This window comes from Haliotis rubra, unplaced genomic scaffold (genome assembly GCF_003918875.1).
Source record: "Haliotis rubra isolate DU_JTF1 unplaced genomic scaffold, ASM391887v1 Scf777, whole genome shotgun sequence".
In the NCBI taxonomy this organism is placed as follows: Eukaryota; Metazoa; Mollusca; class Gastropoda; order Lepetellida; family Haliotidae; genus Haliotis; species Haliotis rubra.
The window spans coordinates 359454-431542 of NW_025767498.1; the positions used below are offsets into that span (position 1 = coordinate 359454).

Sequence of the window (72089 nt, forward strand, 5' to 3'; positions counted from 1 at the left end):
TGAAACTACAGGCATCTGACGACAAGGTTCGAGCTCTGAAGGCGAGAGCAGTCCTGAAAGAAAACGGCTACGGAATTGCGAGTGACCTCACAACACGTCAACGTAAGCAACTACAAACGCTGAAAGGAACAGGTCAGTTCGGATTCTTTAAGAACGGTAAGCTCGTGTCAGTGCCCCGTACAGGTAGCATGAAATCAACCGCGGATCAGCGTGATACGTCACGCAGCATAGGTAGGAGGATCTCAACACGGAGTCAGAACCGTAACGAAGCCACTGCTCAGGGTGCAACTACCTAGCAGTGTGGCCAAAGCCCGGAACAACCTCCACAGGAACCCTTCTCACGGAACACCGCACGCAGTCCTGACGGTCCATCGTGTGATAACCACGCAGACGAACATTTTACTTTTCTGTGCTGGAATGTAAATGGTTTGAAAAGTAAAATCCAAGATTCAGACTTCATTGACTATCTCAGGAAATTCAAAAATATATGAACTGGTTAGATGGATACGACGTATTCTATTGTCCTGCTGTTAAACTGTCCAAGTTTGGTCGTCTGTCCGGTGGAGTATGCCTGTGCATTCACGAATCAATCAAGAAACTATGTATGTTGTCAAAATTACATATTGATAACGCTCTTTGTGTAAACTTGTCAAAAGAAATATTTTCCATCGACAAAGATATAAAACTGATATGTACCTATATACCTCCTATGGGTTCACAATATTATGATAATTGTGACTCAAGTTGCAGCAACTCCTAGTTGATAACTTAACAGAGTTCAACAACTCTCATCTGATGTTATGTGGAGATATGAACGCTAGAACTGGTCAACTGAATAATCCTATTGTGTGTCCGAGTGAGGACTTTCACAACTTTGGTTTATACTGTGACGATGATGACACCCCAGTCGAGAATCGTAAATCTCATGATAGTACGGTGAATAGATTTGGTTGCATATTGCTAGATATGTGTTATGCTTTCCATTTATTCATAGTTAACGGTAGAGTGAACGGGGACATAAATGGTGAGTTTACATACTGTAGTGAGAAAGGTTGTAGTGTAAATGACTACTTTATTTGTTCCCCGGAATTATTCCAATATTTTCAACACTTTAATATCGGTGAACACTCTGATTCAGATCATTTTCCACTCGAGTTATCCTGTAGCTTCCCGAAAATGACCCCTACATCAAATGTGTCTAATAACAACCCAATCATTACTGATAAGATATTTTGGAATGACTCATTCTGTACTACATTTCTGAATACTCTACGTGAGTAATTGGGCCATTCTGGTGAAAAACTGCTGATTAAACTTGAGGTTGATATGGATGGTGCTGTCAATGATCTCGTTAATACGATATTGAAATCGGCCGAATGTATGAAAAAGGCGTGCAAAGACAGTTCTAAATATAGACCGTTCAGCAGAGAATGTAAAATGGCCAAGAGAAATGCACGTAGAGCTTTAAGAAAGTTTCGATGTCAACGCACAAATAGTAACAGACGGACATACTGTAAAGAGCGAAATAGGTACAAGACATGTTACAGAAACTTTAAACATGAATTCAAATGTAATAAACTAAACAGGCTCAGTAATTCTATGCATTGTCAGTCTAAATTCTGGAAAGAAATTCGACATATCAGAACTAAATGCTCTCAACAAAATTCAATTTCCAAAACCGAGTGGCTCATTCATTTCAGGAATGTTTTCGCAAATAATTCAGTGCTCGATCAGTTTGACCATGGCCAAGACATTTTAGAAATTTCGCATGATTTTAATGGGGACTATGATGAAGTAGATGAACTTGTACTAGACTCGCCTATATCGGATGATGAAATCACAAATGCAATTTCACAATTGAAATGTGGAAAAGCAGCTGGTCCCGATAGTATCATTATTGAAATGCTTAAATGTTCTAAACTGAGGGGCAAAAGAAACGTCCCCAAAGTAAAATTGCAAAAAACATTTCTTCTGTTTTCGTTATGACGGAAATTTATTTAGGAACACATCTCCCGAACGCATCCCCACGGCTCACAGAAAGGAAATCCACGTGGAGTTTTTTGTAAGCATGAAAATTGCTTTTATTCACGTTTTTTGCATGCTTCTGTGGAAACATACCCGTATGAAAGTACAGTATAAAAATTATGCTCGACTGTTCGAATTCATCACTTCAATACGTTGGACACAAAGAACATGCCTCGACTCACGGCAGAACAGAGAGAACGAGCTATTGGGATGTTGCAGCTGGGTGCTTCTCACAGTCACGTTGCAAGAATCATGGGTTGCAGCAAGAAAACCATCACCAGACTGATGACACGCTTCAGAACAACAGGTCGGACTGCAGACAGGCCTAGGACAGGAGACCACCCGTAACCACCCCTCAGGAAGACCGCCATTTACGGGTGCTTCACTTGCGCAACAGATTCCTGACTGTGACGTCATCAGCAACAACCAGCCTTACCCATCCAGTCAGTAGAAGGACCATATCCAGACGACTCCGCCGATTCGGTATCAGAGCCTACAGACCATTCCGGGCGTGACGTTAACGCGTGAACATCGACGTCGTCGATTGGCTTGGGCACGTAGAGTTCGGCAGTGGCAGCCGCGGAACTGGCGCCGGGTACTCTTCAGTGACGAGAGCCGCTTCCAGTTGAACAAAGCTGATGGTCGGGTACGAGTCTACAGACGTCGGAACGAACGCACAGCACGTTGTTGCGTTCAGGAAGTTGAGACGTTTGGCGGCGGTAGTGTGATGGTGTGGGGGGATTTGTGGCGAGAGGAAGACTGACTTGTTGGTGATAGAGGGAAACCTGAATGCCCGTCGATACATTGATGTTGTTTTACGACCTGTCGTGTTACCCTTCCTCCAGCAGAATCGAGGCGTGTTGTTTCAGCAGGATAACGCTACTCCCCACACTGCTGTTGTTACCCGGAACTTCCTGAACAACAACAACGTAAACGTCATTCCTTGGCCAGCAAGATCCCCCGATTTATCACCTATTGAGCACCTATGGGATCATCTCGGCCGTCAGGTGAAGCAACGTCAACATCCCCCACAGACAAGAAACGCTTTGGCTCAAGCTCTACAGGAAGAATGGCGTCGCATCCCACATCACGTGATCAGACGTCTTGTGCACTCTGCACGACGTCGTGTGGCAGCATGTATCGCTGCAAGAGGTGGACACACTCGCTACTGAGGAGTTGGACACTCAAAGACACTCTGTCAGTACTGATGTGCATGTGTTGTCATGATCGAAAACCGGACATTTGAACCTCCTGTGAAAAACGTCACAAAAACTCTACTTACAGCAAATTGTTTCAATTGTTCTGTAATGACAGTCTGCATAATATGTTCAAAAATTATATCAAACATTTCAACATTGAATTGCACGTGTTTGTATCATTTTATGATACAAAAATGATCGGGGACGTTTCTTTTTGCCCCTCAGTTTATTACCGAAATTCTTCCATTTCTCAACAAACGCTTTAATAGATTATTCACAAAAGGTGTATTTCCTCGCAGTTGGTCAATTTCTATTATTGTCCCAATTCACAAGAAAGGTGACTTTAATAATCCCGATAATTACAGGGGAATATCTCTTATGAGTATTCTCGGCAAAGTCTTCACTTCTACACTAAATACCCGACTCTCTAAATGGGCAAACGTGAGAGATATGATTCCTGAGAATCAAGCTGGTTTTCGTAAGTAATACTCCACAACTGATCATATTTTTACTTTGTATGCACTGATTCAGAAATGTTTATTCCGTCGAAAACACAAACTGTATGTAGCTTTTGTCGATTTTAAGAAAGCATTCGATTCTGTAGATATACCCAAATTATGGTATTGCTTACGTAATGCCGGTTTAACCGGGAAAATGTATACTATGTTAAAAGCAATGTATTCAAATGTAAAATCTTGTGTACGATGTGGTTCTGGTGTAACAGATTATTTTGACTGCCCAATGGGACTACGACAAGGATGCATTGTAAGTCCGATTTTGTTCTCATTCTTCATAAACGAATTTTATTATGAGGTTATGCAAAAGGGTAAACATGGTGTACAGATGTTCCCAGATATGATAGGACTGTTTATGCTCCTATTTGCAGACGATGTCATTTTGATATCTGAAACTATTATTGGTCTGCAAAATCGGCTAAATATTCTTGAAAGTTATTCTGAAAACTGGAAACTATCCGTAAATTTAGACAAAACTAAAATAGTCATATTCAGAAGGGATGGCGCTGTTGCATCTAAGGAGAAATGGTTTCTTCACGGAAAATCTGTTGCTATTGTTAATCAATATAAATATCTGGGGATAATTTTTTCAAATACGATGAGTTTAAAAAGTTGTGTCTATGACTTGTTCCTACGTGCAAAGAAAGCAATGATCTCAATTTTATCTATCTCACATGAATGTGGAATTTTAACTCCAAATATATTTTCCAAACTGTTTGATGCCCAGATACAACCCATTTTATTATATGGATCGGAAGTGTGGGGATTTCAACGCTACGATTACTTGGAGAGATTACATCTTATGGCTTGCCAGAAGTTTTTATGTGTTGGATCCGCTACTCCAAATTGTATGGTTTACGGTGAATGCGGGAGATATCCTATGTATATTAATTCGCAAATACGATGCCTTAAATATTGGTTTAAGATTCTGTTAATGCATGAAAGTCGTCTACCAAAAATATCTTATAATATGATGGTTCATCTAGATAATATGGGTAAAATATCTTGGGCATCACATATTAGAAATCTTTTGTTTTCTCATGGATATGGGTAAATATGGATAAGCCAGGGAGTGGGCGATGTCTTTATGTTTTTAAAAGAATTTCGTGATCGAGCGGTTAACATGTTTCATCAGGAATGGCATTTCACTCTAGAAAGCAGCTCTCGTTACGAATTATATAGAGCATTTAAAAACCTACTACAACCTGAACTGTATTTATCTAAACTTACTTTTAAAGAACCACTAAACTTTGTTTTTTGTTACTCTTTTAACCATTACATATGAAAGATTTGTGGTTAGTCTTATGCGGAACACCAAATTTATTCTTTAAAAACTTGTGGTTAATTAATACCGAGCGATTAAAAGTGGCCAAAAAGTCGCCTGCTTCCCTCTCGCCCGCCAACGAAACCACAGACAGGTTACGTAACTCTGTCGCCAGAGCACAGCAGTGACGTCATATGAGGAACGATTTTCAGTTAGTTGTATAGAAAATGTGTAGCACGCTCATCATTTTGATGATTTCTCGACATCAACGACGACATGCCGAATCGTTGCTTTGTCGTCAATTGCTCCTAGGGGTCGGGCGATGGTGTCCCCATGCACAGATTTCCACAGGACCCCGCAGTTCGTGCTAAATGGGTTATGTTTGTGAGTGCGAAGCGAGCGTTGTGGAAGCCTGAAACGATATCTTACTTGTGTTCAGATCGCTTCACGGAAGTTAAAGAATCAAAAATACTTACTAGTTGTAGTAAAATATGCATATGATTGATGACCATAAACATTTTCTATGACACAACTTGTAACATAACGATTTCTTCCTCGGAAGTGAGGTTGTGGTCGAAGTAACAATAATATTGTAAGTAGTATTTATTGACACCCACCTCGCAGCCACGAGAGAAATTCTTATGATATACGCTATGTCATGCAAATTCCTATTGCCCATCAATAAAATACATATTTTACTACCAGTAGAAAGTAGTTTTGATTTTGTAACTCGGTGAAAACAAACCTAAATGCCATTTATCCTCAGACTGGCGGATGTTCCCGACAGGGCGCCGCCATTTTTAAAAATAAAAAAATCTGTTAGAATTAATGAGATTATAGTTTGTTTTCATCAAGTTAGAAAATCAAGACTACTTTCTACTCGTTGTTAAATATGTATTGGAATCATAACCAAACGGATTTTGCATGACACAATTTATAACATAACGATTTCTTCCACGGAAGCGAGGTGGGGGTCGAAGTCACAATACTGCGCGATAAATTTCTTGCTACATTCCCATGGTTAATGTCCACTCACCAGTATGTAGATACTAGTCAATGTGCGTCTTTATATTTGGTCTTATAATCCTAATTAGTTTATTATCACACTTGTATGCATTTTGAAACTAAATAAAAAGCAGACGATCTCCTGATACTTATAGTGAATTTATAACAGAACTGTAATATCTAGACATTTTATAGTTTGCCAATGTGAATCATAATTCGCACACACACCCTAGTGCATGTTGTCTGTCTCATTACACTTCACGGCGAAAACAATGATTCTGTTGAATGCTACGACAAATGAATAAAAACAAAATGCAAATATTAAAATTAAAACAGATTAAAGTTATAGGAACAATATCAGGCCATTACCTTGTTCGAGGAATGTATCCATCAATATCCACAAAACTGTTCCAAATGATGTGTCTTTTAACAGTTAAATATACGAAAAAGTGATAAATCTTTTCAGGTATTGGTGTATAGTCTCATTGGTCACCCAAGATAGCACACCTGGCAACTAATTGCATAATGTCCGCCTTTCTTTAAAACAGTAATTTAGTTAGCCAATAATGGGCAATCAATCAATGTATTGCCGGTTAATCCTTTGAAAGAAGGACGTTGTTTTTACGCAGACACCGACACGACAGAGTGTATTCAGTATAGATTAGTAAATCTACATACATAAACACTACCTTTTGACAATTCCGCTGTGTAAGATAAAAGTAATTAATCAATCAGCGTGTTATCGGTTAATCCTTTGATCGATGTTTATAATGTTGAATATTTACTCCAGACACAAGAAATGCCAAATGGGAACCTTTGTCGGGTAATCTAAGTGTGTTACCACTAATTATACCTGTTATAAATTCATTAACTGACCATTAAGTGAATGATGACAAATAACATGTGTAGGTTTAAACCACCTAACACGGGTTACAACGAGGGAGTATTAATTGCTGTATTGCATGTGAAAACTTATGGGCCGACACTGTTTTGAGAATACAAACAGATTTTTACATGACATGATTAAATATCGAGGTAAAACAACACAGAAATGGGATCAATTTGGATCAGTCATTATACAAATAGGGCCTAACGACACCAATCGATTTTGACAGAATCGTCTATGAAAACAAGTTGTAACTCGGAAACTAGGCAAAGCAGGAGACAAAATTAAATGACAGTAGATTGTGAGAACATATAGCTTTCATTTTCCACAAAAATTGTCACGATTTCAGGTTTATACAAGCCTGTAAACACGATAATTTACCCCCTAAAATGTAGATGAATTCTGCATCGGCTCTCAAAGCTATTCCTCATATGACGTCACAGAGGCGCGCCGCTCTGATTGGTTGAAATTTCGTTCGCGGGTGAGAATTGTGCACTGTTGTCAAAAAGGTCGATTTAAGTCAATTAAAGGTCGAAATGAGTAGTTTTAATGACGGGGTTTCATTTATAACGATGCCAGTTAGTGATTTATGTATTTTTACCCCCTAGGGTTTATGTGACCTTTAAGTCTAACAGAAATATATTTGTCAAATATAGGACAGGTTTGTTGGACTTAATGGTAAATAGAGGCAGATCTGAAAGATCTTGTCCTTTATGTAATTCTTCAGTAGAAGATGAACTACATTTTACCCTTGACTGTCCATTTTATGAAGATTTACGTTACATGTATATCCCAGAACGTTATCTGTCGGAACCACCACTGATAGCTTTTACCAGTTTATTAACAACTAATAATGAATCCGCCCTACGCAATCCAGCTCTCTATGTTAAATATGCATTTATTCGTCGTAACGAGCACTTACAGTTAACCATGTCCTAATGTATGTAACTCGCTTGTATTAGGGCCGGTGGCCTAAAATACAATAAACGATTGTCTTGTCTCTCTAATCAGCTGTTGAAAATAAACCGGGCTCAATCTTAAAAACTAAGCTGCCGCCATATTGGCTACACTGGTCACGTGACGAGCCGAGGCATACGCTAAGGGGCTTTTCGAGGAGTGACCACTCCCCGTTATATAGTCTCCCTGATCATATCAAGAAACAATGTGATGTTTGATTACCTATTATTTTAAAACCACACAGCGTATATCCCTAAGATTTTATAGGCAATTAACACTGCATGCAATACATCGATTACTACTCCCTTGATGTAACCGTGTTTGGTGATATAAACCAACACCCGTTTATTTGTCATCATTCACTTGATGGTCAGTTGGTGAATTTATAACAGGTATAATTAGTGGTAACATCACTCAGATTAGCCGACAAAGATTCCCATTTAGCATTTCTCATGTCTGCACTAAATATTCAAGATTTTAAATTAAGGTCTTATGTACTACATGTTATGTAATATATGCATGGATGTGCAGCAAAAGGAATTATCAGCTGAGTTAAAACAAAACAAGCACAGATGAAAGGATTTAACCGATAACACGCCATTGATTTATAACTTTTATCTTGCACGACGTATTTGTCAAAAGGGCCCTGTCAAAATGTAGGGTTTATGTTTGAAGAGTTACTAACGTACATGTATACTGAAGAGGTTTATTACCGTGGAGTAGACATTTGTGATGTTTATAACAACAATAAGGGCGGCACGCAGGGATTTTCAGGCTGACCACATTTGGAGAACATTAGACATAATCTGTGATGATAAGCATGCAGGTAACACTAAATTCCCAAGTTGAAAATAAAATAAATTGTACAACGAAGTGATATACGTAGAAAATACCAGATTTTAGAGAATATTTTACTTTATTCATGATATGGCAACAACAATAAAATTTATTAAAGTGACATCTTAGCACAAATTATTTTAATCATCATCACGATAAAACAATTTCATAATACATGTACATAGTACGCATCCAGTCTACACTGCAGTTTTTTTAAGTATGAAACTGCGTCTGCGAACGCAATTACACTTATTCTACCTGCAGAAAAATCATCAGTGGCATTGTAAAATATATTTATGTTATTTGTTGTATTTATTGCCATAGCGGATATTTATACCTTTATATCACTGTTGACACGTTTGTGGTTACGTATGTCAGGATGTTTGGTGACTATATCATCGACAGTGGAGACAGCTGAGTCTCTACAACATACTCAGGACCCCCAAGATGCAGCATTTCTCTAAAGTGTACCATACATAGGTATCTTCCACCTCGTGAGGTCGGAATAAACTCTACAGATGACAATGAGTATGTGCTATGGATCAGAGTATGTAAGTCACTTGTAAATATTAATCAAGACTTGTACTTTGGTTGCGTATATATACCCCCAGAGGGTTCGAGATATGTGCATCATGATGTATTTACAGAACTTGAGACATCAATCCTTAATCTTGCTTCAGTGAGCGATTACATTATTGTGTTTGGAGATTTTAACGCAAGGACTAGAAATTTGAGTGATTTTAGTGCATTTGATGAACACATTATAGATGAATTTGGACTAGACTTAAATGAACTGAATATTGAACTTAAGCCACAATTGGTTCTAGACGAACTGAACCTACCTCATGAGAGATCAACAAAGGATATAGATAGGACAAATAATTTTGGAGTCAAACTTATCGACATGTGTAAACATCTTAATTTACTAATATGTAATGGTCGTTTGGGAAAAGATCATAAGGTTGGTAAGGCAACCTGTAAAGACAGATCTGTGGTTGATTATGTTATAACTACTCCCCTCTGTCTATCACATTTTACAAATTTTGAAATCTTAGATTACTCACCCCTATTTTCTGATGTGCATTGCCCCGTAAAGTTCTCATTCAAGGCCACAATTCCCCAGACAGATATGCAAACACATCCAAAAGGTAATCCAGATAGAAATCCATTTGAAAGTAGAAAACCGAAACGATATGACTCTGATTTATCCTTCACATTTCAAAACAACATCAATCAAGGCAAGGTGTGTGAACTGATTGAGCGCGCACGTGCAGCGCGTGGATCACAGGTAAATGAACAGGTGATCAACAGCGTGACTCGTGATATCGGGAATGTGCTTATTGACGCAGCCTGTACAACATTTGGAGAAAAGAAATATATAAAATTAAATGCCATTCATTCAAAAAAATACGGATAAGCCCTGGTTTGGTCAAGAATGCCGGAACAGTAGAAAATTATTCCAAAAAGCCAAATATAAAGTTAAAAAATCAAATTCAGCTATTGATAGAGCACATTTTCGACTAATGTCAAAAAACTATAAAAAAATGTTTAGATAAACACATACGAAACTATCAACATCAAATAAATGATCTATTCCGGAAGAATAAGAAGAGCTCGCCTAGAGAATATTGGAAAATGCTCAACAAAGCGCACGGTAAACAAACTGAAAATACCCCTGATGTTGACACTTTTTACAAATATTTTGTTGGAATAAGTGAGGAATTCGAACCAAACGAGGCTGATCTCGACGAGAAATTGACTGAGACATGTATTTTCAATACTGAGACCCTTAACAGCGACATTTCACGAGAAGAAATAAAACTTGCGGTAAAACAAATAAAAAGAAATAAAGCATCGGGCGTTGATCTAATCGAAAATGATTTTCTGATTGACTCAACAGATCTACTTATGCCTCTGTTTTTAGAACATTTCAACCTTGTACTATCATCGGGTATTCTACCGGAGTCGTGGGTTACTGGCGTTGTTAAGCCAATCTATAAAGGTAAAGGGTGTAAACTGGATCCCAACTCATACAGACCTATAACAATTTTAAGTTGCCTTGGTAAACTTTTTACAAGAGTGTTAAATAACAGACTGAATACATTTTTAGATACTAACAATATACTTAACCCAACACAGGCAGGCTTCAGACAAGGGTTCTCAACATGTGATAACATTTTTACTATGCAAATGATGATCCAAATACTAAAACTCTCTAAAAAGAAACTATATACGGTATTTGTAGATTTCACTAAAGCATTTGATAAAGTCTGGAGAATTGGGTTGTGGCATAAACTAACAAAAACTGGGATAGATGGGAGATTTTTCACACTCATAAGAAATATGTATCACAACATAAAATCTAGGGTAATGATTGGAAATACCATATCAGATGAATTCCCGTGTTACGAGGGTGTGCGACAAGGTGAAAACCTGTCGCCTCTTTTGTTCTCGATATACCTAAATGATCTTGAACAACACCTCCTTGATAGTAGTTGTACTGGTTTTAAATATGAAACGCAAACTAACAGCATCGACCTCTTATACCATTTTATTATATTGTTATATGCAGATGACGCTGTACTGTTCAGCGAAAATCCAAATGATTTACAAAAATCCCTGAATGTCTTCTTTCATTACTGTAAGAAATGGAAACTTAAAGTAAACTTATCTAAAACGAAAGTTGTTATCTTTGGAAGCGGCCCCGCGAAATCTTCGAAACTCCACTTTACCTACGGAACTGAAACTATAAATATTGTAGATACATACGATTACCTTGGAATTAAATTCCATAGAAATGGGCGATTTGTCCAAGCAATTAAATCACTTACGGAAAGCGCCACCAAAGCAATGTATTGTCTTTTAAAGAAATCCAGGAATGTTAATTTACCTTTAGATTGCCTTTTCGATGCATTTGATGTTATGGTCGTTCCAATTCTATTGTATGGCTCAGAAATATGGGGACACGAGAACTTAGAAATAATAGAAAGAATTCACTTAAAATTTCTGAAATTAGCTTCCGGTTTGAGAAATAGCACCCCAAGTTATATGCTTTACGGTGAATTTGGAAGAGAGCCTTTGAGTATTAAAATCTATAAGCGATTTATTTCACATTGGCATAAATTAGCCTCTGAGAACACATATTGGAAGCCATCCCAGATTATATATAACTGTGTTAACCACATCTGTGACAATACAAATAAAGTTCCATGGCTACGTTTTGTGAAATATATCCTTGATAACTGCGGTCTATCCTACGTGTTTCTAAATCCGTCTGTATGTTCTACGCCCTGGCTTGTCTCAATGGTCGAAAACACCTATAGAGCCCAGTTTTTCCAAAATTGGAAGTCAAATGTTGATTCTAGTTCCAAGGGGGATTATTATAAATATTTCAAAACTCAACCAATCTTAGAAAAATATCTTCTTCTTCCCAAAAATATATACTACCCAATTTTGAAGTTTAGAACATCTAACCATAAATTACCAATTGAGACAGGCCGATGGTTGGGCATTCCACGTGAAGACAGACAATGTCCACTTTGTGAATCAAACGCTGTTGGAGACGAGTTTCACTACTTGTTTAGATGTGAAGCTTTTCTCCAATTCCGACGTCAGTCTCTGAACACTAAATACCTAGAATTTCCAAATTTGTCCATCTTTAAGAAACTCTTGTCTACTACCAGCATAAGCGACCTTAAAGGCCTTTCTAAATTACTGAACAATGTATTTAATGCATTTAAAAAAATGAAATATTGTAATTATCTTATATCTTTCTATCGTGTAAGCTGCTGTCTTGTGATATATGATGTAAATGTATATACGTTTATCTCATGTACCGCCGTAAGGCGGTTTATAGAGAATAAAGAGTTTGAGTTTGAGTTTGAGTCAACGTCTACAGGAACAATCCAACTTTCAACTCCCATGTGCGACGTGCTGCTTCTCTTCCCCTCCTCCCGGTGGATCAGGTCCATGATGCGTGGATGGATACATTGACTGCGTCTCCAGTTGTTGAGGGTATTGCTGCCTTCAACGACTACATGACCTCTACATGGGTAGACTACGACGCAAGATTCCCGCCTCGTATCTGGATGAAAACACAGGACCCAGAACCAACAATCATTTGGAGGGTTTTCACAACGGCTTCAAGAAACTCGTCAGAAAGCATCACCCGAACATATATGAATTCGTCATTGCTATAAAGAAATTGGAAACAGCGAACAGACTGGCACGCAGACAGATCGATCATGGAGCAGCTGTCCGCCCCAAATCAAGAATCTACCGAAACCTGGAGAGTCGCTTGGACAGACTTAGAGAGCAACTTGCTTCTGGGAGAAGATCACCCCTTCAATTCGTCGACGCAGCTGGTCACCTTATCAAGTTGAAGTGAGAATGGACAATGTCACGATTGTGATCGGAAAATGACAAATAACAGAATAAATAAGTAACAGACAAATAACAGAAATAAATCCTTCAACTACTTCAACTAGAAGTGATGATACGATGTTATATAAGATAAATAAATTATCATTTCATTGTGATCAGAAAATGATAAGTAACAGAAATAAATAAATTCTTTTTGTCCTTCATGGAAGAGTCCATTTTTAGATCATAGGGGTGCCACTAGTTCACCATTGCGTAATCAACAGTCAACAGACCACGACATGTTGTTTTGAGACTGTAGGCGAAATGGGATGTAGGCGAAATGAGAACATACCGTTCAGAAAGCTAATCCTTAAAACAACATGCACCGTCAACCCGTCATTTTTTAAAAGAATTGTGGACATTATGTAACAAATTGTCAGGTGTATTATCTTTGGTGTCCAATGAAACACGGTCACGTGACATGGGACAGGTTTTGGGGCAGCTGCAGATGAATGGCATATCGTTCCATTATGTGGATACTGATTGATACATTTCTCGAACAAGGTAATAGCCCATTAGTTTTGTTATAACGTTAGTTGTTTTTAAGTTTTGATATCTGTATTGTTTTGTATTTTTCTTGTAGCATTCAACAAAATCATTCCACTTCAATTTCTTCGCCGTGAAGTTCTTCTAGGCGAGACAGACCACATGTACTAAGTCACGCTTAGGGCAAATGTGTGTGAAATATGATTCCCTTATGTTTTAGGTACTCTATAACATATCTAGAAATTACAGTCATTTCATAAATGTATGAGGTTCCAGATTGCTTATAAATATAATAATGCATTAATAATGATAATGCTATAATTCATTTTCTTTCAATCCTAACAGTATTCACTACTGGCAGATGAAGTTAAACTTAAATATATTTTATGTCTATAAGTCTACTGTATGTTCCTTATTGAACATTTACGAAAATATTGTCCTTTTTTAGTACAGTTATGTGTAATGTGCATAACCACTCCCAGTTAGTTGTATTAGTATGCATCACTTTGAGAAACATTACAAACGGAAAGCCAACGGGTAACTGAAACCTAATGGAGCCTTACCGGTTCCTCAGTAATTTATAAGTTTAAGGTATCCGTAAGTAACAAAACGTAAAGCAGACAAAGTATCATTGGTAGTTTCCATATTCTTTCAATTAGGTTTAACTTTTCCTGAAATAAATCTTGTTTCATTTGACAATATCTTTTATTTGAATTCTGGTGTACAGAAACACTGAGATCACTAAACTGAAACCTATAAACATGTAATACATAGACAGTTTAACGTAGGTTAATGTAAGTTTCTGGATATATGCTGTATATACTGGTATATATTGAGTAAAACTACCAATGATACTTAATGATATGGAAACTACCAATGATACTTTACTGTAAGTTTCCATTTCTGGGAACTAACTTTGTTGGTTTCCGGCAGTTTCCAGTCGCTGAAACTAACCTTGTTGGTTTCCGGCTGTTTCCAACATGATTCTCACATTACCCAGTTTCAGGTAGGTTTCCGGAAAACTGGAAAACATGTTATTTATGCTGTGTCGGATATACAACTAACACCAAACAGAATGAAAGGCTGGAAGGGTATATCGGATGTATAACTAACACCAAACAGAATGAAAGGCGGGAAGAGTATCTCGGATATACAACTAACACCACAGAATGAAAGGCTGGAAGGGTATATCGGATATACAAATAACACCACACAGAATGAAAGGCGGGAAGGGTATATCGGGGGGGGAGACGGTGATTTCGTAGACAAAACCAGTTCGTAGACGCGGTGAATTCGTAACCCAGACCGGTTCGTAGACGGTGATTTCGTAGACGTGTATAAATAATTGAATATATAGTATATATTAAGTTTGATTTTTACTTAGATGTTACTTAGAATGTTTATAACGAAGTTGTTATGCTTTGTTTTCAGTGATACGAAACTAAGGGCAGCTAAAGACTCAAGGAAATTGTGAATGAATATTTTCCCGTATGCTTTGTTTTCAGTGATACGAAATTAAGGGCAGCTGAGGACACAAGAAAATGTGATTGAAGGGTGAACGAATATTTTCCCGTATCTTGTCTAGACTTGTTTTACATGTATTTGTATATATAGGGTTTGTGTTGTATTTTTTATTTTCAGTGATACGAAAATATTGTTACTGTGTGTGTAATAAAGATGAAGCGTCGTAAAATGTAAAAAGACAGACAACATTGTTATGGAAGAGTGATAATGTAATATATTTAACAACAATTTTCACAACAGCACGTGTCAAAGTAGTAACACAGTATCACAGTCACTCAGTGACCATTGGCCCATTTAGTTTTGACACCTCCCTCAGCAGCAGGTGATGTAGGGTTCGGCGACGATGGTGGAGAGAGGCAGGGTCGGGGACAGAGGAAGAGTCGGAGAAGGTGGAGACGGAGGGGGGTAGTGAACAAAATTAGTCTACTCATCATAATTGCCGACTGGTTTCATTGTTGTGGGAGGATTAACAGGTTTCACTGAGTTGTTGTGAATGTTAATTAGGAAGTGGTGAGTTGTTTTGATTGCGAAATACTCTGTGTGGGAGATGTAAGTGTTTTCTTAATAAGTGTTTTCTGCTACTTCTCTGCTGGTCTGCGTAGTTGAACGTTGAATGACGATACTTACCTAATACATATCTTTTAATTTTACACAACTGAATTTAATATATTAGCGGCCTATGATTTGTCGGAATTTGTGACATGGACCACTGTGAAGCATATTTTGTTATTTTATTATTTAAGGATATTTTCACCACCGATCATACTTACCTGATATATTTTATTTATTTCACAAAATGCAAACACTTTTCGTCGATTTTCTTCATCATTGAGGATGAACTTTTCCCATTTTAATAACGTCTACGAATTCACCGCTCAATCCGTCTACGAATCCACCGGATTTCCACGAACCGGTTTTGGTTACGAATTCACCTACAGCCCCCACCGACACCCACCCATTCCGACGTTTGGGCAATCCGCGTAAACACATGACACATGGCAAGTTTGATATAATAATATTCAATGTGTCAAAGATATTCACGGTGTACACAGTAATAAATGATACTCATGGTCCGTTTTGACTGTACCATTTTGTACACTGGTTTGATTGCCTCAGAGCGCTTGCTCTGGACGTTTTGAACTAAAGTTGTAGTCCGTTTTGGCACTTGTCTGGTTTGACTGGTACCCCTTCGTCGACTCGCGGTCCTTTATCAACATGGCTTCACACTCAAGGTCAGAGGACGAACTCGGACGTAAATGGGATCGCTGTCTTTCAGATACTGGCATTAAGATAGGTATGGACACACTCGGACTTCTCGGTGCCACAACGTCACCATATGTCGTCACCTAGTGACATATTTTGACTATTCTCAAAAGATACCAAAATTTTCACCGAGTTAGGTCTGCTGTCGTAAAGTTGACTTGTCTGTGTACAGTAGTTGGCCATAAGTGAGTCATCATTAGTGAGATTCTCATAGACTTGCATGTTATTCCTTGGGGTTTAGGGGGGGTCATATATTTTATTTCGGTCGAATTGCTTTCAATGCTTATCTGACAGCTGGGAAATCATCTCAGCTACATACACATAATTTCCATTCAATAAACGTCAACATATATTAGACATACCAATCAGGTTTAACATGTCTGTCTATGGAATAGGTTAAAATTAACTTGTACTTATGGTGCTTAATCAACGGAAAGATGAAAGAAAATTATGTACACGTTGCTGAAGATGATTTCCAAGATTTTTGCAAAATATCAAAATAAAATGACTTCTACTCAATTTATGAAAATTATTCTTGCAACAGTTAATTAACATGTAAGTCTATGGAAATTTCACTAATGATGACTCACTTATGGCCAACTACTGTAGCTATATTTCAAACTATCAAAATCATTTAAAAACTTTTGGAAGCACCATACGTTCTTAAACAATTCAACCGCCTCCGTGGTGTAGTGGTTATAGCGTCCGCCTGGAGAGTGGAAGTTCGCGGGTTCGATCCCCGACCGCATCATACCAAAAGATATTAAAATGTGGTACTTGTTGATCCCAGTCTGGCGCTCGGCATTAATGGGTACAATAAGGACTGGTCGGCTCTGAGTCAGGATAATGTGTCTGGGTGGGGTATTCATGCTTCACTGTGGCATGGTATCTCAGTGGGCTAGCACTATAAAACCAGTTTAAGTCTGGGCTAGTACAAGCAGCCGCACATACACATACACATGCTTGCACGTCGTCATATGAGCGAAATATAATCTCAAGCACGACGTAAAACCCAATTTCACCTCACCTCACCTTGAACAATTTGGGGTGGTGGGGTAGCCTAGTGGTTTAAGCGTTCGCTCTTCACACCGAAGACCCAGGTTCGATTCCCCACATGGGTACAATGTGTGAAGCCCATCTATGTGTCCCCCGCCGTGATATTACTGGAATATTGCTAAAAGCCTGCCAAACAGTTTTTTTTCTATCACCATATTTCAGCGCTATTTACAAAATTACTCTGTCATACTTCGTAAAATTAATGAAACAAAAAATCCAGCCCGTTCACTGCCGCAAACATGTTTTTATATAGCATGGCGGAAGGGAATCATGGCAGTACAAATAGGTGTTTTCTCACAACTAACTGTAACAATTATCTGCATTTCAGAATTTCACATGTTATTCGTGAAATAATGTAGTAGATTTATATCATAAAGTAAACTTGAATAATTGATTGTGTTCACTTATGTTACTTAACATGAAGAATTTTCTGTCCTTTATTGTTGTCAAATACCGTCGGGAAAAAATACCCAAAGTGTATGTGACCAGAACTGCACACGCATGATACAGATGTTTTGGTGATGTACCAGTACCATTAGAATCTACATAATGTAAAAGTTGGTATTTTACCGCTAGGGTACACTATTTTTGGTTATGTTGTGGGTTTTTTGGACACTTCAGACCAGAAAGTTGGTTGTCTCGATCATCGTATCAACATTTGTAAAACATGCCACTAACCTAAAAAAGATAGCAGCCTAAACACGAAGCATTGACTATCAGTCATTAGAGGCTGTTTTTAGTTACATGCTTTTATAGGTCAGGCTGTTGCAGGGCTCCAGATAAGGGCCATATCGGCGTATGTACGGATAAATAATATGCACGATACGGAAGTAAATAATTAAGAAACCGTAGCAGATACGCACCACAGCAATAGTGTACAGTCTTTGAATCATTATCAGACGTATTTATATGAACAAGTATTGTTTTATTGTTTATTGACCTGTTTACCCAAGAGTAACAATGTTGTGGTGCATATATGAAACGAAACACAAGATTACTGATACACCATTAAATTCCATTCAGTGCTGTAAATGTACTCTTTAAGTTTTTCCAGCACTCTAGTGCTGGGAATTGGTTAAAATCTCATAATTGATGATTGGCTCATTACAACCGATCAATCATCGAAAATAATTGGTTAGCGTCATTTATGAAATTTTCCTGATTATTTTTGTTCGTGGACAAAATAATAAAGAAAAAAACATGTAGTTCTTTGGTGTTTTTGCAAATTGCACAAAATGCATTTGCAAATTTCACATCCTTAAAGGATGACTAGTAGGTTAGGAACATTAATTGCTTGGAGTTTTTTAAGATAAATTCAGTCATGACTTGGAACGAGCTTGTAGTGGTGATGAAATGTAACAGACAAAACCAACTTTGTGAAAAATATTGTTAATGCAAACAAGTGTTCCAGAATTGTTTGTGTTCGATTATGAGAAAACATGATTGATTGCTTGGTCGTTTAGTCACTGCAGCCAATCTTCGATTATTTCAATTAATCGGACCACCACTACAGCACGCCTATATTGAAAAAATAAGGAGTACATACTCTTGATGTTGAAAAATTATCTGGAGCCCTGCTGTTGGCTGTGGGCTCCCACATGCAGATCCCATCATCAGGGTCAGGTGGTTAGGGAAAGCAAAGTTTATTCAAACTTTCAACTTTTGGATCATATGTACTAATCAATAGGATATGGTATGCATTTCTGTTCAAATATCTAATGATGCGGAAGGGGTGGTTGTTGGCCACTACAGAAATGTACCCTATGATGGGTGCATTCCACATTGTGTCATTTTCTTGATCAGAATTGTCGCACTGTTGTATTAAGGCTTGTTTATACGGCGAAAATATACACATGTGCAAATTTGCATACATGAGTAAATTTACATAGGGAGTGTAATTTGCTAGGGTGAGCAATTTGCTATGCGTTCATACGGACTTTAGGCAAAGCGGTAGTAAATCTTGATAATAGTTTATTTCTGCACTAGCAATGGATGGAGTAAGACGGGAGATAAGAAGAAGGTATAGGCATTTCCCATATTACATCAGTGTTGGTCTGATACTGGGATGTTCCCATGATCGAACTTCAAGAAGAAAGCCAAGATCAAGTCATTGGTATACGGAAGTTGTTGGCAAACATTTCACTGATGCCGAATGGTTAGAAAATTTTAGAATGCGAAGAGAAACGTATGAATTGATCTGCACTCGACTAAACGATGAGCTCTCTCCCTCTGAAAATACGGTTGAGGAACCATTGGATGTGAAGAAAAAGGTTGTTATAACAATCTATTGGATGGCTTCCTCCCGCAGAATATAGAACTGTGGCCAACCTTTTGGTGTCGGAAGGCAACCCGTATATATCAAGGCGTCCATCAAGTGTGTGAAGCCATCATGAAACTTCTCCTGACTGAATACGCCAGGTTCCCCAGGAGACGCATTGAAGGATGTTATCAGGGGCTATGAGGAGCGCTTGGGGATTTCCAAACTGTGTAGGATCTATAGATGGCAGTCACATCCCTATCATAGCTCCTAAATATTCACACGGGTGACTACCTGAACAGGAAAGGTTTCTATTCTCTTATCCTTCAAGGGGTATGTGACCACAACCAGATGTTTACAAACATCAATATTGGCTGGCCAGGCAGAGTGCATGACGCCGTGTCTTTGTGAACTCAGACATTTATTTCCTTGGTGATGATGGTTCTCTCTTACCAAACTGGTTGAAGAACATCAGAAATACACAGATGCCCTTGGTGCTCCTTGGTGATGCAGCGTACCCCTTAAAGTCATGGTTATTGAAGCCCTACACTGGCAGAGCTAACCTCACTCCAGCTCAGAGTACCTTCAACTATCGACTTCGGCCGAGCCAGGATGACGATTGAAAACGCCGCGTTTGGTCGCGAAGGGACGCTGGCGGTATTTGCAGAAGAGGCTGGACGTTGACGTCGAATTTGCCTGCACGGTAATTACATGCTGTGTTGTCCTCCACAACATTTGCGAGAGTGTACGTGACCTCTACAGGGAAGATTGGGACGCCAAAGAAGAAAATGACTACCAACTGGATGTACAGGATGGGGGCGACGAAGGGATTTAATGTGCGAAAGCTCTGCATGATGAAATCGCGCTGGCTTTCTGCAACGATGTGTTTTAAAGACATTATTCATTTGTGAAGACATTTACTTTGAGTAAACCATGTATATAGTTCATATTGGTGATTATTGTAAACATTTACACTTGTACACGTGTTTCAAAATTCAAATTAAAGTATTTTGTGAAGATGTAAGCAATCCTTTCTTTTATGTCAACACATCAATACAATATTACAACACATTGACCATAACCTCAGAGAACAATTTGACATGACGTTTTGCATTAGCTATAATACACACTTTCGATAGCCTCAAAACCAGGATCATGATTTTCGAAACGGTAAGATACGCAAACATTTGACATTATAGGCGAATGAAAAGTCATGGTTTCAACAGCATTATCCTCAAAGCTGTAAGGATAATTACGAGAGCTTTCAGTAATTATACAAAGCTGGTAAAAGAGGGTGAAAACCATGCTTTTTCTTCTTTTCGGAAAAAGTGAAATGTGCACTAAATCTAAAAATCCTTTATTCATAAGAGAACATGAATTATTACAAGGCTTATATCTAGATGCTGTCTAGATTGCTCAAATGAACATTGTGATTACAGCAGCACTAAGAATATGGCTGGACAAACACCAGAACGGAAACGTCTCAAGACACAAACTGGAACTAACTCGAAGGATGAAATGGAAACAAAACGCCAATGAACTTCATGGCGGTTGATGAGAAAACAGAATTGAGCAATAGTTAAAATAATCATGAATGTATCATTTATAGTCTTGTGTCATTCATAAAGTCTACAAATTGTAGAAACTTGTTCCGTCTTCAGTATCAGTTATCCAAGAATCGTCATTTGAAGATTGTTGGTTGACTGTCGAGGAATAGCGTGATGAAGGGCCCGGACCTCTGACCGTTTCACCTCCATCATACTGAGCTGTACGACCCGTGCTGTATGGGACAGGTGGGGGCTGTTGTCCTGTCCCCCGTACAGCTCTCATAATCATATTCATCATGTTGAACTGGTGCTGTCTCTCTTCATGCTTCTGTCTTTCATCTGATTCGATCTTGGCTTTCTCGACATCAAGCTTTTGGCGTTCAAGTTCTATTTTCTGGCGTTCAAGGTCAAGGACCTTATCAGCTCTCTCGTTTGCTGCACTAAATCCATCCATCACAGATTTCAGTGCTACTTCCATCCTCGTCTTCCGAGCTCTTTTCTTCTCGCTTTTCACCTTTTCATTTTCCCCTTCAGTGGATTCCTTTTATTCTTTCTGCTTTCCGTGTCGGATGCATCCTTTTCATCCCTTTCAGTTTCATTATCAGCAAGAGGTGTAATGTCAGCACAACTGTCACCAACAGCCTGTGTGTTTGCCTGTGCTGTATCATCAGGTTCACAAGAATCCCCTCCTTCATCTTCCACTTTCTTGGTCAATGTATCTATAACCTTCAGAGGCGACGAGGCTGGTCTGGTACCAAGAATGGCGTCCAGTTCTTCAAAAAACTTACAAAGTTTCCTTCCCTTTCCACTTTTCTTCAGGTTTGATTTACACTCTCTGTATGTCCTCTTTAAGGTATGGATTCTCACTTTACATTGGTCAGATGTCCTGTTGAATCCTTTTGCACCCATTTCCGTTCGCGACAGTATTGTACAATCAAACATTGTTGCTTTGGGGGTTTTCCAGTAATTCCTCTATACTGTTATCTTCCCATATTGCCAATAGGCATTTTGTTTCCTCGTCATTCCAAGCGGAACCGGCGTCTTTTGGCACCATAAGTTTCTTTCCGGTTCGCCATTTTCGTGTGTCTGTTTTTAATGGAAGCTAGACATCAACTGACAGATATGTGACCAATAAGGTAAAGTTTAGGCGGAAACTACCAAAATAGCCATTATGAAATCGAAGTGGAAAAATACTCCCCTGAGTAAATTTGCTATGCGTTTATACGACCAGATTTGCTTAGGGTAGCAAAAAATAAGCATTTACTCACTGGTAGTAAAACATTTGCACCTGGTCTAGGCCAGGAGTATTTTTGCTTGGGGTAGTAAAATTTGCATATGTGTAATTGCGTTTATACGACCAAATATACTCATGTAAGCAAATTTACAAATATACAAAAAAAACACATGTGCAAATGTCGCCTTATAAACAGGCCTTTAGATGCATTTGATTTTGCTGTATAAGAAACAAGCATACACAATAACAAATGGTTTGCGATGCACAATACCACGCAATCAATTGAACTATATACGGTTGTGGGTTGTGGAATATGTCCTTGTCCCCAGTTTAGCTGTATTTTGACTTTGTTTAGGGTACTTATCTGTATTCAGAAACGTACCTGAGGTACATCTCTGTAGTACCTGTGCCAACAAGGACCCCTTAAGCCTTAATGATCCTTGGGTATGTGTTGGCTATCTCTTTTATCAAATTTACCCAATTACCATAAGTAAACCGACCATATGTGACACCTTGCGGTACTATTGTTGCATTATTATTTGTTTTGCAATTTATTTTTCATATATAATAAGACCGCCTACTAAATATTTGGTGATGTAGCAATTGGAGATGTTGGAAGTGTAAACTCTCAAAATGGTACAGGAATGAGTATGTTTGAGTTTTTGATGTAGTCAACAAAGATTCTCCTATATCTCTCCTTGCAGATCTTCAGTATTGTTGATGTTGTGAAAATAGTGTTTTAAACTCTTCTTTTGATGTGGAGCCAAATGTTTTCCTTCTTGTTAAAAAATGGAGACTGCAGGCCACATGAATTTGACTGTTGAGGTTTATGATCTCTCACAGACTGTCCATGGTGAATGGGAGCACTGTCATTGTTCCCTTCCAACTCTGCTTGATACATTTGTGCATTTATCCTCCCTTCCAGGAATGCCAATGTTCCCGACACCCTCAAACAATAAGCAAGCACAATGCACAACACTCAGATGTGTTCCAGGGGTTGACTGAGCCATCCAGGGTGCCAGTCTTCTCCCTATAGCCACTCATAGATATGGTTGTCTCAGATTCATTGCTAACCAATGTTTTATCTCAAAATCCAATCCATTTGCAGTGTCTATTGGCACCTTGAAGCTCCTTTTTTTCTGTTTACCTCTCAAATTCTGATGTGTTTGTGAACAGTCAGTCTGATATCCTTTCCAGTGTAATTCATTCTGAACGGATCTCCTGGAAACAGTTGATAAAAGTTATAGTGGTGAATATTACGTGCTCACTGTGAGCACATTACTGATTCTTAAAACATAAGTTTTTGTTTACAAAGGCAGATCATTTGCAAGCAATAATGTCTAAAAATGCATACCAGAAAGCAAATAAACAAACTTCATACGTTTCTAGAACAAATACATGGTTCATTTCTTACTATTTTCAAATGAAAGTGGCAGGAAACCAATCTGCACAGGATCCTGCCTCTGGCATCTAGACCTTTAAACACTATAAGATCCATGATGCACGAAACAGTAAATAGAATGTAAGCTCAATAACCTTACATATTCAGATTTGTTAATGTTTCAAAACACTTCTTCCTCGTTAGGATTTGCCATTCAAATGCCAGCCTAGGATAATGTCTCAGGACAGAATATATCTTTTCTGAACCATCATGGAATGCGGGAGAAATAGACTGCAAGCAGATGACAACAAAGCACATTGCACTCGCAGGATTTCTCATGCAAGATCACTCTACAGCTCGCACAAAATTTTACAAAAAATTAGCGTTATGCCTTGTTAATTCTTTAAGTTTAACTGATCCAGATTGAACAGTCTCAAGCTGTGAAAACATGTGAATTATGAATAGTTTTTTAATGTAACCAGTTAGTGTTATTTATGAACATACATGTTTAGCAAGAATGTTTGCATACATTTATGTTCACATTCTGTTTAATTATTTGTTTTTATCCACATCTTGGGATTGCAGTTGGTTCTAGATGGACTGATTTCTTGCTTTTGTAGTTGTACTATCGATCTAATGGTTGCACCCAGCTTCCCATAATGATAGTTGTAGAATGACCAAGAAATAATCTTAATCAGTTGGAATTTTCAAAATAAGTGTGAACCCTCCATCTGCACCGTTTATTGGTAACACTAATGAGTCTGTGTATTATCATCGGGTAGCCCTGCTTGAGACTGGTTGCAGCTAAGACAGACAGCTCATCTATATCAAGTCTTATGGAGCCTGGTGGGTTAGTCAACCATTCTACCACCATGGCCACAAGATAATGAAAGTCTGACAACTGGTAGTCAGGATCACATACTTTGCAAACCTCTCTGGCAATTGTGTATTCGCAGCAATTTGAGCAGTGCCAATTTACACTTGTGAGAGTGGTACACAAGGTACGTTATCTAGACAACCAGTTGTCAGACTTCCTTATTTTTTCTTATCCTGACTCATGATCTTTTGCTTAGCTCCCTTTATCTTGCGAATGGTAGTGGAACACTTGAATCCCTTGAAGTTCCCGAAGCGGACATAAAAATACACTCACCCACGAGTTACCTCCCTTTTCCACGTAAACAGTCATCTGACCAGCCTTATTTGTCACTCTCTCCCTTTTCGCCCAAGTGGATGGTATGGCGAGCACTGGAGTCCTGTATACGGCATTATATCATTAAATGTCCTATTCTTCAAAATTACGCTGTGTATGGATTTGGCAATAATTACTATGTATTATATGTAAAACTTTTGTAAAAAATATTTGTGTTTGTGTCATAATTTCATCGTTATGTAACTTTGTTTACATTTCATGAAATCTTGCAGTGTTTGCAGGCACAGGTAACTGTGGCTGATCCTCACCCCCAATGCCTTTCGTGCATAAAACCATGTTCTCCAGCTTGCACTGTACTTATTGTGTTCATTTATCAAATCTACAATTTAATCAATATTTGTCTTATATCTATAGATGTGTCATGGATCGGGTGAGGAAGTCATCTCAAGCCACGGCTGATAAAACAGGAGATCAGCCTGCAAACCGAATGTTGCTTGCTACTGCTGAAATTCATAATACTGGTGCTATGTTGAGTATGTTGCAGGGGCAGTCTGCTGGTACAGGGGCCAAGAAGAGATCGGCTACAACGCACTTGTCTCCGACTCAAGATAAGAAAAAGACGTCGTCGTCTTCTATGTTGTAGAAGAAAGCATCTGTTACCAGATCAGAGGGTAAATCTACGCGGCCTAGTAAGTCAACGCATCAGAAATCCTTCAACGAAGAGATACTATCTCCGCATGAAGTAGACGTTTTTTGATGATCCTCCGTTACTTCTACCCGATGTACCTACGAGATCAGCGACTCAATCGACTTCCACGACTACTAGATCGTCTCCTGCAACGGTCACAGCAGGCCATCTGTTTGATGAACTACCACTAACTTCTCAAAGGAGTGAAGTCGAGGCACACAACTCATCAGCGTTCGTGAACGCTTCTTCTACACCACAGCAGCTTTAATCAACGCAGAACTTGATTCGGGTGAAATTATGAGACAATTCACCAACCAGATGATGGCCATGATGGAACTTAGGTTCGAGGAAGAAATGAAGGCTCGGCGAAGCCTCTTTATCTACTGGCATCGTGCGCAAACCTACAGACCTGCGCGAACCTACTCCTCAGAGAACTACATCTCAAGACTACGTTGGTGAACGTACACCTTTGCGAAGGTCTCCACAGTCGGACGACTCTGTCATCTTGGAGATGCCTACTCATCATTCTACATCTGCGAACCCTCAACATTTGAGAACATCCAAGGATCCATCTCCTACACCTAGCCGCTCTAGATCGAGATCTCATATCTCTCACAGAGGTTCGCGAAGTCACTCATCATGAGACAGAGGTTCGGGAAGAGAAGGCTCACAGCACAGACGTTCGCGAAGAGATACATCTAGCGACAGACGTTTGCGAAGAGAAAGCTCACATCACAGAGGTTCGCGAAAGGATACATCTAGCAACAGACGTTCGCACATCACAGAGGTTCGCGAAGAGATGAATCTACAGATAGAGGTTCCCGAAGAGATGAATCTACAGATAGAGGTTCGCGAAGAGAGGACTCTCAAGATAGACATTCGCAAAGGGAGGAATCTTCAGTTCGCGAAAGGATGATGGAGGTTCAAGAAGGGATACAGGTTCGCAGAAGTATGATTCGCGGAGGCATAGCTCTACCGATCAGGAGATAACTGATGAATAACCAGACTTCGTCTTCCCGGACTCAGAGGTTATAGATTGGATAGCCAATGGTTTGAACTTGGAGTCTCCTTCTAAGGATATAGATGAAGTCTACACTTATAAGATGCGTAATGACGACTTTGACTGGGTGACTATTCCTCCGATTGAACCTATATTCAAGGTACCTTCTAACCTACGCACAGCTTTGAGAAAGCTACAGACATCTACAAGGTTCGAGAACTCTCAGATCTACAGGCAGATAACAGCAACGCAGACATCTACAGGGTTCGCGAACCCTAGGGTTAACAAACCCATACATCAACAGGCAGGATGTTGACGTCGACTCTATTACCATACAGCTGAATAAAATGAAGCAATGATGAAAACGGATGGTTTTGTCAGAGTTTAAAACTCAACAAAAAGATCTATAACATGTGCGATCTCTACAGTTTACAGCCTGCACAACTCTACAACCTGCACAAACCTTATACCTGTATAGGTTCAGTTTCGGACGACAACCTACTTGATGAAAGGAATCATCATCTATACGGATGCTGAGGTCTTATACCGGGTAGCAGATGGCCTGCGGATATTGTCGTTCACTCACTCACTCCAACCCAACAGAGACATACTGCCTATACGCTGATCACTTCGACTCCAATATGATATCAACTATGAATCCGATATCTTAAGTACTGGAGAACCTCAAGGCGACCTTTGTAAAGGGCTTAAGGTTAACAAGTATCCTTGAACGGACGTACAGATGATATTATTAACACTCGTCACTCAGCATGGGGATTAGGATTTTATATCCTATCAACTAGATTCAGCTTCGGTATTTCTTCAAGATCCATACAGACATGTCTCGATAGCCTCCTTCGTCATGCTGGCTTATATTATCCACAATGGGAATACGTGATTTATATCACTGAACAAGATTTTACACTTGGAGCAACCCTTATTCAAGAGGTTTATATGAGCGGTGTAGATTTACGCACGCTTTTACTCAACCAACTAATTGCATCAGATTTTATGGAGGCCAACTTGCTACATCACCGGTGACGTCATGCTTGAAGCTGATTGGTCAACGCCTCCCACTGACAGAGCAGGCTACAGCATGTTTTCTGATTTGTAAACAAACCCGTGTTACGGGGGAATACTTCATCGGCAGCCTTGGAAACAGTATACAACTACGGCCTGTTATCATCATGGGAATCTAATAGATGTCTAGTCTTGACAGCAGGATAGACGATGTTTATTTTGGGAGTTGTCACTGATAAAAGTCGGTATGAGTACCTGTCCCCTGCGATGCTACACTGGATCCAGCCTTACTATAAATAGACAGCGCTTCAATGTCAACACAGATCGCCTGCGTATATAAGGGGAAGAATGATGTATCATCACTGCAATCAGAGGTTACCACTTCCAATGGAACGTCTTACCGTTTGGAATATCGTCGGCTCTATGATTATTCATACGAATAACCAAGCCTATCGGCACCTATCTGCAGCATCGTGGTCTATGCAGTGCCTGTTATCTGGACGACGGCATACAGGTTCTTCAAAGTGCCAATCAACTCAGACAGCAGCTGAACTTCACAATTCACAACTGGGATGGTTAGTGAACCTGATGAAGTTGGAGTTAGAATCAAGCAAGATCTTCAATTGCTGGGAATAAGAATTATCACAACACAGAATCGAATTGTGGTCCCAGAAGATCATTGGGTCAAGATACAAGCCATGATTCCACGAGCAGTCATCTCTCCGTTAACACTATGAACATGGCAATGTCAACTCGGTCTACTACCCTCGGTGCAGGACTTGACTCGCACAGGAAGATTACAACTAAGGCGGCTGCAAAGGTTCCTGACAAAACATCTGGACAGCATCGACCTTATCTTGCTGCCAGACAATCTTAAGAGGTACCTACTTTGGTGGACCCACAGGTCTGCGGAGGGACCTATTTACAAGAGCCGGCCTTCGACACATATCTCTACGTAGACGCATCGATACAAGGTTGGGGTGCACATCTCAACAATCAAGTTGCATCAAGGAAGTGGTCCAAACAGAGCAACATTTTCACATCAATCTGCTGGAGATGAAAGCTGTGATCAACGCCTTACAACTATGGTCCAGCTCACTGATCAACAGAATGCTGATGGTCCACACTGACCACTCTACAGTGGCATTCTCTATAAATCGGCAAGGATCTACAAGATCACCAAGCCTACTACAGCTCACATTCCAGTTGTTTGACATCATGGAGGAGGCAAACATCTGGATAAAGGCGTGTCACATACCCGGAGCCAAGAACGTGCTTGCAGATGCTCTCTCCTGACTACTGCACCCGTCACCTACAGAATGGATACTCCATCCAGAAGCATTTCGGCTCATCATAAGGGAAATAGGATCCCCATGCATAGACCTTGCCACGAGGTTCAACAAACAACTACAGACATTTGTCTCACCCGTTCCAGATCCTCAACCCCTGAGCATCAGATGCACTGAACATATCATGGGAAGGACTAAATGCTTATGCGTTTCCACCACTGATATTACTACCAAAAGTACTGTTGAAGATCAAACAGACACAGGTGCTACAACTGACCTTGGTCGCGCCATACTGGCCAGCGAGAGTATGGTTCTTAGACCTAATACTAGAAGATCTCGGAAGTCCAACAATCAAGTTACCAGATTGGTCAAACCTACTCATACATCCGCACACCAAGCAAGTCCACAGGAACCCAACACTGTTCCAGCTACACGTGTGGACCGTATCAAAACATGTTTGAAGAAAAGAGGATACTCCGCCAAAGCAGGAACGTTAACGTTACGCAGATCTACTCGTAACATGTATGATGACAGGTGGCTGAAGTTTGAGACTTATGCAAGGCGGAAAGACTTCATTACAATGAAAGCTACTCATCCTCCAGTGGCGGAATACCCGTGTCTTCTTAGACAGACCAGACATCTGAAAGGTTCGACATTATCTACATACCTCGCCGCCATCAGTACAGTGATAACCATGAAGATAGGCATCAAGTTGACGAGAGTACCAGAATTACTTGCTCTGCTGAGATCTTTTAAACTGGAGGACCAGCAAAAGAAGTTCAGAGCTCCAGCCTGGGATCTGAATGTAATTCTACTTCATCTTACAAGTGATGCCTACGAACCTCTAGACCAGACTACACTCGAGCTGCTGACACAGAAGACTCTGTTCCTGCTTGCGCTAGCCACTGCAGCTCGAATATCAGAGATACATGCACTGGACATTGGTTGAACCAGATTCGACACGGGGCAACATGCTGCAGTTCATCTAGGACTTAGATGGGACTTCATTGCCAAGAACCAACTACCTGGTCAGGCAGATAGACAGTTCTACGTACCAGTGCTATCTACAATCCTCGGACCAGAGGATATAGAGGACCTATCCTTGTGTCCCGGTCAGAGCCCTGAAGATATATCTTCAAAGACTAAGACAAGGAGACGAAAATTCAAGTGCCTGTTCATCCCATTATCCACAGAGACATCAGCAGAAGTCTCAAGAACGACATCGTTCTTGATGAGAGCCGTCATATTGAGAGCCTATAAAGCAGCAGGACTAGAACCTCCAAGAGCTTCCAACCCACACGAAGTCAGAGCATTGGCGTCAACACTAGCTCTGCATGGAAATTGCTCTATATCAGCAATTATGGAGGGCTGCTTTTAGGAGTCGGACACAGTGTTTGCCAACCACTACCTCTGAGACACTGAAGATGTCTCAGGCATTCACCAATTTGGGCCTCTCATTGTAGCACAGCTACTAACGGCTCCACAAAGGCGCGCTGAGTTGGAAAATCTCACCCTTTATCACGTTTACTTGTTGATAAATTTTACTAAAGAAAAGTATTAGTTTGAAAGTCCATGCGCACAGTATAGGACAGACTAGCATGAGTGATTAAAGATCCTGTACGGGTAAAGATCTTACTTGTACATGAAGGGGTCACAACTCATTTATGAGAAAGATCTTAGCATAATCTATGGGTTGTTATAAGATATCTAGTAATAAGAAGATACTAGTTTATCTGAAGCCACATGAATCAAGATGATTCAACTTGTCTGAGATGGAAGTAAGACAAGAAGTGGTCCCCCCCGAGTTATAACGGAAGTTGGAAGAATAGGATCTCGGAAATGCCGCTACGCTGTTCCCATGGGGGGGATACAGCTAAGGACAGCTGATGAATCCAGGAAGTGGCCTGACCCACCACCAATCCCGTCGGATTCTATAAGCAAAAGATCATGAGTCAGGATAAGCAAAAATATGTAATTTGTCAAGTAAAATTGATATTTTTATACTTATCCTGACTCATGAGGTCAAGCCCTCCCGACCTCCCCGCTGGAGACACTTCGGATTGCACAGCAAATCCAGGTGCTTGGGCAGAAAAATCAGGAGAGAGTTACAAATAAGGCTGGTCACATGACTGGTTACGCGGGAAAAGGGAGGTAACTCATTGGTGAGTGTATTTTTATGTCCGCTTCGGGAACTTCAAGGGATTCAAGTGTTCCACTACCATTCGCAAGGAAAAGGGAGATATGCAAAAGATCATGAGTCAGGATAAGTATAAAAATATCAATTTTACTTGAAAAATTACATTTTTATGAGGACAATTTTTGTATGTCAATGTGGACAGCAATTATTTTAGAGGTGGTTTTGGCTGATATTTTAACCTTATGAGCTACAGTGCCTTGGCAGTATTTTTAGGTTTTGCAATCAGTTGATCCAGTATGTTTTATTCTTTTTTTCAGCAAGTGGTCTTGGCCTTGGAATTGTGTTTTCAGTTGTGTTCTTTCGGCGTAAGTATATGCTCTCAAAATAGTTTTGATTACTATTTTTATATGTAATAAGTGTAAACAGATGACTTATCTGATAAGAGTTTGCAACTTGTCCAAGTTATTTGTTGTAACTGATTATTGTTAAAGAACTTAGTGTTTATTGTCCTAACTTATACTGATACTGATCTCTCCCTTACCCAAGATATAGTGGAAACCTGCTGTATTATGTTCCCTAAAAACAGCAAAAGATCTCACCTGAACTGTGAAAACACACACACACACACACACACACACACACACCCACCCACCCACCCACCCACCGACCCCTTGCGGTGATAAATGGAAGAAGTTTGAACGATATTGCAAAGTACCATCTCCAACTACAGCTTCAGCTCAGGTTGTCGCCGACTGCCTTGAGCATCTGCATTCTTTCGAATCTCAACTGGTAAACTCTTACCACTTATTTGGCTTCTCTCAACACAGTGATATCCACCTCTACTGGCATCAAGATTTCCACAGTGTTTGAACTTCAGTCTCTTCTGTGCTCCTACTAGTTGGCTGATCAGACCAAGAAATTCCGGCCTCCAGCTTTGGATTTATCGATCGTGCTTCAACATCTCATCTCAGATGACTAAGAGCCATTAGCTGAGAAGAGATGGGTGCTCTTTTCCGGATCAGAACTCTAAAACCATTCAATATTTCTTCACCAAACTTGGCACATACATGGATCTGGTGGTGTACTGGTGCCTTTTGGTAGTTTTGGAATTCTGAATAAAATACTTTTGGCATTTCCATGGCAACAAGTTTGACATAGACTGAAATTGGTGATAGTGCTCCTTTCTGGATGACTTTGTCTTCTTGTTGCTTTGGTCTTACGTTTGACCTCCTTCAGCATGATGTCATAAAAGGCATCCCCAAAAAGTCTGCCCTTATCCTCTGACAAAGCTGTGTCATGCTTGAGAATGAGGTGTTTAGCCTTCTTGACATCCTTAGAAAGTTTAGCCAGAATGTTTAGCCTTCTGTTGTAATTCATGGAGACATTGGCCTGACCGAAAAGACAGGTAGTTTTCTCTACCAATTCCAACAGCTCAAAAATATCTAAATCGGCGGGGGATTCACCTCTGCAGATCTTATCAAGGTTATACCACAGGTAACATGGAGGCCCTATGGAATTCAGAATCCGCTTTTGAAAAAATTGAACGGATTGGTCAACCTTTTTCTCAAACCACTTTCCGTTTGCCTCAAAGATGTCGTCTAGATATGGATCCAGAGAAGGTGTCTGTAGACATTCCTCTGAAGGGACAGGAAGATCCTCTAGAATATTTTCCTCCAGTTTGGAATCCTGGCAGAAGACAGAAATTTCTCTGAGTCTGTCGTGAGAGATGATGCGGGAGACACCATTCTGATGGGTCTTTAGCGTCAGCTAACGAGAAGGGGAGTAATCATCGAAAGTCTCTATTGTTCCTGTCTTATTGACTACCGGTTTAGTCGGAACGACCCCTTTATCCCCACATTGATTCGTAGCAGACTCAACGTATGGTTCGTCTGAGCTTACATCGCTCGAGGGGGAAGATTCTGATTCTGAATCTGACTCAAAGTCAGAAGCAGAAGCCACCCATGCGTAAATTCGAGCACGTTTGTGCTGTTTTGAGTGGCTATCCAACCCCAAGTCTCGCTTGTTGCCCGACCCTGGTGGTTGGGGTTGATGGGACTTGCCCAAACCATCCACGTGGTTTTTCGACATATCATCAGCTGCAGATTTATGCGCCTCTTCGGGCACATTTTTCTGCTTAGATATACCATCTGGGTCCTGTATGGACCCTTTGATGGATGAGTTGTTATTCATACCAATCTATGCAAATGAAAACGATGAAAACTTACGGAACGGCCGGCTCACGTGTCTATTTACATTGAGGCCATGATGAAGAAGGGTTTATGGGTAGTTTGCCTCGCGAGATCTCGCTTAGCGAGACTTCGCTAACTTTAAATATGGCCTACTTCCGGATATCATGATGAAGATACCAATATCACATCTACTATGTTTATGTCTTTCAGTGGCATTTAGAAGTTGTACATTGATGTCCAAGATATTTTTATGGATTAAACTTCTTTTTTAATTTCTCTCATAACGTTTCGAGACCATTCCAGGTCCCTTCATCAGGTGAACTGGCAGTTAGGACTATGACGTCGTCACTATGACGTCATAACTGAGTTATGACGTCACAATGCAAGTGACATCACAGTACACTAGGGAGAGTACTGTATAAGTGAGTTTGAAGAGTTAATTACATAATGATGAAATTCATGCTAATACACAACAACTGCTAATAACACAAAAGTTCCTTGATAGCAGGCTTTCCAAAAGAATAGTAGACTTCGTTTTTCTTGTATCTAAAGTTCATCAAAAAAGTTAATCAAGAGGTCCCATGCACTTGGCAGGTATACACCTTGATCACGATTAATTGCTGGTTTATGTCTCCTTATCTCGACAGCTTCCTGTAGTTTTCTCCGGCGCCAGTCATTGTTATTTTTCGAAATCACCCTAATATCGTTCCACATGATTACATGACTTGGGTTATTTGCCTTGTGCTCGATATAGCTGACTTATCATTTTTTTCATACTGATGACTTGTGTTCAGCAACCGGGTGTTAATGGGCCTGAGAGTCTCACCAATATATTGATCACCACAGCTGCATGGTATTTGGTATACACATCCTCTAGGGTTGGGGCTTCCATTACTAGATCCTCTTCCATTTGCCGGAGGGTGTCTTAATTGCTGTACCGCTAGAAAGTTACATCAAAGCCGCTTTGCTCTTGATTAGTCGGGCTATCTGATGGCTGACTGGTCCCACGTAGGGTATTGTGATCCTGATCGGGGATGGTTCAGGCTTGGTAGCTTGCGGTTCTGATGGTTCAAAGCGTTTTGGTGATAGTCCTGGAGACAAGGCGGGCTGGGTAGCCATTGAGGACAGTAAAGGTTCTCTTGAGGTAATCAATTTCACTGTTTAAATTATCTGGGTGACAGATCGACTTGGCTCTTCTAGTGAGAGTAGCAATAATTGCTTGCTTGTTTGATCTGTGGGTGGTGACAGGAGTTGTAATTGATATACTGATCCGTGTGAGTTGGCTTCCTGTACACAGAAGTGGCGAGACCTTTGTCTGTAGATTGGAGGGCAACTTCTAGGAAAGGAAGTTGCCGGTTCTGCTCAGTCTCCATTGTAAACTTTATCCTCGGATGCTGGTTGTTGAGGTGCTGCAGTAGCTGTGCTGGGTCATCTTCCTTGTCTATGGTAGTGAACGTATCATCTACTTTGCGATACCAGCACAAAGGTTGAAAGGGTGCTGTGGAGAGAGCAGATTCTTCAAAGGAAGTCATATATATTTCAGTGATAAACGGTGACAATGGTGAGCCCATAGGCAGGCCATGTATCTGTCTATATATCTTGTCATTAAATGTGAAATAAGAGAAATCAAAACAAGTTGTAGCGAGTTCTTTGATTCGAGTCTGGAGCTTGTTCCGGAGAATTTCCAGGGCTTCTTGCAAAGGGATGTTAGTGAATAGGTCAACTACATCATAGCTGACCATGATACCGGAAAGTTGATCTTCTTTCAACTTGCTTATAAAGGCCGATGAATCGCTGATGAATGCCTTCCCATCTTTACCTAAGGGTGCCAGGATGCGTGAGAGGTGCTGCGCAGTGCTGTAAAAGACAGATCCTCGTGAACAGACAAGTACCCTGGCTTTTGGTGGGTTCTTGTGTATTTTTATGGTTGCTCTCCCATATGGAGCTTGAGAGTTGATGGGATTGAGCTTATTAAAGACAATATCGTTTATCTCTCTGTTTTCGTGAAGATCCTTGAGGGTCTTCTTATGCTCCACGCTCAAGTTTTGCAGTGGGGTCTTTTTGTGATGAACAGCTCATAAACAACAGCCTTTCTGATACTTCAACCTATCTCATCATCATGCAAAGACCCCACTGCAAAACAGCGTGAGCATAAGAAGACCCTCAAGGATCTTCACGCAAAACAGAGAGATAAACGATATTGTCTTTAATAAGCTCAATCCCATCAACTCTCAAGCTCCATATGGGAGAGCAACCATAAAAATACACAAGAACCCACCAAAAGCCAGGGTACTTGTCTGTTCACGAGGATCTGTCTTTACAGCACTGCGCAGCACCTCTCTCGCATCCTGGCACCCTTAGGTAAAGATGGGAAGGCATTCATCAGCGATTCATCGGCCTTTATAAGCAAGTTGAAAGAAGATCAACTTTCGGTATCATGGTCAGCTATGATGTAGTTGACCTATTCACTAACATCCCTTTGCAAGAAGCCCTGGAAATTCTCTCGAACAAGCTCCAGACTCGAATCAAAGAACTTGATACCAGTCTCCACGATAAATAGCATCATTAACCTCGCTACAACTTGTTTTGATTTCTCTTATTTCACATTTAATGACAAGATATATAGACAGATACATGGCTCCTGCCTATGGGCTCACCATTGTCACCGCTATCACTGAAATATATATGACTTCCTTTGAAGAATCTGCTCTCTCCACAGCACCTTTCAACCTTTGTGCTGGTATCGCGAAAGTAGATGATAATGCGTTCACTACCATAGACAAGGAAGATGACCCAGCACAGCTACTGCAGCACCTCAACAACCAGCATCCGAGGATAAAGTTTACAATGGAGACTGAGCAGAACCGCAACTTCCTTTCCTAGATGTTGCCCTCCAATCTACAGACAAAGGTCGCCACTTCTGTGTACAGGAAGCCAACTCACACGGATCAGTATATCAATTACAACTCCTGTCACCACCAACAGATCAAACAAGCAATTATTGCTACTCTCACTAGAAGAGCCAAGTCGATCTGTCACCCAGATAATTTAAACAGTGAAATTGATTACCTCAAGAGAACCTTTACTGTCCTCAATGGCTACCCAGCCCGCCTTGTCTCCAGGACTATCACCAAACGCTTGAACCATCAGAACCGCTACCAAGCCTGAACCATCCCCATCAGGATCACAATACCCTACGCGGGGACCAGTCAGCCATCAGATAGCCCGACTAATCAAGAGCAAAGCGGGCTTTGATGTAACTTCTAGCGGTACAGCAATTAAGACACTCCTCGGGCAAATGGAAGAGGATCTAGTAATGGAAGCCCCAACCCTAGAGGATGTGTATACCAAATACCATGCAGCTGTGGTGATCAATATATTGGTGAGACTCTCAGGCCCATTAACACCGGGTTGCTGAACACAAGTCATCAGTATGCAAACAAAATGATAAGTCAGCTATATCGAGCACAAGGCAAATAACCCAAGTCATGTAATCATGTGGAACGATATTAGGGTGATTCGAGAAATAACAATGACTGGCGCCGGAGAAAACTACAGGAAGCTGTCGAGATAAGGAGACATAAACCAGCAATTAATCGTGATCAAGGTGTATACCTGCCAAGAGCATGGGACCTCTTGATTAACTTTTGATGAACTTTAGATACAAGAAAAAACGAGTCTACTATTCTTTTTGGAAAGCCTGCTATCAAGGAACTTTTGTGTTATTAGCAGTTGTTGTGTATTAGCATGAATTTCATCATTATGTAATTAACTCTTCAAACTCACTTATACAGTACTCTCCCTAGTGTACTGTGATGTCACTTGCATTGTGACGCCATAACTCAGTTATGACGTTCCTTTGAAGAATCTGCTCTCTCCACAGCACCCACTTTCAACCTTTGTGCTGGTATCGCAAAGTAGATGATACGTTCACTACCATAGACAAGGAAGATGACCCAGCACAGCTACTGCAGCACCTCAACAACCAGCATCCGAGGATAAAGTTTACAATGGAGACTGAGCAGAACCGGGCAACTTCCTTCCTAGATGTTGCCCTCCAATCTACAGACAAAGGTCTCGTCTACTTCTGTGTACAGGAAGCCAACTCACACGGATCAGTATATCAATTACAACTCCTGTCACCACCCAACAGATCAAACAAGCAATTATTGCTACTCTCACTAGAAGAGCCAAGTCGATCTGTCACCCAGATAATTTAAACAGTGAAATTGATTACCTCAAGAGAACCTTTACTGTCCTCAATGGCTACCCAGCCCGTCTTGTCTCCAGGACTATCACCAAAAGCGCTTTGAACCATCAGAACCCGGCACTCAAGCCTGAACCATCCCGATCAGGATCACAATACCCTCACGTGGGACCAGTCAGCCATCAGATAGCCCGACTAATCAAGAGCAAAGCGGGCTTTGATGTAACTTTCTCTAGCGGTACAGCAATTAAGACACTCCTCGGGCAAATGGAAGAGGATCTAGTAATGGAAGCCCCAACCCTAGAGGATGTGTATACCAAATACCATGCAGCTGTGGTGATCAATATATTGGTGAGACTCTCAGGCCCATTAACACCGGGTTGCTGAACACAAGTCATCAGTATGCAAACAAAATGATAAGTCAGCTATATCGAGACACAAGGCAAATAACCCAAAGTCATGTAATCATGTGGAGCGATATTAGGGTGATTTGAGAAATAACAATGACTGGCGTCGGAGAAAACTACAGGAAGCTGTCGAGATAAGGAGACATAAACCAGCAATTAATCGTGATCAAGGTGTATACCTGCCTCTTGATTAACTTTTGATGAACTTTAGATACAAGAAAAAACGAGTCTACTATTCTTTTTGGAAAGCCTGCTATCAAGGAACTTTTGTGTTATTAGCAGTTGTTGTGTATTAGCATGAATTTCATCATTATGTAATTAACTCTTCAAACTCACTTATACAGTACTCTCCCTAGTGTACTGTGATGTCACTTGCATTGTGACGTCATAACTCAGTTATGACGTCATAGTGACGACGTCATAGTCCTAACTGCCAGTTCACCTGATGAAGGGACCTGGAATGGTCTCGAAACGTTGTGAGAGAAATTAAAAAAGAAGTTTAATACTATGTTTATGACATGAAATTGGTGGTTGTGCTCTTTTCCGGAGCTGAACTCTAAAACCATTCACTATTTCTTCACCAAACTTGACACAAAGATTGGTCTGGTGGTGTACTGGTTCCTTTTTGGTAGTTTTGGAATTCTGAATAAAATATTTTTGGCATTTCCTTGGCAACAAGTTTGACTAAAACAGAAATTTGAGGTAGTGCACTTTTCTGGAGCAGAACTCTAAAACCGTTCAATGTTTCTTCACCAAACTTGGCACATACATAGATCTGGTGGTGTACTGATGCCTTTTGGTAGTTTTGGATTTCTGAATAAAATAGTTTTGGCATTTCCATGGCAACAAGTTTGACATAGACTGAAATTGGTGATAGTGCTCCTTTCAGGAGCAGAACTTTAAAAGCCTTTCAATACTCTCCTTCAACTTTTCTATATACACACCTAAATATTTGACATAATCATAACTCGTAGACATAATCATGAAGAGTATTTTGCCATTGAGGGGGATATTGATGACTTTGTCTTCTTGTTTAAATGAACAAGGGAATTGTCTTTGTGTACAAATTACAAATAAAAAATCGCTGCTTGCCACAAACCATATTTGTATTGCAAATGCTCTAAGTCAGAGTTTACAGGAAGGACACCAAATTGTTACAGGAATGATATCAAAATATAACTCTGACGACTAAACTAAAATAATGAACATTGGTTTGTACAAAACTTCAAAATATCAATTTCTCTCAAGTTTAAGTCAAACCAAAATCTTGCTTAGTACTTACATGGCATAAAAAAGAGACATTTCTTAAAATCTTACAGTACAGATAGAAAGATGTCACTGAGTTAATATAATGTTAATGAGTACAGTAACAACATTGATGTGATACTTGAACTGCTAAAGATTTCTATTTAAATGGAAAATCATACAGGGTTTATCTGGAAGATGAAAATATAGTTATTAACATATGTTTGCTCAGAGCAAACATATGTTAATAACTATATTTTCTGAACCAATATTAATCTATAGAGAATCTCACCCAAGTGTCTTCTGATATCAATTATATCAACACGAGTTGATAAAGTTACAAATATCCGAGGCTTGCCGAGGATATTTTTACTTTTATCAACGAGTGTTGATATATTTGATATCAGAAGACACGAGGGTGAGGTTCTATTTATCATCCAAAATCACTCTTCATTAATTTTCAATGAAAAATGTACATCTCTGAACATGGTACTGCCATTAGACTTGCAGTGCAGCGATGTCATAGCATTATGACGTCATCAAGTACATGACGTCATAGCATTGTCAGGGCATTGTACAAAATCTACTGTCAAAACGATATCTCCTAGGAGATATCGTTTGATCTCACACAAGCGATATCTCCTGTGGAACACAGTTTTGGATGATAAAATAGAATACCCTTATCAATTATAATGTTCACACAGCTCATAGTTAAGTTTACAGAGTCCTTCCAGTAACATTATTGATGTGACACTTGCATTGATATGGTTTTCTTATAAAATGAAAAATCATTTTATCAATAAAGTATTTCCTTTCAAAATACCTAACTAACAGGTTACCGTATTAAAAATATCACTGTCAGTAGAATACATTCACAAACACTTTATTTTGAACATTTTTGTCTGTCCTTTAACAACAGAGCTCCTTCCCGTAACGAATTTCATGTGAAATTTCTGAAACAAATTAACATGATGTTGTTAATATATAGAGTTGGGAATTGGTTAAAATCTCATAATTGATGATTGGTTCATAACAACCGATCAATCATCGAAAATATTTGGTTAGTGTCATTTATCAAATTGTCATGGTTATGTTTGTAATGCACCAAAAATAATGATAAACATATGCAGTTCATTCATTTTTTTGGGCAAATTTCACATCTTTAAAGGATGACTAGTATGTTAGGAACGTAAATTTCTGGAGTCTTCAAGATAAATATAATCACGACTTGGAAAGAGGTTGTAGTGCTTATGAAACGTAACATTCAAAAACAACCTTGTGATAAATATTGTTAATGCAAACAAGTGTTCCAAAATTGTTTGTTTGTGTTCGATTATTACAAAACGTGATCGATTGCTTGGTCGTTTTGTCATTGCGACCAATCTTTGATTATTTCAATTAATTGGACCATCACTATTAACATAACACAGCATAAATACCAATGTTAAAATATTTAATATCACTGGGACATGCACAAAGCACAAATTCATGGTAATCAAGCAACAAATGTGACGTGCATTAAGATATTATGAGTCCAGTAACAATATTCCAATGGTCTTTCCAGTCACAATATTTCTGTTATAGAACTGAATGTTATGGGAAATACAAATATTACATTTGAAATGAAAATTATAATAATGGAAGCTCCCTAATACTGTTTGACGCTCAGTTCAATTTACGTGCATGTGACAGATTACATGTTATTTAAACATTTTCTTCGTTAACCATTCCGCAGAAGCCTTACATGACAAACTTGAAGGATGTGAGAAATAATTTGCTCCAAGTTACTCACCTTTTATGCCAAATTTCTTCAAAAAGAACAGGGTTGCACTGCTCATGGCACCCACACTTGTAAAGTGAAAGTAGCTACTACGTATGGCAGCAGATGCCAGATAATGGGTAGTTCTGTTACATTTTTATCCCACCGGCATGTAATGCTGTGGGATATAGTCGTCGCCTCGTCCGTCTGTCCGTCCGTCCGTAATCATTTTGTTTCCGGAGCATAACTCAAAGACCGTTCAATATTTTTTTAACCAAAATTGGTAGATATGTCAAACATAACCTAAGGTGGTGCCTTTTGCTATTTACAGAATATTGTCATTTTTATTTTTCTCGGTTTCCGTGGAAACGTTTTGGACTTAGTCTTAAAGAAGGGTGGGCTTGGTTTCCGGAGCATAACTCAAGAACCATTCAATATTTTTCAACAAGACTTTGTAGATATATCAAACACAACCTTAAGTGGTGCCTTTTGCTACTTACAGATTTTTAGCATTTTTACTTTTCCCAGTTTCCAGGGAAAAGATTCGGACTTAGTTGCAAAAGTGAGGGGTGGGCTTCGTTTCCGGAGCATAACTCAAGAACCGTTCAGTATTTTTCAACAAAACTTCGTAGATGTATGAAACAGAACCTTAAGTGGTGCATTTTGCTATTTGCAGATTTTGGACATTTTTCTTTTTCTTGGTTTCCATGGAAACATTTTGGACTTAGTCTCAAAAAGTAAGGATTGCTTTCGTTTCCGGAGCACAACTCAAAAACCGTATAATATTTTTCAACAAAACTTGGTAGATATATCAAACACATCCTAAAGTTGTGCCTTTTGCTATTTGCAGATTTTTGGCATTTTTATTTTTCCCGGTTTCCTTGGAAACAATTCGGACTTAGTCCCAAAAGTGAGGGGTGGGCTTCGTTTCCGGAGCACAACTCAAAAACTTCTCTATATCTTTCAGCAAAACTTGGCAGATATGTGAGGCAGATCCCAAAGTGGTGCCTTTTGCTATTTGCAGATATTTGTGATTTATTATTTTCTCGGTTTCCATGGAAATGATTCAGACTTAGTCTCAAAAAGGAAGGGATGGGTTTCATTTCCGGAGCACAACTGGAAAACTTCTTAATATCTTTCAGCAAAACTTGGCAGATATGTGAGGCAGATGCCAAAGTGGTGCCTTTTGCTATTTGCAGATTTTTGTCATTTATTTTTTTCATGATTTCCATGGAAACGATATGCACTCAGTCTAAAATCAAGCTGGACTTTAAGTAACTGTCAGATGATTTGTTCTTTCAAAGATGTGGAGGCCGGGGGGATATGTTTTCATAGACGATTCTGTCAAAATCGCTTGGTGTCGTTAGGCCCTATTTGTATAATGACTGATCCAAATTGATGCCATATCTGTGTTTTTTTACCTCGATATTTAATCATGTCATGTAAAAATCTGCTTGTATTCTCAAAACAGTGTCGGACCATAAGTTTTCACATGCAATACAGCAATTAATACTCCCTTGTTGTAACCCGTGTTAGGTGGTATAAACCTACACATGTTATTTGTCATCATTCACTTGATGGTCAGTTAACAGGTATAATTAGTGGTAACACACTTAGATTACCCGACAAAGGTTCCCATTTGGCATTTCTTGTGTCTGGAGTAAATATTCAACATTATAAACATCGATCAAAGGATTAACCGATAACACGCTGATTGATTAATTACTTTTATCTTACACAGCGGAATTGTCAAAAGGTAGTGTTTATGTATGTAGATTTACTAATCTATACTGAATACACTCTGTCGTGTAGTGTTTGCGTAAAAACAACGTCCTGCTTTCAAAGGATTAACCGGCAATACATTGATTGATTGCCCATTATTGGCTAACTAAATTACTGTTTCTAAAGAAAGGCGGACATTATGCAATTAGTTCCCAGGTGTGCTATCTTGGGTGACCAATGAGACTATACACCAATACCTGAAAAGATTTATCACTTTTTCGTATATTAAACTGTTAAAAGACACATCATTTGGAACAGTTTTGTGGATATTGATGGATACATTCCTCGAACAAGGTAATGGCCTGATATTGTTCCTATAACTTAAATCTGTTTTAATTTTAATATTTGCATTTTGTTTTTATTCATTTGTCGTAGCATTCAACAGAATCATTGTTTTCGCCCGTGAAGTGTAATGAGACAGACACCATACACTAGGGTGTGTGTGCGAATTATGATTCACACTGGCAAACTATAAAATGTCTAGATATTACAGTTCTGTTATAAATTCACTATAAGTATCAGCAGATCGTCTGCTTTTTATTTAGTTTCAAAATGCATACAAGTATGATAATAAACTAATTAGGATTATAAGACCAAATATAAAGGCGCACATTGACTAGTATCTACATACTGGTGAGTGGACATTAACCATGTGAATGTAGCAAGAAATTTATCGCGCAGTATTATGACTTCGACCCCCACCTCGCTTCCGTGGAAGAAATCGTTATGTTATAAATTGTGTCATGCAAAATCCTTTTGGTTATGACTCCAATACATATTTAACTACGAGTAGAAAGTAGTTTTGATTTTCTAACTTGATGAAAACAAACTATAATCTCATTAATTCTAACAGACTTTACGATTTTCAAAAATGGCGGCGCCCTGTCGGGAACATCCGCCAGTCTGAGGATAAATGCTATGTAGGCCACTTTTAATCGCTCGGTATTAATTAACCACAAGTTTTTAAAGAATAAATTTGGTGTTCCGCATAAGACTAACCACAAATCTTTCATATGTAATGGTTAAAAGCGTAACAAAAAACAAAGTTTATTGGTTCTTTAAGAAGCAATTAAAAAGGGAATTGTCAGGGCAAATATAGCTGCAAATTTTGAGAATGCCTCATCTGCCAGACTTCAGGGAATCGGCAACCCACTGTGGCAAAAGTACAATATGTGAGATAGGATAAGTTTTAAAAATTTGAAAATATTAACTATAAATTCTATATTTATAATACTTATCCTATCTCACTCGATTGACACCCTCCCCTCCCCTCCCCAACCATCCCCACTTCTCAGATTTCTACTATTATGTTGCTCCAAGGCGAGAATGACAAGAAGTCACATGGTCAACCGGAGGTTGTGCTGCATGCTTTTAGCAAGGCACTGAACCGTCCAAGAACGGGAGCTGTGGGGAGCATTCAAGCGAGGGACTCAGGGAGACTAGAAACTTTGTTCAATTTTGCTTAGCAGTGGAAACTTCGTGGTTGACCTAACAGAGAGAGAGTGCAATATGTGAGAAAGGATAACTATTATAAATATACGATTTATAGTTAAACTTTTCAAATAAATATACAATTTCAGGCTAAAATTTGGAATTTTCTTTTAAGCAACCCAATGTTAATTGGGAAGCATTCATATTTTGTCAGAATGTAAAGTATATTTGCCATTTTTTAAACATGTAGTTTGCTGATACTTAGTTGAAGACGTGTATGTATGCACATGGTATTACCATATATGACCGTCTATAAGACGACCCCATGGATAAGACGACCCCCAAACTTGACCCTTAAAATCAGTGTCAAAATGGTATGTTTCATGCATAAGTCGATCCCCCGCGATGGGGTCCTAATCGTGGCAAACACAGACAACTGGCAGTTACCAATAATTATAACTTTGGTCCACATTATTCAAAGAATTCACTGTCATATATATTGTGTCTACTCACGGATCGAAACGAAGTGTAGTTGACAGAAAATGCATAATATAGATTCTCTAAATATCATATTTATTGTAGCAACAAACTGGCTTGCTTATTTTACCCCATTCAACAACCACGAACCGATAATCAAGCACCTCCGACTTTTTTATATACTGTTGACAGTAAGTAGAGCATGTTCTATAAAAAGGTGTCGCCACTATTGATATATTTCGTGTCATTAGTGACATAAAGAGTTGTAACAGTATAACAGGTGCATCTGGCTGAGATTTGCATTAGTCATTGAATGTCAGATGACCATAGATTGATCACAATCACAGTGCCCAGCTGCCCATCATATCATTTACCATGTCGGGTCAAACTCATTTATATCACATGAATCAGTCTCTTGTCTCAGGATAATCCTGGAATCAAGGAAGCATTCTCTTAATCAAACGTCAAATTAGGACTCTGTTTTTTCGGTCATTGAAACAGGCATGATACATGTCAAATGTAAAAAAACATTTAGTGAAGTTGTTTCACTGTAAATTTGAATTTTAACCATGACCATTTTCATGTGCACCTCATGAAAAATCTTTGGCATGTTTGCATGAAAGTCATAACATGTTGTGAATGGAAAATCAATTTCTGAATTCATATATACTACTCAAAAGAATCCAATGAACAGTGAAAATTTTGGGTCAGAAGCTTTTAGTTATTGTGCTGAAAATTTACAGAGATTGGGTGCAAAATAATGATTACATTAGATCGACAACTGGTAATGGTTTAAAGGTCATGTTTTGATGGATAAACCAATAGAATTTTGAAGGGTTTGAAGTTGGAAATTTTCCCACATTTTTTAGTTGCAAGTATAGCTTCCATTGGTCTCATTCTCCCGAATACACCCAAACCTGCCATTGTACGTGATGGTGCAAATCTCCCTGAACATAAGTTTTCCTTATAAACCACGTTTGGAACACAGATCAATCCCATGTTGAAAACCATTCCTCAGCGTCGCCGTCTAATCATTGCTGACAGGGGGATAGCTATTGGGTGGATCCAGGAGGCAACGAGAAGACTATGAGTTCGTTTCCAAACTACTGGAGAAGTCCATGAACAACGCCACCCTAGTCGTCCACGAATATCAAATCGTTGACAGATTCATCGTCATCCCAGCGTTACGTCAAAGAACTGTCACCGCCCTTAGAAGTCTCCTCTGAAAAGCAGACAACATGAGTGTCTCAGATCAGACCATTGCGTGAGAGCAATTTAAGGTCACTGACGAGTCTAGATTTTGTTTGCAGTACAGTGATGGCTGTATTCATGTGTACAGACGTCCGGGTGAAAAGTTTTCTGACGTAAACGTTAGGGAATGAAACAGGTTTGGTGGGGGGGCTTCAGCAATGGTCACCGCACACCTCTGTATCACATCCAATGGAATCTGACTGCCACAAGGTATTGGGATGAGATTTTGAAACCCTTTGTTATTCCAGACCTAAACACCATTGTCAAGCAGCCATTTTTGCAGGACGATAACGCACGACCACACCATGGGAGAGTGGTCATTCACTTTCTGCGATAAAACAATGTCAACACCATGCAGGGTCTCAAAAAATGATTATTGTGATTGTATGAGCCACCACTGGTACCACACCAATTACTAGTGTTGCCACCTCTTGCATGTATAATCACTGTCCTGAAACAGGAGGATCTCTAGCTTGAACTAGGTGTACAAGATAGTCCCAAAGATGTCCCAGGATAGTCCCAAAGATGTTTGTTATGGTTCATGCAATGCATCATACCTGGGTGATATGCTTCATTAACACTTCTCCATGCACGAAAAAAGCAGTCAGTAACATTGTCCTCAACCTCCAGTTTTCCAGGTCCTGCAAAACACATGCCTGTGCTTATCATGAGTTTGATCAGACAACATTAGCTCAGACCAGCATCCAACAGTGTGGTAGTTCCAGTCTTTGGTCTTCCTCTGGTTTCCAGATCTTGGACAATCTGTTACTTCACCTGTGGTCATGTGCTTACTCACAAGTCGACCAATAACTATGTAGTTCATGTTGTGACATTACATCCCTGCATTGTGTATGTCAAAAACTCGCCATTGTGTGTTTTCTGATAGTCAACTACTCCACTGCTTCAACGTTTTTTGCTTTCAATGTGGCTTCACACAGTGGTGCCTTCAACACTAACTTCATTTACTACTAAATATTGCATCTAAGCAATGCTTTCCCAGCTACTCACCTGCTTTGACCTCTTGTGGATTTGTTGGATCAGAGCCCTGTGGCTTTTTCTTCAAAGTTTCATTGTTTCCGTTTATTGTGGCAATGTTTTGTTGCTTCTGATCCTTGTGGCACCGTCTAAACAGTTTAATTGTTTCAGATCCTTGTGCTAGTTTCTTGAAATTTCCTTTGCTTTAGAGCCCTGAGTCTCCCTTTCTTCAGATCCTTGTGGTCTTTTCTACAGAGTTTCTTTGCTTCATAGTACTGCGCACTTTCAACAAAGTTTCTGCCTGAGGACCCTGTATTCTTTCTACAAAGTTTCATTGCTTGAGATCTTTGGGGGATTTTCTGCTAAGTGTTCTTGCTTCAGATCAGACGAAGCTTATTATCCCCCGCAACGCATTTTGCGGGGGGTATTAAAATGGACTCCGTCCGATGCGTCGCGCGCGCGTCGTGCGTGTGTGCGTGCGTGCGTCGTCCGTGCACATTTGTCTTTTCCGGAGCAGAACTCTAAAACCATTCAATATTTCTTCACCAAACTTGGCACATAGATAGATCTGGTGGTGAACTGGTGCCTTTTGGTAGTTTTGGAATTCTGAATAAAATATTTTTGGCCTTTCCATGGCAACAAGTTTGACTTAGACTGAAATTGGTGGTTGTGCTTTTCCGGAGCAGAACTCCAAAACTGTTCACTATTTCTTCACCAAACTTGGCACGTAGATAGATCTGGTGGTGTACTGGTGCCTTTTGGTAGTTTTGGAATTCTGAATAAAATATTTTTGGCGTTTCCATGGCAACAAGTTTGACTTAGACTGAAATTGGTAGTTGTGCTCTTTTCCGGATCAGAACTCTAAAACTGTTCACTATTTCTTCACCAAACTTGGCACATAGATTGCTCTTGTGGTGTACTGGTGCCTTTTGGTAGTTTTGGAATTCTGAATAAAATATTTTTGGCATTTCCTTGGCAACAAGTTTGACTTAGCCTGAAATTGGTGATAGTGCTGCTTTCTGGAGCAGAACTTTAAAAACCTTTCAATACTCTCCTTCCACCTTTCTATATACACACCTAAATATTTGACATAATCATAACTCGTAGACATAATCACGAAGCGTATTTTGCCATTGCGGGGGATATTGATGACTTTGTCTTCTTGTTTGCTAATGGTTTTAAGAACTGGCTTCAAACTTCCATTTCCTACAATATCCAAACCTTATTTTCTATCCCACAGGACATTGAGGCAATGTAACAGTGACCAAGCCTTCATGAACTTTGCCGTATCCACCAATGGATTCAACTCACCAGTTTTCTTGGTTTTCAGAAAAGTACATTGGACATGTGCATGGACAGAAAGTACTTAACAAGGGTTATCTAGTACATAATTCCAGATTCCTGATGGAATCAGTCAAGAAGTCGAGAAGCTAAGAAATTTTTCCTTATACTGACTCATGCTCTTTTGCTTGTCTCCTTCCTCTTGCGAACGTTAGTGGAACACTTGTATCTCCTATTGAAGCTCCCTTCAATAAAAAACAGACGTAAAATCACTACTCACCAAGAGTTATCTGTCTGGCCGTTTTGGCGGGAAAGTGGCGCCACCGTACATCCATGCTTCACTCTCTCCTTCTTCGCCCTAGTGGACGGTTGGGAGAGCACCTGTGTCTCCTATACGGCACTATATCCTTTGATTATTTAGTTATAACCCTATAAATTACCTTTATAGGGGTTTAGGGAGTATCCTTCAACAATATGGTTTGAAATTTATTCGTATTTTCACCGTTTATTCACGTTTTTTTGTACGTGATTGTTCAGTTGTTTACATTTCATGAAAACCTGTTTTCGTTGTAGGTTTAGGTTCGCTGCTGCAGACCCGCATTGACTGTGCCCTAGCTGCACAACAACATGTACTTCCAGCTATCGATGTAATCTTTATCAGCATTTAACAGAAATTCATATTAATAAATAAAATTTCTCTGTACTTAGGCGTACTGGTGACAATCCAGGCGATTTTACAAGTTCTTCACGAGCTGTCTACTGCTGTCAGACGACTTACTTCCATCCAGTGACCTGCCGGAGGTGTCCTCGGAGGATGGGCGTGGGATGTTGTCCGCCATTACTTCGTAGAAGAGGTCTTCTACATCGGACAACCCCTCCACGCAGACGGAGAAGATGAAGCCATCCTCTACGCAGAATGAAGCCTCACACCCCTAAGACGTCTGCGCAGACTACAGGGACCTTTTGGCCGATATCGTCCCGATGGAAGAGAGATGACTTCATGATGAGCTGCTGCTGATCATCCCAGAGATACAGCACGCAGTCCGAGGGCGGCAGATGAGCGATCCCTGGACCATATCGCTATCAACACAGAGAGGGCAGCTCTACAATCATCGCAGACGTTCAACCCAGGGTCTTCATGCAGCAGCGAGTTACCATCTACGCTGGCGGCAGATGAGCGATCCCTGGACCATATCGCTACCAGCGCAGAGAGGGCAGCTCTACAATCATCGCAGATCTTCAACCCGGGGCCTTCATGCAGCAGTTCTCTCAGCAGATATGGAGATGATGGAGAAGCGCTTCCCGAAAGAAGAGCATCGCATGATGGACAGCCACAGGGCTCTCATGCTCAAGTCATCACCCGCAGAGACGACCTGGACCTGCACGAAGGACCCAACACTGACGATACTTCGGAGAGGCCCTCCAGCGTAGCGACACCCAGAACCAGGAGCAGATCTGCGCAGGACGGCACGCTTCGCCTTCAGATGGCGACTCAGATGAACAGCCAGCGAAGGCCCAGCCGGACACAGCCTCAAGGGCGTCATCAACATCTCGCAGATCGTCAAGGGCTTCACCTAGGCATTCACGAACCAAGAGACGCTCACCTCCACACAGTTCTCCGCGCAGATCCCCCTACAGACGCAGCTCAACAGGCAGATCTCCACGCAGGTCTCCACGCAGATCTCCATGCAGGTCTCCACGCAGGTCTTCACACAGGTCTCCACGCAGATCCCGAGCGAAGGACGATCAACGCTCTCATAACAGTGGATCTGATACAGACGTCACCCTTTAAGGAAGAGAATGCAGCACTCAACTCTACAGGACGTCAACGAGCCTGCGCGAAGGCATTCGCGCAGGCCATCTACAACGCAGAGATGTCGCAGTACTCAGACTCTCAACAGAACGCTACATGGCGTCGGCAACCTGCGCGAAGGAAGGCGCAATCTTCAGAGACCGTCAACAGATGATGAGCCTAATAAAGGACCTTCACGCCGACTACCTACATCAAGGACATCAACAACGCCTCGCAGATCATCACGGGAATCCCAACTTAGGAATACATTGCCAGGAAGGCAATCCCGGACTAAAAGACGATCACCTACACACAGGGCGCCATACAGACGCACCACGCAGACCGCCATGCAGATCGCTAAGCAGATCTTCAAGGATATTCCACCAGGACACGATGGCGGACTGGACCTAGCGTCACCCTGGAAGGGAAAGATCTTCTCCGGCACAAAGACTGAGGGACATGTAATGCAGTTCAAGAGGGGTACTCTTGTCCGAATTCATCACCGGGCACGGAAATGGGTTACAAGTGACAACAACCTGTCAACGAGAGAGGAAGGCCTCAATTACAGTCCAGTTAGACGGGACCTACATGATTTGGCTGCCTTCACGGGGTTAGAGACCTTCCCTGTCAACTTTGAAGACGATTCATCAGACGAATTGCAGCAACATACGTTGGACGGACTTTGGGTGACGGCAGCCAGACTACTTTATATCGACTTTACAACGATGGCAGTCACAGAGTCGGACAAGCACTACTCTCTCCGTTATTACTACGAAGTGGCAGAGTCTGTTGGGTCTTCTCACATCAGCACAGGACATGACACGCAGAGGGAGTCTACAACTACGCCCACTACAGGTCTTCGTGAATGTACAACTGGACGATCCGGACCCCTTCGGACTCCCGGACAGACTAAAACCATATCTAATATGGTGGACTCAGAGATCGGATGGTCGCAGAAGCACCTATTTAGCAGAGCCGGAGAGTGCAAGACGCATCTCTATGTGGACGCATCTCTCCAAGGTTGGGGAGCACACCTCGACAGCGAAGTGTCAGCTGGGATATGGACCATAGACGAGAAAGATCTGCACATCAACATGCTGGAAATGAAAGCAGTGATAAACGCCATACTCCACTGGACCAGCATTTTGAAGAATGCTCATTTGACAGTACATACGGACAACTCCACAGTGGCGTTCTACATACACAGAAGGATCAACAAGGTCGGCGAACCTTCTGGACCTCTGCTTTCAACTGGCCAGCATAACAGACAAGATGCACTATCCTGTCCAATGCAGCCATCCTCAACAGAATGGATGCTACATCCAGAGATCTTCAAGCAGATCATACAAGAGATGGGAGCACCACTAATAGACCTCTCCACCACAAGATTCAACAATCAACTGATAACATTCGTCTCACCAATACCAGATCCACGAGCATGGGCAACGGACGCTCTACGCATCTCCTGGGAAGGACTAAACGCTTACCGTTTCCACCACCAGCTCTAATACCAAGGGTGTTGCAGAAAATCAGTGAGACGAAGGACCTACAACTGATTTTGGTCGCACCTTACTGGTCAGCGAGAATATGGTTCCCCATTCTCATAAAAGAACAAGGACTGCCTCCACTGCAACTACCAGAGTGGACGAATCTACTAGTACATCCTCACACAAAGCAGGCGCACGGCAACCCAGAGGTGTTCCGGCTACACGTGTGGACTATATCAAGGCATGCTTGAACAAGAGAGGATGTTCCGCCAGGGCAGCGAAAGCAGGCACACTAGCTGGGACTGCATATGGGACTGAGATGGGACTTCATAGCAAAGAATCAACTGCCAGGTCTTCCAGACAGACAGTTCCACGTCCCAAAACTATCATCAGTCCTTGGACCACAGGATACGCAGGACCTATCCTTGTGCCCAGTGAGAGCATTGAAAGTCTACCTACAACGATCCAGGTCCAGGAGACGGAAATTCAAGCGTCTTTTCGTCCTGATATCAACAGCGACACAGACGGAGGTCTTCCGCACTAAGATATCAATCTGGATCAGAACTGTCATACTACGGGCCTACAACGCAGCAGGACTTGATCCTCCAAGAGCCTCCAACCCACATAAAGTTAGAGCTCTGGCGTCAACACTCGCTCTACATGGGAATTGCTCTAAAAGGACGATAATGGAGGGCTGCTTCTGGAAATGGGACATGGTGTTTGCCAACCACTACCTGAGGGACATCGCCACCGAGGACGTCTCTGGCATTCACCATTTCGGCCCACTTGTTGTACCACAACAATTGACAGTCCCACAAAGGTGCTGAGTCGGAGTCTCGCCCTTTTATCACATGACTTGCAAAAGCCTACACTCAGGAGAGTTCAGCTTTAGAGTCTATATGCACGTCTCGGACAGACTAGCATAAGTGATATGACCCAGTACTTGTAAGGACATACTCGTACAGGAAAGGGTCGCTTCTCCACTTGATGCTCGCATCAAGAGATGGAGTTGCAAAATCCACATAAAATGTTAACAGAAGCAAGGACCAAAAGTTAACAATTGTGGTCCCCCCGTCAGAGACAGCTGGAAGTACCGGGTTACAGCAGCAGCAGAGACTAGCAGTAACATAGAAGTGCCAACAAGAAGTTCCCATAAGGAGGTATATAAGACGTAAATCACTAAATGAAATCCAGAAGTAGCTTGACCCACCACCAAATCGGACGGATTCTACAAGCAATAAGCATGAGTCAGGATAAGGAAAAATATGTAATTTTCTGAATAAAATTGATATTTTATACTTATCCTGACTCATGAGGTAAGCCCTCCCAACCTCCCCACTAGACACTTTGGATTTCCCTGTAAATTAAAGTGTCGGGCTCAAATTCGGAGCGAGTGAAGCATGGGAGTACGGTGGCGCCGCTTTCCCGCCAAAACGGCCAGACAGATAACTCTTGGTGAGTAGTGAGTGGTGAGTACGTCTGTTTTTTATTGAAGGGAGCTTCAATAGGAGATACAAGTGTTCCACTAACGTTCGCAAGAGGAAGGAGACAAGCAAAAGAGCATGAGTCAGGATAAGTATAAAATATCAATTTTATTCAGAAAATTACATCTTTGTCAAAATGTACAGGATGCCTGTTTTTACAACCCCATGCACCCAAGTTGTCAGCATTATTCAATTGAGGGGCAAAGGTTTGAGTCAAGCATTCTACCATTTGGCATATTGATTGCTCCATGGCTGTTTACCCTGATTTAATGACACATTTTTTGGGTTTCCTTAACTGGGAGTGAGGGGGTATACTTTTACACCACTTTTAGCAATATTCCAGTATATGTCATGGCAGGGGGCACCATAAATGGGCTGCACACATTTTCCCCATGTGGAAATTCAAACCTGGTATCTTGGTGTAACAAGTGAACTCTTAGATAACCAGTAGATTACCCGCCATTCCGTTTTTTTATGTAAAGTGAGTAAGACTGGTTGGGTTCATTGATGGCTAGCTCTTGGCTGATCAGTACAAGTCACAAAATATAGAGTCCTTGTCAGTCAACTACTCCCTAAAAATCAGGGATAGAAATACATTTTTTTTAAAGTGTGCCTTAGGGCACCAGGCAAAGATTTTAAGTGTGCCTTTCAGAAATCAAGTGTGCCCACATCTTCTTCAGAATAAATGACTGTAGCAATGATGATGATAATTTGAAGACTTTTGGGACAGGTTCACTTGTTCAATATATCAATCATACACAATTACCTCCTCAATACTCGAACTATCAGTACTCCCATCACTCTAAATGGAAAAACAACCACATTTTTTTATATCATCCGTCATAATTCCACTGATTTCCTGGGCGATAAAGTCAATAAATGTTTTTGCCTGTTTGTCATTGCGTAAGTGTTTTGTTTTGGGGATTAAATGACTAGAGGTGAGTTATGTCTCGAAAACTTTAGGCATGCCTTAAGGGCACCAAGAACCTTTTTTATCCGTGCCATTTCAATATTTACTGTGCCGTGGCATGCTAATATATGGGGTATTTCGAACCCTGAAAATGCTGCCTGGTTCACCAGGACAAGTGATATTTAGTGTAGTTTGACATTTTACTGTTGTCAAAACACAATTATTGCGTTTTGTTTGTGCCAAACAATGAACATAAGTCTAATCAAGATTTGTTTTCAAAAGAGGGATGTTTGTTGCTGGCATTTGGCAAAGTGGTACTATATGTCCTCCAGTTGTCTTTCAGCTGTCAAAAAGGGCCTTCTTTATGCTGTAAACTGCCAGTTATTACAGAGTGATGCAATCATTGATTTAAATAAACAATATATTTAACATAAAACAAATTTAATTGTACACAATAATTGTCTCAATATGATTTCTAAAAACTTGTACACCACAGTGACAGTTATCAAACCACATATGGCTTTTAATCATGTACTAGTGAAAGAATCATTTATGGTGGTTGCAGATTCAGAATTCAAGGGATTAACACCTCCAACCAATAAAGAACATGCATGCACATGCAATTCTCCCCCTCCCCACCCTGCTTTGGGAATACAATAACAGATGCCTTTCTTGCAGAATCAGACACATACAGGAGTTAATTTCCTGTATGCAAGGAATGTAATGTGTTTGGATGGATGGATGGATGGATTTTCATTCAATCATCTGGTACTTTCAGGTCGTCCATGGCCAGTGGCTTTTGGAGCAGGAGTTGGACTTGGCATGGGATATGCAAATTGTCAGAATGACTTCCAGAGACCATTCAGACTTAGCGGCAAACTTATTAAAGTTAGTTCTTGTAATGTTATCTAAAAGTAAGGATATGTGTGGCCAATCACTCCACTGCATCATAAAAAAAAAATGTTTTTTAGGGATCATCAGTTGTCCTCATCACTGCTTAATAGTTCTGAGGAAAACCCTGTCCTTCTCAGGAAATGCACCTGCACATGAGCATTTTGTTCAGATGTAAACAACCAAATAATTTTTGAACACAACTGCACATTCTGCACTAGCCACAAAAAGAAACTGTGCTTTGGTATTTTTTTTCTACATTGTAAATATATAAACAACGAAAAGCATCCAGACTTTAATAGGTGAATATTGAGATCATAAAAATACAGCAGAGCAGGATGTTTAATGTACGTGACAGTGGTGTTATGAGTCTTAATGCAGGGCAGAGGTTAGGCAACAATATTACAATCTGAACAACAGGTATGCCAACAGTGGGAAACGAGAACAGCAGTACATCACTGATGCGTAGATTTTATCACATGGACTTCCGAAGGCTCATGGAATGGCTTGCTACATTATTTTAAACACTGATGCCAAGTCACAAATATTTACCTGGTGATTTTGCCATTTGAAAAATCAGACTTGCCACTGGTCCGAGAATTGTATCCCAGTAGCAACAACTAAAGGGGTCCTGTGAGGTGCACCTATCCAACCCCAAGTCATTATGGAACCAGCGCCAAGAAACTGCTCTCCTAGACAGAGGCTTGAGACCAAGATGTTGTAGATGTTGTTGACATGCATCACAACAGGAAACGTTTAACTTGTCTGTTCACCTTGTCTAAACAACTGTTCACCTCCACCACTACGGTAAACGGACATAATTTTGGCTCCACTCTTGACCTTTCTCGATGATGTGGTTCCTGATAGTGTTGGGATGGATATGCCAAAGTCTTGCAATAGTCTCTGCTGTGCGGAACCTGTGCCGAGGATGGGACACCAGTTACTGTTTGTCCTGGTGTTGTAACCCATGGACGTTCGGAAAATGTCTCAACAGTGCTGAAATGATGTTTCAGTCACAATGGCAATGTGCAATCTCCTGAGAAATTCTCCCACAGATCATCCCAGTAGCCTAATGATGATGTGCATTATGTGCAGTTCATTATCCTTATAATTTTTAACACAATCAAATGATTAGGATTCCAAAATGGACATCAGTTTTTGACATTCATGTGCTCCATCCAGTTTATCTAGAATCACATGCTAATGTTGAAACCACTGACATCATGACATGGGTTCACTATTCACAGAGTGTACATTTGTACCTGTGTACACATATTGTTCCAATTTATTTTTATTTCCTATGCACACAGTATCTTTTTGTAGCAAGTACAGATACCATATTTTCACACTTAGAAAGAAATATTTTGTAGTTTTAACTTTTTGTTAGCAAATAGACCAGACAACTTCAAAGGGTGAATTTTCAAACTGTTCCGTGCATAAACAGTACCTAGTAATATACCTTGTTCTGTTCCTAAGTATGGTTATTATTTTCAATGTAGAAAATAAGCAATGAAAGTGAGTGAGTGAGTACGGTCTTACACTGCTTTCAGCAATATTCCAGCAACATCAAGGCGACATAAATGAAAGAGGTAGAGGAGTCTTTTTGTTTTATTCTGAGCTATGTTTTGTTTAATTTTCGGTATTTATATTAGAAATTTCCTAATATACTCCTTCCACAAGATTTAGTAAGAAGTGTAAAAGTAGAAGGAATATTTAGCCTTTGATGGGCATTTTGAATCTGGAATAACATGAATTCTTGAACGCATCACCTTCATTGCACTTAAATTGTTTTCTCATATGACTTTAGAGATTGGGTGTTCAGCTCTCTGACTTGGTTGACACATGTCAATTGCATACATAAATGCTCATGATGTAAATCACTGGTTTGTCTGGAATAGACTCAGTTATTACAAACCACTGTCATATGGTTAGAATATTGCAGAGTGCATTATTTTACAATAAACAAACAAGCATTTGTACATTGGACTATAAACAGAGCTCTGAAACATTTGTACATTGGACTGTATAAACAGAGCTCTGAAACATTTGTACATATGACTGTTTAAAGAGAGCTCTGAAACATTTGTACATTGGACTGTATAAACAGAGCTCTGAAACATTCGTACATATGACTATAAACAGAGCTCTGAAACATTTGTACATTGGACTGTATAAACAGAGCTCTGAAACATTTGTACATATGACTGTTTAAAGAGAGCTCTGAAACATTTGTACATATGACTGTATAAACAGCAGCTCTGAAACATTTGTACATATGACTGTTTAAAGAGAGCTCTGAAACATTTGTACATTGGACTGTATAAACAGAGCTCTGAAACATTTGTACATATGACTGTTTAAAGAGAGCTCTGAAACATTTGTACATTGGACTGCATAAACAGAGCTCTGAAACATTTGTACATATGACTGTTTAAAGAGAGCTCTGAAACAATTGTACATTGGACTGTATAAACAGCAGCTGTGAAACATTTGTACATAAGACTGTTTAAAGAGAGCTCTGAAACATTTGTACATATGACTGTATAAACAGAGCTCTGAAACATTTGTACATATGACTGTTTAAAGAGAGCTCTGAAACATTGGAGGGAAAAGTGGAAATGCTGTGATGATGTTTGTTTATTGTTTAACGCCATATTCATCAGTATTCCAACTAAATGGCGGAGGTCTGTAAATAATCGAGTCTCGACCAGGCAATATATAACTAAATCACTAGTAGTATGGGGAAAAATCAGATGTACAGCTGATTGCTATTTCTAACCTTGTTCACAAAACATAATGCAATATGTAATATGAAGTAAATCAAATTTCCTGAAAGTGAATAATAACTGGAAAGAGTAATACTGGCTCTACTTTTAGGACTGACTGTGAAAAGGGTGTATTCTGTACAACTGGTACTCTGGTATTTTTAGTAAAAGTGGTTTTCATACCTTTCTCTCTTTTCAGGTGCATGAACCCAATAGCAGCTGAGGTGAAGAGATAAATCAGAACAGACAATTCAGCAGAGTGTGTGGACTGAACATATGTTGTTGAGTGTTGAGACCTGAAACGTAGGTTTGTAGCCAGATAAGTACAGGATTTCTTTGTACAGTAATAATCACGAATAGTGGCATGAACTATGTAAAGCATGATAATAAAGACTTGTCACAATACAATGAAAACTGTCATTTTCATTTCCAATAACTGACACCTGGTTCACATGCACCTCTATATATAAGTGTGAATGTTTGCATTCGTGTCATGAGTATACTTGTCATGTGAACACATCTATATGTATGGGACAGATGCAAATGTAAATTTACTCTTGCAATTTGCACTGTATTGTATGTATGTGTTGTCAACTTGTCATATGATCCTCCACGATAATTTGAACTTTCAAATGAAAGTTAATGTCAGCAAATTGTTAAATAAGTGTTCATGTCACAGGAAACTTCACAGGTTCAAAGTAAATGATACCTTTTGTGGTATTGCTTGGTACAAATGTCCTCGATACATATACACATACGAATGAGCATTAATGAAGCACCACCCTCTTTTCTTATATGAGTACGAAAACAATTGAATGTGTTTTGAAAGCGAAATTCCACTTATCTAATTTGTACAATCCATTTGGCTCAAAAGGTTTGGAGACATATACAAATGAAGATGTTCAGAGGAGATTTGCAGTTTTGAGGTGTAGGCATCTTCCGCAATCTGTAGCTCTGAATGTACGAACTGCAGAATGTTGAAAATTTGCAGGTGTTGTGACAAAAGTTCAAGCATGAACAGTCTCGGAATGTCTTGTGATACTTTGAAAAGTAACGGTTTGCTTCTGTTGTTTATTTTCACATAAATTAGTTTTCAACAATTTGTATCTTCATTGCTATTTAAGATAAATTGTTAGAATCTTGTCAGAATGTAATAACTTGGTATGCTGAACAAATTTTCTTCTTTGATGCATGTCAAAATGTAAATTGTTTGGCGGCCATATTGCATTCTAGCAGTTTCAAATTATTGTTCACTAGCTGCTCAGGGACCTGTGAAGGTCGGGGTTAGAATATTGATCTTCAGTAACCCATACTTGTTGTAAGAGGTGACTAACGGGATTGAGTGGCCAGGCTCGCTGACTTGGTTGACGCATGTTATCGGTTCCCAATTGCGCAGATCAATGCTCAAACCGACCGCCGCCATATACCTGGAATATTGCTAAGTGCGGTGTAAAACAAAACTCACTCACTCTCACACAAAGCGCTGAAAATTGCCATGAGGCATCCGTATCAAAGACTGAACATTTCATGTTCTTAGACGCTTATCAAACGTTGCAACGATTATAGGCGTAAACATTCCCTATGGGTTGTGATAGCCTTTTCCTCCGTCACTTGGTGATGTGTTACAGACTCCCTGAGATAAAATAAAAAATTTAATAACAAAGGGAAGTAATCCCTACCTAGATAACACTTGACCTCTCCTGATTACGTCCCTTGATTGTTCTTCTGCCAGTGGTTATCCACACGTGTCATATTTTCCTCTGTACTCACCGGGATGTGGACGTGTTTCAAGACTTCCTTGGATTTTCACTTTTGTGTTCAAGTTCAACTTTATACAGTGACAGACTAGGTTCGTACTGTCGCTTTTGTGCTGGGACAATCGTATTTTTGCATATTCAACTCTTAATTGCCTTAATTTTGCAGTGTGAACTTATTTAGATTTTCCCGCCATTTTTGTAAGCCACGTGCGTTAGTAAATCATGTCTCAGAAGAAATGTCTGGGCTGTCAGCGTTACCAGTCTGATAAGGATCCACATTTTTTGTGTTTGGCTTGTACCACAGACGCTCCTTGTACTTAAGCAAAGCGTTGTTTGTTGTGCCAGGACTTATCACAACTTGAATGGAGTTCTATGCATGAGGCTAGGATTCACGCCAAAAAACGCAAATTGACACCTAAAAAATCTAAATGCAGTAAGCCTGCTATACCAGACTGTAATCCACCTCCACCTGTACTTGATTTGAACCCTTTTTCGGCTATGTTAGCGTCCTTAAGGAGGATGTTAGTTCGTCGTTTGGATCGGCCTTGAAAGATCTTGAACAGAGAAGTTTTTCTAAGATCAAAGAATTGAAACGTTCTATTGCCGCATCTAAGATTGAATCTCAGCCTACTAGTCTGGTAGGATGGGTACAGCATTCAAGTCCCGTGGAAGTTTTGTGATGAAAGCAAGACATTGTGTTTTTAGTATTCATCAGACATGCTAGTTAAATAAAAAGTTTGGTTCCAAGTTGAAATATGATGCAAATAGTACTTTTGAGCACTGTACAAAATGGTTGTGGAAACGGTTGCTAAAAAGGCCAGAAGGTCATAATTGGAGAGTTGAGTATTTAAAGTTTGAGGTTATTAACTTTATCCAAGTGTGTTTCTCTATTTCATGAACTGTTTTATTAAAAGAAAACCCAAAATATATTTTTTTTAAATTAAAAAAATATATATAATGAACACTCCCTTTCTCAAAATGGCAGCTAGCAGACGAATTTAAGCAAATGTAGGTTTTGTGCATTTTGTAAGTATATGATTGCTTCATTTCATCAACTCAATGTAAAACAAGTTATTAAAGAACAGTTATGTATGAAACAAAAAAGAGATGTTTATTTTTGTTTGATGAGACTGTCAGTAAGGGAGCAGTCCTTATTTCAAACTGTAGTATGTCAATATCAGATTATGATTTATAAATTTCTTATTATTACGCTTGAAGTTTTTCTTCTAAAAGCAGAGTTCTTTGAAAATAGATAAGAATATAATGAAATGATGGGGAGAAAACACTATTTTCTGCTTCACACTCTCTCAATTAAATCCCTTGAAATAATTTTCAAGTCATCAGATCGAATAACTTTCTAAAATGGTTATAATCTTTGAAAGAAAAGATATACAAATAAATGTGGGGAGAATTTTTTTTTATCAGCAGGATAGGAGAAGACACGGTGTCCATATTTAGCTTGTTTGACTTTGGGGATAACAAGAAGGTGTTGATTCCCTGTTCTGAGAGATCTAGATGGTGTATAAGCCTGAAGAAGATCTGAGAGTTAGACTAGAGCCGTGTTAGTCATGCACTGGTATGCGAGACAGAATAGTTTGAAGGAGATTCTTTGTTTCACGGGCAGCTAATGAATGTCCTTTAGAGTTGGTGGGATGTGCTTTTTTCTGGTGATCTGGGAGGTAATGCGAGCAGCTAAATTCGGTATGCATTGGAGTTGGTCAGTGACACAAGATAGAATCCGGCCAAAAGGCTGTTACAGTAGTCCATACGAGATGTGACTAGGCTGAGGCAGAGAGTTTTGAGGCATCTTTGGTAAGAACGGTCTGGCCTTGCTGATATTGTGGAGATGGGAGTAGCAAGTTTTAGTAGCATACTTGACGTGTACTGTCATACTTAGATCTTGATCGATGACAACATCCAGATCGTTGACAGTGGAAGAAAGAGGAATGGTTGCTCCACAGACACACACACTAGTAATGTCACACTGCTTGCGTTTTCCAGCCTGTCCCAAAAGAATGGACTCTGTTTTCTCTTAATTTAATTTCAAGGCATTTGATGACATCGATGAATATCTTCTGGCAACAGTCAGATGTCTGACAGAGAAACTCTCTATAGCTGACAGTGTGTTTCGTTGAAATAACTTCCACAGCTGCGTGTCATCTGCGTAGAAGTGGTCAAGATTAAGGTTTGCTACAACAGAGCCAAGTGGAACAGTGTAGAGGGTGAAGAGGATCGGACCAAGCACGGATCCTTGAGGGACTCCGCACTCAAGCCTAGATGCGGTTGACACAGACTCACCAACAACAACGGTTTGAGTCCTTGAGTTCTGTATCAAGTCTTTTGAGGAGTCTCTGGTGATCAGTCGTGTCAAAGACACTGCTTAGGCCAAGTAATGTGAGCAGGGCCACTTGTCCTGTGTCGATACCACATCGTAGGTCATTCGGGATCTTCAGCAGGGCCGTCTCTGTGCTGTGGTGTGCTCTGCAGGCTGATAGGAACACCTCATAGAGGTTATGCCAGGAAAGGTGGCCCATGAGACAACTGGACTGGACTGAGTTTGGATATAAATGCTAAGTTTGAAACAGGCCTGTAGTTTTTTGGATCCTCCTAATCAAGGCTTGATTTCTTCAGATGTGGCCTAACTAGAGCTGACTTGAGTACACTTGGGGCATAACCAGATGAAGTAGAGAAGTTAATAATCATCACTATTGTTAGTAAATAGCAGTGAAACTATCAATATGAGTAAGAGGCGTGCTATCAAACATTTTTGGAGGAATGTCAGCTTCATCCACAGCCGCAGAAGACGAAATATTGTCATGAATGTTCTTGCATCTTTTTGTAGAAATAATCCGAAAATGTCTGTGCTATTACTTCATTGTCATTAGATGTTGGAAGTGTTGGTTCAAAGTGTTTACTCAAGATACTGAACAAAAGTTTGAACAGCAACTTTGGACTTGACTCGTTGGCTTCAATCTTAGAATTGAGATGTTGATTTGTCTGATGACCGTTGTTGAGTGATTTTTGGCTGAAATATGCATTTGGAGATGAATCTCCAGGAAAGATTGTTTCCATCTGCGTTCTACTTTCCTCTTGTCTTTTTTCGCTTGTCGAACTTCAGGTGTGAAGTCCCAAGCAGATGTTTTAGTGACTGGTATGACTCTGTCCTTCACTGGTACATGTTTGTCTATATAGCAGCTCAGATAGAACTCTATTGCATAGCAGAACGAGACTCTCAGCATCAGATGGTGGCTCAAGTATAAGGTCTGAGTTTAGCAAATTGTCTTTAAAAGTATCCATATCCAGGAAGCGCATGTTCCTACAGCGAGTAATCTTCACATTTGGACTGGGTATTGAGAGGTCCAAGCTCACAGATATATGGAAATGGTCAGAGAGCTGTAGATCATATACAGGTACACAACTGACAAACGCGTCTGAATCACGGGTAACTATCCAGTCCAGAGTGTGTCCACCTCTGTGGCTTGCCTCTGAAACGCCTGAGTTGTACACAGTTGTGGACTTCAAGGAGATTAATTATTCGTTTAATGTCATGGTTATCCTTGTTGTCAAAATGGAAATTGAAGTCGCCTACGATGATAATAGCTACTTCGTCAACTTATCCAGTCTGTGCCGAGACGGTGCCGAGCAGTAATTGCTGCCAATGGTGGCCATACAAAGACTGACTTTGACGCCATCTTGTGGACTCAAGAGAACAGAAACACAACAGTTAAGGCTTTGTCTATAGACGTTTGAATTTTCACCTTTTCACCATTGGGATTACATGAAATAATACCTCTTAAACTAATGCAAGAAATTCTTCTAAAAAATGGTTTGTGCGTTTCTTTTTTTGAAGAGTATATTTCTGGGTCGCAGTTTCTTGTAAAGACCTCTTCTATAGTTGATAAACAGGGTAAAAAGTATATTTCTTTTTCATATTGTACTAGTTCTATACAAAATATATGCCTTGTGAAGAAATGGGTTTTTTATTCATCATTATAACTTTTAGAGCTAAAAATGACTCTTTAATGTAAATTTAAGACTAAAATCAAACTAAAAAGATCTGGTGACTTACAGCATATGAGAAATATATTCCGTAACCAAATTTGCATGGTATTTGATATTAAAACCATTGTTTTGTTCCGAGTTTTTGGAACTTTTTCAGTTCCCGGTCAAATTTTTGCGGCCATCTTGGAGATTGAGCTTACAATAGCTTTCGCATCAATATTCAGATTGGAACCAAACATTTTTTTAAACTCCCTTAACATATAAACACAAATGAATATATGATTTGCTTTCATCAAAAAACTTTCACGGAATCCCATAAGCTCCTTGACTATACTCAGGAACTGTTTTTTGCCGATACCTGTCAGAGTTTCACGGAAAATTCCACGGATAATCTCACTCAAACTGACGAGTTGTCGGTAGCCAAGGCGTTACCACTCTCTCAGATATCCACCATCCCAGACAAGACCAAGGTGTAAAGGTCTGCCGGATTAGCGTTGGATTCAAATATTACGGGTTCCGGGGCTCAGGAGCCACCTGTACATTCTCTGCCGTCGGATACCGCGGATATGCTTCCACCGGCGGGTGTGGATCACATTGATGTTGATAATCCGCCTCTTATCCCCATATTTTCGGATGTAACAGAATCGGATAATCAAGGCATTTATCCTCTTACTGATACTCAAGTCTCGATGCATGAGGGCATTCTCTCTGTACCATCCATGGATACGCAGGCGAATGACTTTACTCCGGGTTGGGCGTATTCGGAGAAAATATCTTTATTGCATGAATTAAAACCACGCACGGTTCCGCCCCCGTTCCACGGACGTAACCACGGATCTCCCGGCGGAGCTCGGCTCTTCCGGCTTATTACCGCCTCAGAGGTTACCCAAGCTTACATTGCCTCACTCTACTGTTGTCCGTTCGGCATTGTCAACCTTTAATGAAGGCGTCTACTGTCTCATCGTTGCCTAAGACTCAACCTCGACAGTCCTACGTTATTCACGATAGTATTTTTCCGTTATTTTTCTGTTATTCCGGACTTGGATAAGGATTTTACATCTTTGGATCCCCGCTCTTCTCCCTTGTCTACATTCAAAATTCCAGTGGCTCAGAGAGACTTGAAAGATATTGATCACGGAGCACGATATCTTATCCTACATAAATTGGTTTGCCTCGGGCGTTCGCCAACTCCTTCCTCCGGTGTTTGATGACTATTCTGGCATCAAACCAGATACAATGGTGGCTATGTCGGCACAGGAAACTGCGTTAGCTCATTCATTTTTAGACGTGATATATCAAGCCGTATCGGATGTCACCTCAACCCAGGTTAATATTATGGGTCGGTTGATGGCCTTGTAGCGTGCCTACATGCTATACGGAGTTAGGAACATTTCGGACGCGTCCAAAGATGTGTTATTTCAACAGCCTGTGCAAGCTACATCTCTTTTTAATGGAAAATGTAATGATGCAGTCACTTCTCAGGATGCACATGTCTCTAGGAGTTAGAACCAGCGATTGGCTTCTGCTTTGTTGGCCGAGAATCGTTCGTCAAGACCTCCCACTCATGGTCGACGAGCTACGTCTCTATGTCGCCCCCCTCCTCCACACTATCAACGTTCGGCATTTGACAGGGCTGCATCTCAATCGGACACGTCACGCTCTATTCCTCACCGCGGTACGCCTCCAACTAGGGTCAGATCCTCCCGGGTTTTTCGAGCCTCCCACTCATTCCCACCTAGGAGGTTGACTTATCCACTCCCGTCACTCATCTAATATCACTTCGTGTCGACTCAGAACCGTCCCCGGATTTGAATTTGATTATGCGTTTTCAACAAACGATTCAAACATCACCTGTCGGCGGCCGCCTTTCACTTTATTATCACAATTGGACTCAGATCATGGACGATCCTTGGATCCTTTCCATCATACGTCCAGTACGATCATCTTCCCCCGTTAACGGCATCTCCTCTCGGCCGACGATTTTATCTCAAGGGACCTTGACTATCACCTGCCCTCATGGCCATCCAACAATTACTTGTCAAGCAAGCGATTGTAGAGTTACCTCCCCAAGATTGCTCCCCAGGTTTTTATTCTCCGGTGTTCCTTGTACCCAAGAAGGATACTCCGGAGATGAGGTTATAGATCTAAAAATTGTGAACAAACAGTTCTTACGTCAGCCTCCCAAATTCACAATGGAATCCCTTCGCAATCTTCGCAAGCTACTTCCTCCAAATACAAAGTTCACCAGTCTCGATCTAAAGGATGCTTACCTCCACGTGCCAATACATCCACAGTCACGGAAATATCTCCGCTTTGTGGTCAACTGACGTCGGTTCCAGTTTCGAGTCCTCCCGTTCGGCGTGTCAATAGCTCCGTGGCTTTTTACGATGGTCATGAATCCAGTTCTCCATTTCCTCCATCTAAGGCACGTTGCTATTCATGGCTACCTGGACGATTTTTTGAATCACCATACTTGTACTCGCATACTCCTCAGCCATACCAACTTTGTCATCCATGTGTTTACACATCTGGGCTTCCTTATCCTTATCCCGACAAGTCCGAACTTGTCCCGACTCCACGAATCAAGTTCTTAGGGGCCATCTTTGACGCTACGACATGCCGTATACTGGATCGGTGGATTACTGTCAGGGATCGTATCTTACATCTCATCCACAATCCTCAGGACTTGGTTGTCCCTAGTAGGATCGCTCACGTCCATGCAGGACTTCACATGTTGCGGCCGATTACAATCCGGAGACCTGGATTTGGATGTGCTTCCTCCTCTCCAAGTCAAACGCGAGTTACTCTGGTGGACACAGGAACACAATATTCTCCACGGTGCTCCCTTTCGCATCCCCGATCCAGAGATGACTATTTACACGGATGCTTCGGCCGTCGGTTGGGGTGCACACATGAACGATCTTCAGGCACACGGTACTTGGAATCGGTTGGAATGAATATACCATATAAACGTGCTAGAACTTCTTGCAGTTCTTCAGGTCTGGGAAACGTGGTGGCCTCATCTTCATCACAAGTCTGTAATGATGGCAACAGACATCTCCACGGTAGTGGCATACATCAACAAGCAGGGAGGTACACACTCTTCCAACCTGATGGAGCTCACGCGTAAACTTTATCGTCTAGTCGATCTCCACAAATGCAATCTCAGGGTCAGACATATCCCAGGGAAGGTCAACATCTTAGCGGATTCTCTGTCCCGAATGGGCCAAATTCTCCCTACCAAGTGGATGCTTCACAGGGACGCCTTTCGCATGATCCATCAACGATGGGAAACTCTGTGCATAGACCTATTTGCAACCAGTCAGACAGCTCAACTGCCAGTCTATATCAGTCCTGTTCCCGATCCCAACGCTTGGGCCGTGGATGCGTTGTCGGTTCCCTGGGACAACATGATAGCGTATGCTTTCCCACCATTCAAAGTGATCCCGGATGTGCTCTCCAAGCTCTTACTTCATCATTGTGTCCTTTACCTCGTAGCGCCGGAATGGCCGACCAGAACTTGGTTTTCGCTCCTCTTTGAACTCCTCTCAGACTACCCTCTGGTTCTGCCACTATGGAACAATCTCTTGACTCAACCGGGATCATCAGTACTTCATCCGATCGTGTCTGCTCTCAATCTTCGCATGTGGCGATTATCCACTCTACCCTCCAGGAACAAGGGTTCGCCAATGACACCATTCAAGCCATATCTCAGGCCATATGTCCATCCACATCTCTCCTCTACGATGCCAGATGGAAGCGCTTTACCCAATGGAGATCTGAGCGACAGCTCATCGGACACCCAATCACTATTCCTATGATCATTGATTTTTTGCTACATTTACGCACGCAAAAGAAGCTTAAAGCTGGTACTATCGACGGTTATCGTTCTGCAATTGCGTCAGTCTACAACTTTCGAGGTCTCCATGTCGGATCGGAAATTTCGCTACATCGGTTGATACGTTCTTTTCAACTTCAGGACTTATCTTCTCCATGGATATTTCCAAAATGGGATCTGTACCTCATTAAAGAGCTCTTATTAAGGCACCCTTTGAACCCCTAGCAGCGGTGCCGCTCAAATACCTGGCCTTCAAGACAGCTTTTCTCTTAGCATTCGCCACGGCGGCCCGTGTCTCGGAACTACACGCCATTGACTTTTGGTCGCTTCGCTTTACCGAACATTATACCAGTCTTACTTGTTGTTCTCTTCCAGAATTTGTGGCTAAAAACCAAACTACAGCGCATGGTCCATTGGGTGCCAGGTCCTACACCATCCCGGCGTTACCTACCTCAGATCGTTCGGATAAATCTAGACTATTGTGTCCTATTCGGGCTCTCCGCTGTTACCTTGATCGTATGAACTCTTTTCGTCATAAGCGGCGGCGTTTGTCTATTCCCTGCAAACAACACATTACTACGGAGTTGTCCAAGAACACCTTATCTGCTTGGCTGCGTAAGAGTATCTCCATTGCTTACCAGGATTGTGACCCAGATCATCTCAGCGTTCGTTTTTCTCCTCGTGAGATTAGGGCGTTAGCTTTGTCCCTCTCGGCCTGGACTTCAGTTTCCATAGAAAGCGTTGTGGCCTCCTGCCAGTGGAAATCATCCAATACTTTTATCAAGACTTATTTACGCGATATTGCGCCAGATTTACATGGTTTGCATTCTCTCGGACCTCTTGTGACGGCTCAAAGGCTCACTCATCAATGATCCTTCTGCGTGGAAAAAAGAGGAGAGGGGGGTTGAGGGTACTCAGGATTCGATAAGTTTCATCAACACTCAACCTATGGTGGAATCTGTTGGATTAGGAAGTGAGATATTGTGTGACATCCCTATTCGGGTGAAGGACTCTGGTACTAACATATCCTCCCCTCTGGTGATGGTTTGTGGCTCTCCTATTGTGCATCAATGTATTACACCTACTTAAGGGAATGATGTTGAGTAAGGGTTATCTAATCAGTTTTATCCAAAATTCAACTGGAAGTGACATCATTAAAAGGGGTGTGATCGCTATGAATCTGATTTACTCCATCATTCCCTATAACCAACTTATCTCACCTAAAAATCCCTTCTTAGTGGTGGACATATACTATTAGGTTTCAATACATTCAATATCTATAGAATGATTTACCTAATTTCATAATGAATATTTTATCATATGTCATACCACAGACAATATACGAGATTGAGGTATTGCCTTCAGGGGTATAACTATTCCCTCTGGGAAGTGGTAGCTATGAACATTCCCGCCTTCCGTATGTGGGATTCTGGCTATCACAACCCAGAGGGAATGTTTATGCCTATAATTACGAACAATCAAGAGTATTGTCTGTAATTATTAGTAAACTTACCTCTGGGTTGTACACGGTACACCCACCCCGAAAAATCATTGTCCTTACCTACCCACTGTATGTTCACAGGTTCCACTCCTATGGGAAAATATGACACGTGTGGATAACCACTGGCAGAAGAACAATCAAGGGACATAATCAGGAGACGTCAAGTGTTATCTAGGTAGGGATTACCCTTTGTTATTAAATTTTTTATTTTATCTAAGGGAGTCTGTAACACATCAACAAGTGACGGAGGAAAAAGCTATCACAACCCAGAGGTAAGTTTACTAATAATTACAGACAATACTCTTGATTGTTCGTGTTTGGCGGCCTTTTGGGTTGAAAACTGCAGAAATTCATTATTTGATCAAAATGGCATAAAACAAATAGTAGAGGTAATGATTGTCCAGTTCCAACAAAAGCCTCTGCAAAGCCTTATTTCCCAAATAAGGCTTTGCTCGGACCCTTAGCTCTTGCTACCATTACCCCTACTATGAAAAATTAGTAAAATGTCCCCGGCAGCCACAATTCCCCAAGGGAGAAATAGAAATGTATTGCGCTTCCTCCCAAGGGGAATTATCATCTATGCCACGTTGACTGGTGGTAACACTGTGCCGTACGGTACGATCAATAATTCTTCTCTTACAAACCCTCTGCCTGGTCCATCCCTCAAGTAGTACAAGTTAGGCTCGTCGGCTTTCATGTCAATTTTATCTATGTTGTAAGTTTCGATTGACCATATAGGATCGGTGGCTCCCTTACGGCTATCACCCTCGTGTTCCCCATGCTGGTATAGATACCTAACTAGGGCCCTATCTGGTATCTGTTTCTCTTTTCCACGCAATGGAGCAGCCGACTCTGCAACTATTGATTTTAGTTTGATAGCGTCTACCGGTTTCTTGCCGGTGAGACGGGTGACTTCATGGTTGATTGCCGACACAACCTTAGGCAATCTTGTGACCCATTCAGTCAGTTCCCGGTGCGGCCAACTCCCTCGCATACTGATGTCCGAATAATCGCTCAGCCAAAGTCCTATTGAATCTCTCAACTATGGCTTGGCTGCGATGGGCTCCGGCCGTGCCACGCCTGACCTTTGTATCGTGTTTAGCTAGCAGTTGTGACACGGCACCCATGAACTCCCGCCCTGGGTCAACTTGCAGCTCTGTTGGCCACGCCAGCGGACTGCGTTTGTATATGCGTTCGAATCCTCTGGCTACCTGGACCGAATCTTTCGTGGTCAAGGGCTCGGCTTCCTTGTAGCGACTGGCTACATCCACTACGGTTAAGGCATACTTGTACCTCTTGTCGTGGGGTAGGAACAGTAGGTCTGCCTGGTGAACGCTATTAGGTATGTTAATACCGAACTTCCTTCTAGGCACGTAGCGTGGTGGTGACAAATAGATCTGCCACAGGGCTTGTTTTTCAAACCACGCTTTGGCTTCCTCCGGGGGTACTCGCGCCATTTTAGCCTGCTTATCTACAGCGCTAGCTCCTTTCCAGTAACCACGCGGGCTATAGTAAATAGCCTCAAACTTTCTCTGGTTCCGTGACATATTTATACCTATGTTCTTGGTTCAATTTTCTCATGTCCATACGCGTACGTGTTTATCCCATCAATAGCTATCCAACATTTAGTATCCATAGGCGACAGGGACGTCTTGTTTATTGTCAGTCCATATATCTTATGGCCATCACTTCTAAGTGTGTTCATTTTATGTCTAAAGGTACGGGTCTTGAACAGGGCTTCCTTGAATCTGACGTGTTTGATGTGTTGTTTCACCACGTACTTCTTAACACCCTTAGCCTTCCGGATCTCACTATTGTCGGCTTTCAGTATGGAGTACATCTTAGGCCTCAACCCTATGTACTCGGCTATGGGCGTGCCAGCACACTCGTCCTTCATCTTACCTAGGACCTTTTATTTACCGTGTTGTGTATGGCATGGTCCTTGGGGTAGTCGCTGGTGTGTTACAAATCGAGGTGTTTTTCATGTCCTCATTACACATCCTCGGTTGAATCTCCATCAGCAGGGAATCCGTGTCAGTGTACAACACTTCACACCTGTCGCCGTACTGTTTCTTGAGCTCGTTGTAGTAAAAGTCGTACATCAGGTGTTTGGATAAATCGAGGATGCTCATCCCCACGTAAACAGGCGGTTGAATTTTATGTGGTTTTTCTTCATGTGTAGGCAACTAGGTCATCGGTGAATATCTTGCTACGGTTAAATGCCGGACTGGCTATCAGTCTCCTGAGCTTGTCTTCCTCATTCGACCGAACCAGCTTCACGGTCACGCGCTTCCTCAGGTTCTCCATAGTCTTACCAAACACCGAGTTGTTCATGAGCTTGTAGAGATTTTTCTCAAAGTCACTGGTGGCAAGCTTCGGAGGTCTGTGTTCATTCTGATGTAGGGCTCCATCCAGGGGCTCTGGTTGAACACGAGCACCCTGTGTACTTTGGTCAGCCTCATACCCAACGACAGGTACAGCTGTAGGTTGCGATAGTGAACGATGTACTTGGTCTTATTCATTAAGTTGGGCACGAGTTTTTCAACGTCCGTCACCCGCCCACCTAACAAGTTATGTTGGTACTCAGACATCCAGTCTGGGTTAACCCTCATACGTTCGGGGGCCAGGGGGTAGCTGTTGTGTGATGTGTGTAATGCCTTGGGATACTCCAAGTCAACCTCGAGGATGTAACCTTTATTCGAATCCGGCGCGATGCTCATAACATCAACATGTGACGCCCATTCGAATCCCCCTGTGGGTAGATACTGGCTCATGGCCCAGCCGTACAGGTTGTTGGCGTCGAGGTAGAGAATGTGATTGGTTGGCTTGCTAGGGTCGTAGCCCTTCACGTATTGATTATTTGCTTTTGCGTATCGTTTGGTTGCCATGGAGATCCCACCTCGCAAGCCTTTCTCAATGAATAGGTGCATGTCATAATCCGTAAGCAATTCCAACTTAACTCCGGTCTTTTTAAGCAAGGCATCCCACGACAGACCTGGGCTGGTGTAATACCATGCGGGGTCGAGTTTATACTGCTTGAAACATGTCCGCCTAAACGTCTCAAACACGTCGGCTAACAGCAGTACATCCGTCGTCAAGTACAGATCGTGAAAGTCACCCAGGTTTTTACAACCCAGTTTATTCCATACATTAATAGCGTGCGAGTAATCGTCTTGGGATATTTCCGAGTCGGTCAGATTGCTGTAAAATTCTCTGATGGGGGGTAGTCTGGTCTCGGCGAACTTGGCCCAACTATCCATGTACTCATAGGGATACACACCCTTCCTCATAAGCAGGGGTCTAGTCTCGGCGTCTGTGTATCGATCGGTAATAGGGAAGGTATCGTTGGCCTTGACCAGACTGTCTAATGAAGACAATAGAAATTGTACTGAATCTATGAACCTAAGACCGTTTAAGCTGAAGGAGATGTATCTCTCCATGTTGTTGGGAATGCACGTTATATTACCATCGATTTTCGCGATGGCCTGCATGATTAAGTGAGAGTCGTACCCTCTC

At 40.8% G+C, this 72089-nt stretch overlaps 1 protein-coding gene across 1 annotated transcript; it reads left to right on the plus strand.

Annotated features, from left to right (window-relative positions):
- The first annotated feature begins 16257 nt into the window (after positions 1 to 16257).
- On the plus strand, positions 16258 to 57883 carry LOC124260807 (MICOS complex subunit Mic10-like). Its single transcript, XM_046695125.1, has 4 exons — positions 16258 to 16414; positions 31460 to 31507; positions 54598 to 54707; positions 57675 to 57883. The coding sequence occupies exons 1-4, from the start codon at positions 16336 to 16338 to the stop codon at positions 57696 to 57698; spliced, it is 261 nt and encodes an 86-aa protein (XP_046551081.1). The 5' UTR covers positions 16258 to 16335; the 3' UTR covers positions 57699 to 57883.
- The last annotated feature ends 14206 nt before the right edge of the window (positions 57884 to 72089 follow it).

Excerpts from the sequence above, each read along its gene's own strand:
- LOC124260807 (XM_046695125.1), top strand. The coding sequence starts at position 16,336 with ATGGCTTCACACTCAAGGTCAGAGGACGAACTCGGACGTAAATGGGAT. Across the intron at positions 16,415-31,459 it reads AGATACTGGCATTAAGATAG|CAAGTGGTCTTGGCCTTGGA; the intron begins GTATGGACACAC and ends TCTTTTTTTCAG. Across the intron at positions 31,508-54,597 it reads TTCAGTTGTGTTCTTTCGGC|GTCGTCCATGGCCAGTGGCT; the intron begins GTAAGTATATGC and ends TGGTACTTTCAG.